The 68,232-nt window shown below is 55.2% G+C and overlaps 4 protein-coding genes across 8 annotated transcripts; 3 read left to right on the forward strand and 1 right to left on the reverse strand.

The window, feature by feature from the left end:
• Positions 1-3,249: 3,249 nt before the first annotated feature.
• On the forward strand, positions 3,250-10,640 carry RPS19 (ribosomal protein S19). The gene is made up of 6 exons (XM_003423410.3): positions 3,250-3,336; positions 3,822-3,892; positions 4,146-4,246; positions 8,940-9,123; positions 9,598-9,652; positions 10,575-10,640. Exons 2-6 carry the CDS (start codon positions 3,822-3,824, stop codon positions 10,599-10,601), a joined length of 438 nt encoding a protein of 145 aa, XP_003423458.1. The 5' UTR covers positions 3,250-3,336; the 3' UTR covers positions 10,602-10,640.
• Positions 10,641-15,235: 4,595 nt separating this feature from the next.
• Positions 15,236-19,811, forward strand: CD79A (CD79a molecule). The gene is made up of 5 exons (XM_003423411.3): positions 15,236-15,382; positions 17,399-17,698; positions 17,906-18,024; positions 18,798-18,866; positions 18,991-19,811. The coding sequence occupies exons 1-5, from the start codon at positions 15,307-15,309 to the stop codon at positions 19,102-19,104; spliced, it is 678 nt and encodes a 225-aa protein (XP_003423459.2). The 5' UTR covers positions 15,236-15,306; the 3' UTR covers positions 19,105-19,811.
• Positions 19,812-20,861: 1,050 nt separating this feature from the next.
• On the forward strand, positions 20,862-42,691 carry ARHGEF1 (Rho guanine nucleotide exchange factor 1). Of its 5 annotated transcripts, none has more exons than XM_064293712.1 (31): positions 20,862-20,975; positions 26,452-26,637; positions 26,723-26,806; positions 27,221-27,334; positions 31,186-31,284; positions 31,519-31,561; positions 31,769-32,015; positions 32,454-32,483; positions 32,869-32,968; positions 33,114-33,201; positions 33,282-33,317; positions 33,537-33,674; positions 33,923-34,028; positions 34,749-34,760; positions 35,373-35,540; positions 35,857-36,002; positions 37,684-37,830; positions 38,107-38,189; positions 38,428-38,553; positions 38,683-38,797; positions 38,939-39,039; positions 39,246-39,323; positions 39,592-39,667; positions 39,756-39,923; positions 40,486-40,573; positions 40,732-40,821; positions 41,069-41,136; positions 41,230-41,316; positions 41,820-41,983; positions 42,079-42,179; positions 42,561-42,691. In XM_064293712.1, exons 2-30 carry the CDS (start codon positions 26,605-26,607, stop codon positions 42,160-42,162), a joined length of 2,919 nt encoding a protein of 972 aa, XP_064149782.1. In that variant the 5' UTR covers positions 20,862-20,975; positions 26,452-26,604; the 3' UTR covers positions 42,163-42,179; positions 42,561-42,691. The 5 variants fall into 5 exon arrangements, 4 of the variants coding, with proteins under 4 accessions (XP_064149782.1, XP_064149783.1, XP_064149784.1 ...); XM_064293713.1 differs by having other exon boundaries at positions 42,514-42,625; XM_064293714.1 differs by lacking the exon at positions 34,749-34,760.
• A 1,060-nt stretch (positions 42,692-43,751) lies between these two features.
• Positions 43,752-48,054, reverse strand: ERFL (ETS repressor factor like). Its single transcript, XM_064293715.1, has 5 exons — positions 47,988-48,054; positions 45,440-45,674; positions 44,830-45,025; positions 44,621-44,738; positions 43,752-44,200 (listed from the first exon to the last, which is right to left on the reverse strand). Exons 1-5 carry the CDS (start codon positions 48,052-48,054, stop codon positions 43,752-43,754), a joined length of 1,065 nt encoding a protein of 354 aa, XP_064149785.1.
• Positions 48,055-68,232: the final 20,178 nt, after the last annotated feature.

Genomic DNA, 68,232 nt, shown 5'->3' on the forward strand with positions numbered 1-68,232 from the left:
ACTGTACAAATTAACAGGAGATAGTGCTGAGAAACCATGTTATTTAAAATCATAGACTGTCAGTCTGCTCTTTGAAATCATATCAGTAGTGAGAATGGGACACTCTACTGTTGTCTGGAGGATCTCAGCAATGTGAGTCACTTTGACACAGAGAAGCAAGTGTGATTTTCAGCCCAGGTGCAGATCTTCAGAGGATAGATTTCTGGAGACAGCCTATTTATCTTAACTCGGTAGTTTCCAAGGAAACAGGTCCCTGGATCTGCTTCTCAGCCGAGGATGATGTTGACTCCATTACACAAGGCCTTCTTTCTATTGAGTCCATCAAAACTCTGCCTAATATAAATTTTACCTAAGCTCCACCCTTGCCAAAATCCTATATGAACCCTTTGGTGAGGCACTCTACAGTTCCTCTAGAGAGCTTGCTCTTTTTTTTTTTAAAGAACTATCTAGTGAATTTACTCAAATTAATTAGATTTAAATGATTCAGAAATGAAAATATTAGAAATGTGTAAAAAGTGAATGTAAGTTACTCAAGTACATGGACATTTCCAGTTAAGCAGGATAGCTTTTTCAGCAGATACATATTTATACACATATATGATATGCTGATTCTGGCAAAAAAAAAAAAAACAGCTACTAAAAATATTCTCAAGTTTTAAAAAAGTGTGAAATAAGTTTTGACAACATTCTACATGAATGTAAAACCCCTCATTTAAATATTTTATTGTGCCAGAAACATAGTATTAATTTTTAACAGATACTGGTATCAAAACATGTTGGCTTATTAATAATTAAGGCATTTTGCATACTCAGCATCTTACCATGGAAAAAATTTTAATATTATTTGCTCTAAAGTCTTTTCAACATAAGAAAATAGCTACACAGCTTGACCAGGGCAAAATCACAGAAGCTTCACAGACGCATCCAAACGCTCTGGTAGAGCTAGCTACTGGGCTGAGGGCTGAGGACCATGGTCTCGGGGGACATCTAGCTCAACTGGCATAACGTAGTCTATAAAGAAAATGTTCTGCATCTGACTGTGGTGAGTAGTTACTGGGTTCTTAAAAGCCTTTGAGCAGCCATCTAAGATACATCTACAGATCCCATCCTAGAGCAAAGAAAAATTTAAGACCAAAGACACAAGAGAAAGATTAGTCCAAAAGACTAATGGACCACAACTATCACAGCCTCCACCAGACTGAACCCAGAACAATTAGATAGCGCCTGGTTACCAGCACCAATTGCTCTGGCAGGGATCACGATAGAGGGTCCCGGACAGAACGGGAGAAAAATGTAGAAAAACACTCAAATTCGCAAAAAAAGATCAGGCTTGCTAGTCTAACAGGCCAGAGAAATTCCTAGAATATGGCTCCTGGACACTCAGTACTGAAGTCACTCCTGAGGTTCACCCCTCAGCCAAAGATTAGACAGGTCTATCAGGGGAACAATACTATGAGGGATGTGCTTCATAGTTCAGTCATGTATACGTGACTTATGAGCACACCAGCCAAAAAGCAAAGATGAGAAAGCAGGAAGGGACAGGAAAACTGGATGAATGGAAACAGGGAACCTGGAGTGGAGAAGGGGAGAGTGTTGACACATCACGGGGCTGGCAACCAATGTCACAAAACAATTTATGTATTAACTGTTTAATGAGAAACTAATTTGTAAACTTTCACCTAAAGCACAATTGAAAAAAAAAAAGCTACACATACTTGTTTCCTTTTTGCAGTAAAGTAATCAACATAACTTTATTGGACCACAGGTGTGTCCCTCATGTTCTTTGGTTGTTAGACCTTATAAAGATTAAATACAGTCATGCACAACAGATGTCATTTTAAGGACTAAGATCCACCTGACCCAAGCCACGGTGTTTTCAATCACCTCATATGCATGTGAAAGCTGGACAATGAGTAAGGAAGACCAAAGAACCGACGCCTTTCAGCTATGGTGTTGGCAAAGAATGCTCAATATGCCATGGACTGTCAAAAGAACAAACAAATCTGTCTTGGAAAAAGTACAGTGAGAATGCTCCTTAGAAGCAAGGATGGCGAGACTTGGTGTTATGTACTTTGGACATTTTATCAGAAGTGACCTGGACAAGGACATCATGCTTGGTAGAGGGTCACCAAAAAAGAGGAAGACCCTGAATGAGATGGATTGACACAGTGGCTGCAACAATGGGCTCAAGCATAACAGTGATCATGACGATGGCACAGGACTGGGCAGTGTTTCATTCTGTTATACGTAGGGTCACCATGAGTCGGAACCCACTCAATGGCACCTAGCAACAACAGTAACAGCCACATAATAAACACCCAGATAATGTTACCTGTGCCTGGCAGGAGCGGCACTCAAAAAACTATATGATAGAATTGAATGAGTGATGCACCATGTGCAGGACCAGGCACTTAAAAGGGGCAAATAGTCAGGATCTCAGCGTCTCCATTTCTAAAAGGTGCTTTTTAATTATTTTGTTTTACTTGTAATGGAGACACTAAAGCCCTGACGGGGCAGGTAAAGCAAAGTGAGCAAGGTAAGCCTAAGGTCGAAGCGATCAGATTCGGGCACCAGCAGGCAGAGCTGAACCTACTTCTGAAAGTCCCGCCTCCGCTTCTTAGTCTCTGCCCTTATCGCCTCCTCCCCGCCTCCAGTGCCTCCTTCCCACAACGGTCCCCTCGGCCCTGGCGAAGCAATTTCCGCCCTCAGAAGGGTGTGGCTTCCGTCCCCTTCTGCTATCGCGAGTGCTGGTAGAGGAAAAAGGGAGCGTGGGGGTCACGTTTCCTCCTCGCCCTCTCCCCCTAGGTTCCTCGACACATTTCCGCCCTTACTACCTCCACTTCCGTCCAGGGAAAAATCACTTCCACCCAGAGAAGGGGTTGTCACGCTCAGAGCGTCGACAATGGCCCAGTGTTTTCCACTTTTCCAGTCCATTCAACTTCCCCTGTACTTCTACCATCATAGTGTTCACCGCTGTTCATTGCAGCCACAAGCTACGCAAATGAAGTCAACGCCCCCCAGCTCAAGGCGGGCGCTCCCTCTTCCTGTCTCTGTTCTGCTCTGAGAAAAGGAAGGACAGAGAGAAAAGACAGGGCTTCTCCACGCCCGTCCCCCTGGCTTTTCCCTTTTCTTTGCCGCCGCTCACCGTACACCCTCCCGCCCTCGCCCCCGACAAGGCGGAGACGAAGCCACACTCGCCCTAAGAGAGGCGGGGCCGCCTTTCCTAACCCCACTCTCGCGAGCTCTCGGAACTCTCGCGAGGTTCGACGCCCGACTTGTGCGCCCGGGAAACCCCGTCGCTCCCTTTCCCCTGGCTGGCAGCGCAGAGGCCGCACGGTAAGGCGGGCGCTCCGGGTCCGGTTCGGTTCGGGGCGTCAGGACGGGGCTCACCACCCCGGGAGCGTGTGCCTGAGGGTCCCGGGGCGCCCAGCTCGGGGCCGCCCCGCCCCCCGGAGCCGCGGCCACGTGCGAGCGACGGGCCCGGGCATGCCCGGACGGCGCGGGCCAGTCACCGAGACTGGGTCTCCTGGGCGGCGAGGGGTGCGTGGAGCCCTCAGAATCCCAGGGCTCGGGGAGTTCGTGTAGGAGCTTCACAAACGGGGGCCAGGCTGTTGGTGGGGCCCACAGAGACCGGGGGCGTCTGTGAGTTCTGCAGGATCTACGGGAGCGGGGGCCCTTAGGGGCCTGCAGTTGAAGTGTAGGACCTTCGGAAGTAACGGGGCCGGCTATGGTCACCAAGAGCGGGATTGGTTCTGAACCCCAGCCCTGGCAGCCTCCGTCCTCCAGGCCTTGAGCACACGTGCGTGATCTTTCTCTCGCAGATGCCTGGAGTTACTGTAAAAGACGTGAACCAGCAGGAGTTCGTCAGAGCTCTGGCAGCCTTCCTCAAAAAGTGAGTGTAGGACTGGGGTTCAAAGTGGACCGAACCTTTACCTGATCCTTCAAGGCCTCCGTGTTTGCCTGTCCTGATAGCGGAGATTTGTACGGGACTTCTTGGGTTGTTGACTCTGACCCTTTTTTTTTATATCCTAGAAGGAATTATTGTATGTCTGTTAACGTACAGCTGTGTTGAGCAGAGGAGGGCGTCAGGGGATGGAGTTTGTGGAGACTTCTGAATCGTGCCTTAATTACTGTCTTGATTCCAGGTCCGGAAAGCTGAAAGTCCCTGAATGGGTAGACACTGTCAAGCTGGCCAAGCACAAAGAGCTTGCCCCCTACGACGAGAACTGGTTCTACACACGAGCTGGTGAGGAATTGGGACGCTTGACTGCAGAGCGGGGGACTGGGTGACCCCTGGCTTAGACCATACCTCCTTGCCTTTCTTGAGCCCCCCCAGTTGGAGGAAGAAGATGACTGCATGCTTTATGTGACAGCCAGTAACTTCACCTTTCTGGTAACTTTATTGTTTGTCCATTTGTAAGAGGTTTGTGCGAAGACCTGTGGCTTCTGGCTGAATTGCAAGGGAAGCCCAGGAATAAATGAGTGTTGGTGTTTGTCTTCGAGGTGGTTCAGTTTAGGGAGAGGGGATAATCTATTTCCAGAGTCGCTCTCTGCGTCTAAGCTAACGTCTGCCTTTTAACTAGGTGTTAGATCTCAAATGATTTACTTAATCTCAGTGTTTCTGTTCTCCAAATCTAAAATGGGGCTAAGGAGTGTAACAATATGGGATTATTGTGAGAATTAAATGAGTTTAATGCAGTCAGTTAATGGAGGAGGACATCATGCTTGGTAGAGGAGAGGGCCAGCGGAAAAAAAAAGAAGACCCTTAACGAGATAGATTGACACAGTGGCTACAACAGTGGGCTTAAGCGTAACGATTGTGAGGATGGCACAGGAGTGGTCGGTGTTTTCGTTCTCTTGTACATAGGATCACTGTGAGTTGGAACTGACTTAACAACACCTAACGATGCAGTCAGAATCAATCAGGAAAAGACAACTGTTTTATCGTTTTTCTTACTGCTTATGTTACCATGCTAGTCTTTTCCGTGTCTTTAATAAGTTGTTTGTTAGTAGTTGGGGATCTGCCCAACTCATTCCAAACCTGACATGACACCCAAGTGCCCAAAAGACAGCATCCAGACCTTTATCCTGTGACTGTTTAATCTTCTGGTGATGGCAGCTTACGTGTAGCTCCTGACTGCACAGTGCTAGTTCTTACCTGTCTGTACCATCTCAAGGTTCCATAAGCTGTCATCTCCACGAAGGCCTAACCCAACTGGGAAGCATGGTCAATGGTGCACCAAGGTTGCAGCCTCCCAGCAGGACTGCGCTAAAGTGCCTCGGTCTCTCCGGTCTGGTCCTGTCATCCGCAAAGTGGGTCCTCTGTCTTGGGTTTTCGGTTTTTTTAAATATGAGGAGGGATTAACACCGAACAAGATCAATACCCTGGTTAATAAACCAGATGAGTCTGCTGGTTAATTCATGGTTGTTGTGCCCCTTTCTGCTCCCCCTGTCCCTGTCCTGGCATCATGCACTGATGAATGTTTGCTTGTCCCTCTGGTCTCCCTTACTTGGGGCTTCCAAAGGTCCCTTTTTGAAATCCTTTCTCAGCCACCCCAGCAGCATAGGGTGATTGTGTTCTAGACTAGAGTTCGGTGTCCGTTAAGTGTGTGGTGGCTGTTCTATACTTTTTTTGGGAACGTAGACATGCCCATTAGTTGGCATATCTGCCGCAGTGGCAGAGCTGTAGTTGTAACAGACCATACGACCTAAGGCATTTTTTCTCTGGCCCTTTACAGGAAGTTTATAAGCCCCTGTTCTGGCATCTAGGGGGCAGGCAGCTCATGCTCTGGCAAGTTGGAGTTGTAGGAATTACTCCTTTTTACCAGAGAGGAAACAGGCATAGACAGGTGAACTGCCTTGCTTAAGGTCACATGGGGAGAGCAAGGTGGGCTGAGTCTGTCCAAAACCAGAGTCCGTGCTGCGTCTGCTTTTTTCTGTGGGTTACAGAGGCAGGACTGTGACCATGGGGGAGCTGAGGCAAATTCTGGCGGTGGGTAGGAGGCATCATGGAATGGACAGAACAGATTTTGATCTTGGAGTGTGAGAGGTGAAGAGGACTGTGGCAGAAGGCAAGGCCCTCGCAAGGGTCTCTGGAAGACAGTAGAGCTGAAGAAATAAGTCCCAAGGCAGTGGTGTAGGTGTTAGGGGGTCAGGCGAGGTGTGAGGTGCTAATAGAAGGAACCTGTTGAGGTGGCGGGGGGTGGGCCTGCTGGGGGAAGGGCAGTTCAAGGGAAGACCACCATGGGTCTTTGTAAAGGGGATGGTGCACTGTGGCCCTAGGCGTCTTGACCTCTGAATTCTCGGGTAGGCCCACTGCCTGCTTGCAGGGGAGGTGAGAATCCAGTGTGGTATCCTGATGGATGTCCAGCACTGAGCAGTTGCTGAGCTGGGGTAGCTGAACATACTTGTTCCTTGTAGGATGGAGGCTGGTCCTCCTCTGACTCCTGCACGGAGCTGGGCACCTATGGCTTTGCAGTCATTCGCACGCTCCTTTTCTGAGTTGTTTCTCTCCCATGAACATACACTGTGCCCCGCAGCATTGCTGTGTAATCTTTTGAGTTGCTGTCATCAGTTTGCTCTCGTAGATCTATTTAAGAACAGTATAATGTTTAAGGCAAACATTTTTACTAGTTAAGCTAAACTATTGGTTGGTTTTAAGCACGTTTCAATGGATACTTCTGATTTAAGGTTTAAAGATCACTTCAGGGCAGTAGTTCGAGGGGTTTGCCCAGGGCAGGGCTCCAGAAGGTATGGCGTCCATGAGAATTAGAAATTCTTTTCTGTGTTTTCGCCCTTTTGATCAGGATTCTTATATAGAATTTTTGATCCAAATGTCCGGTAATAGTAACTAGCCATTATCCAGTTTTTCTGATCTCATGGCGAAGGGAGGTAGTTGTTCACACTTTTTTTGATTTGGTAGGTCATGAAGAGGTGCCTTTTTGAACTTAAACAAGCTATTGAGATGCTGCACCAGGATGACTCTTGAGAAGGCTTGATGGCCTGTCCATGCTCAAGTCCAAAGTGAACCCCCGTCCCAGCCCTTGTTGGGCTCTGAGGCAGGCCCTGGACTGAGTAGGTCTGCATAGCAGGAGAGACTGGCCTGGAACGTGCAGCTACTTTCCCTGATGGTGGACTCAGAGTCTGGGGGACACAGATGGTGCTTCCTTTTTAGTTCAAGGTTGTCCAACTGTTGGATAGGGTTTCCTAAGGAGTGGGCTGTCATCTGCAGAGGCATACCAGGGAGGAGCCAAGGCCTTTGATGGGGCTGAAGGAGAAGCCGTCTGTGACAGCCCCTGGCTCTCTGTCAGCCCTGGTCAAAGCCAGCACAGATGGCCTGGATTTGCTCAGGACAGCCCCACTTCAGAAGGTGGGGCTGTGGCCCTGGGTGTAAGGAAAGGGGTGAGAAAGTGGTTGGTATTTTGTAGAACTAGGTATTTCCACTCTCACAGGTTCCAGTTTGTGGAGTATACTCCTCTTTCTCACCATTCTGGTTCAACAACTAGCATGAACTTGAGAGGGGAAACCTTGTAACATAACAATGCTGCCTACCATTAGTTAGTCTCACTCTGTCAGTCATTGCTCAAGGTTGAAGTGAGTTGCCCCCTTCAGTAACCTCATCTGACAGCTTTGAGCTCAGCCACCTCTTTCTAGACCAAGACTAGGGTCAGCGCTGGTCGTGGCTCTGTCCAAGGTTGAGCGTATAGCCTCAGGAGGTTCCTGTGTGTCTTCCCCCTTCCTGAGGCTGCGCTGCCTTCCTCACCCTGGTCACGACCCAGGTGGGAGAACACATCTCCACCTGGACGCCCAGTGAGCTGAGTGTGGCCAAGCACAGGAGGAGCAGGGTATCTCTTGGACATTTGAACTATTCTTGAAGGGTGGTGGAGTTTTCCAGTGAAGTCCCTCCCCTAGTAGAAACTGTGTGGAGGTGGCGTGTACAAGGAGCTTGTCTGGAGAGAAGAAAGGAGAGTTGTTTTATAGTGAGCAGAGCGAGTGTAGAGGAGGCTAGGGGCAGGGAGAGCCATGGAGAGGCTCACGCAGTGGTCCTAGAGAGGTGGCGAGGGCTTGGGCTGCCCTGTTGACCCCCAGAAGTGTATTTTGTATGGGGGAGACATCTTGGAGGGTAGGCAAAGGCTGGGAATAAGGGGTGGAAGAATCGCTTGCAGGAAGGGAGACCCCCGCTCACCCAGTCAGACCCACTCCTCCCACAGAGCTCACAGAGGGCTGGAGGGGGAGCTCGGGGCACCAGGGATTTGGGATCTTCTTGGCCAGAACGTGGCCCAGCACCTGGCTCTTCCTCAGGAGTTGTTGAAGGAATGCATCCTTGGTGCCCCCAGTTGATCTTGAGTACTACAGGAAAGAAGCCACTTGGGCAGACTCTCGAATGCTGGTTTCTGGGGGCCAAGGGATGAACTGGGGTTCTTATCTGAAGTTCCCCAGCCAGACAGGACCGTATAATGGTCAGTGTCTAGGCACTTCTGCATGTCAGGCCCCAGCTCCTTCAAACATCAGTGCCTCCCTGGGGTAGAAAACCACAGTCCCCCTGGAGCCTAGGATTCCTTTTCTGTAAAGGAGGATTGGCGTGACACGTACCCATTGGATCCTCACAGTAACCCTAGGCAAGGGACTGTTACTCCAGGCCATCAGATAAGTCTAGATGGCTTAGCCGAGGCCACAGGGCCTGGCAGACATCTAAGAGTGTCCTTAACATGCCAGCATCCACCATGGGGTGTGTCTGGATGATCGCAGCTTGCTCAGTATCTGCTAGGCTCCACTCAGTACCTCAGCTTCGGCCTCAGGGCAGCCAAGGAAATCAACCCTTGGAGAGGGAGCTGTGTGACAGTGAGCGAGACCTTTCCCCTCAGCCCACGTCATTTTGTGGAGAGGATGCTCATCTCCTGTCTGAGGAGAGTCCTCACGTCTCCCTCTCCCACCCCCAGCTTCCACAGCACGGCACCTGTACCTCCGGGGTGGTGCTGGGGTTGGCTCCATGACCAAGATCTACGGGGGGCGGCAGAGAAACGGCGTCATGCCCAGCCACTTCAGCCGAGGCTCCAAGAGTGTGGCCCGCCGGGTCCTCCAAGCCCTGGAGGGGCTCAAAATGGTGGAGAAGGATCAAGATGGGTAAGTGAGAGGGGCTGATGGGAGAGCTGTGGGGCCAGATTGTCACTGCCCACATCATCCCCTGTAAGTGAGTTGTCCCCACACACAGTCTGCAGAGGTACAGGTGTGCAGTCCTGACCCTCACCTACCCCCAGAGGTGGGTGGGGATTCTGCAGAAGAGCCAGCAGCATAGGGCCTCACCCTGACCTCTCTGGCTGACTACCCCGCGCTCCAGGAAGGTAATTTAGCGACTGTCCGCTTTCATTAGCCTACTCGTTAACTTCTCGCAATTGATTTTTCAGGGCTTTTGATCTAATGCTTGCACAAACGACACCCCGTCAGCTCCCAGGGGTCTCCCACTCCTGCCCCTAGCGTGTTAGAATGTGTCGGCTAGGGCCTTCAGCAGGGCTTGGCTGGAGTTGTGTGGTCCCAGCGGCAGATGCCAGGGTGGGCCTGAGCCGGGGCTCACCAGGCTGCATGACCCTTCTCCCACAGGGGCCGCAAACTGACACCTCAGGGACAGAGAGATCTGGACAGAATCGCCGGACAGGTGAGGTCTGGGTATGGGCCAGGACTGGGTCCCTCGGTCATCCCTCACTCCATGGACATCTCCTGAGCCCCTGCTTTGTCACAGGGTCGTGGGGTCAGAGGAGCACTTTGCTTTGAGACCCTGGAGCAGAACAAAGATTCTGGCTGGGGATTCAGGCGCTGAGAGAGCCCGAGCGGGCACTGGGTTTCTTTCTGCAATACACACAGCTCCCGCTCTGGGTCGGCATTCTCACAGATTGCACCTGCAGTGTTTCCTCCTCATTCTTTGTATTTACTGAGCATCCCCTGGGGGTGAGGTGGAGGTCCTGAGAAGGGCCTCATTTCAGGCCCTGGAACTCAGGTCTTCATCTAGACACTTACTGACTGGCTGGCGCCCCAAGCCTCGAGAGGAGGTCCACCTCTGGAGCAGCAGTCTCCCTGTCTATAGAGTGGACCTCTTGCCCACTTCAGGGCAGGGGCTAGGGGTTGGGGCTTCAGTGGACTGTAGTACACCAGGGGTCCCCAGGGCCTGGCAGGGGCTCCTTGTTGATTCCTTCTTTCTGTGTCATTGACTCAGACCTAAGCATTGCGGTGTTAGTCAAGCGTCACAAAAGAATGAGAGGTGAGCTCTTCCAGGATAGAGCAGCTCCTGCCTGGTTCGTGGCCCAGGACCTGGCAGTGGTGTAAGGGCTGGCTCTTCCCTCACACGGCAGTGGGGAGAAATCGGGATACCCTCTACCACTCCCTTTCCTTGTGTAGTCTCAGTTTGCCCCTCTCTACAATGGGAGAATACCCAGGGTTTGTAAGGATTAGGCAAGGTGAATACATTTGAAACCACAAATCAGGATGCCTGGTGTCCAGTGGTGGTGAGTGTATAATAGGTTACTATTACAAAGAACCACAACAGAGCCCATGACTTACTTCTCTTCCATCTTTTCCCACAGGTGGCAGCTGCCAACAAGAAACATTAGAACAAAGGATGCTGGGTTAATAAATTGCCTCGTTCGTAATCCTGGTCTGGGCCTGTCTTGATTAGGCTGCTTCCCTCCCGGTTTGGGGGTGGGGTGAGGAAGAGCACTCTGTTTCCTTTGCAAAAGAGCCAGGGATCTAGCAAGCTAGGTGTTGTGGTGTCCACAGCCAGCTGGCCTGTTGATGGGGGTGGCGGGTAGGCCACTTCCCCTACATCCTGCCTTTGTAGTTACATGTCAGGAAGTTGAGAGTGGCTGTTCAGGCAGTAGCTTGAGTTGGGGGCCTTGGCTGCAGCCTGTGAACCCACCTACTTTGCAGGGTGCTGCTGGAGTGCCCTGCTGCCCTGCCCCCCTTGTGCTTCCAGCCTGAACGGAGGCTGTGGGAAACACGCAGAGCTCACTCCATGTGGCCCTTGGCAAGGATCCCTTAAGTCCCTCCAACCCAAGGTGCCTATGTTTTGCCTCTTACTAGGTGGGTTCTGTGGCCCCTCATTCCTGCCTGAGCCTTCACTTTCTGAATTTTAGCCTCTTGTGCAAAGGTGTGACCTTGGCTCAGGTTGAGTAATGGAGCTGAAGTACCTGCCCCTGGGTTGTGAGGGTGAAGAGTGGTGAAGACGCAGACTGGCACTGAGCTGGCACGGCTGCCACTTTGAGACCCCCGGGGACAGGATGGGGGGGCCTAGTGGGGCCCAGCTTCCAGAGTCCCCACACGGGGCTTCACAAGGCATAACATCCACTCCTGTACGGCGATTGGCTGTAGGCACAAATGGGCGGGAACTTTGGCTGTGATTGGGCCATTGGGGGCGGGAGACCTGAACAGTGTTCTCTGTGCACGCCCCCATCCCCCGGGGTGCTGATCCTGCACAGGCTTGACCAAGGACCCTGGTTTCCCCTAGCCCAGGTTAGTTCCTCACATGCGAACCATTTCCCTCCCGTGCAAAGCCTGGGGTGTGAAATCCGAGGAACTTGGTTCAAATCCCAACTAACCCTAATTCTTCGTGACTCTGTGCACCTTATTCCACCTCTGAGCCTAGTCATTGAGATAACAAATCCCTGGCCCAGGTTAGCATACCTGGTAGGCATCAGTTGGCACTCTCCAAGTTTGTCTGAGATGTTTGAAGTGGGAAAAATGCCAAGCCGAAGATTTTATACCCGGTAGGAAATGAAACCGTCGTCCTTCCAAACACTGAGGTTTTCGGTGTTGGAAGATTTGCTTAAAAAAAAGAACACGTTCCAGGCGTCTTACAAACAATACATGCAGCAACCCTATGAAGTAGGTGCCAAGAGGCACTGTCATTTTGGAGATGGGGAAAATAAGACGTTAAATACTTCTATCTAGCATGGCTAGGAAGACTCCCTGGGTAATGCAAATGGTTACGTGCTGGACTAATAACCAAAAGGTCAGTGGTCCACACCCACCCAGAGGTTCCTGGCGATCTTCCGAGAGGTAAGTCTTGAAAACCCTATAGAGTGCAGTTCTGCTCTGCACACATTAGGTCGCCATGTAACTTGAAATAGACTTGATGGCAATTAACACCACTGCTGGGAGGTGGCAGAGACAGCACTTGAACACAGGCAACGTGGCTCCGATCTCCGGGCTCTTAGCTACACTGCGCAGACCCTCGGAAGCAGGGGAAACGCCAGAAGGGTTACTCCTTGGTATGGAGTCCAGGTTCTTGTTTCGTGTATTGAAAATGAAAACGTTCCCCAGGGTTCTCACGAGAACTCAACGTCAAGTGTTCCCGCAGCGTCAGGCACATACTAGGTTAGCGGAAGTCGGGGGTGCCCAGTTAGGAGCTCAGTGTGCCGGCAATCCGGCTACCGCGCCTCTCTAGCCACTTGGGGGCAGTCGAGGGCCTGGAAAAGGGCTCAGTCGCTGAAGGAGAAGGTAAATTCCTAGGGCTGCCAGGTCTGGACCCAGGCTTCCAGGAGGAGGTTGTAAGGAGGAACTGAGATGCAGAAAGACTAACGACCTGCCCCAAGGCATACAGCGGAGGGCGGGGGTCAACGGAACACCTGGGACCCTGGAGGGATGGGAGGGCCACGGCGACCAGAAGGAGAACTAACAGTGTCCTGAGAACTATACTAAGCGCAGCGCGCATAATATCCTTAAAGCTTCACAAGGCGGGAGAATTATATCCATATTACGGGGAGAAGAAACAGGCTCAAAAGGCCAGTGAGTTAGCAGAGCTGGGATTCACACCTCTCTGACTGTTCATGTTTTTCCGTGTGAGTGACGGTTGCACTTTTTAAAAAATATGAAGTACCTCAAGCATGCAAAGCAGTGTATGTAATAATGTAACAAAGACCCATGAACCCATCACCCAGTTTAAGAAGTTAAAAATAACACCAAGAGTAACAAAGCCCTCTGTCTGCCCCTCACCAATCACAACTGTCCTCATTTCCCCCCCAGGGGAGATAGCTCCCAGAAACTGGGTGTTTGTCATTCCCCTGCATGGTTGTACACTTTTACTATACTATGTTACAGCAGTCTTTTCCTCGTGTTTGAATTGTTTCTGAGATGCAGCTGTGTTGACACAGGAAGTTCTGCCATTTTCCCTGCTGTATAGGATTTCGTTGGCTGCCTAAACTGCCATTTGTGCATCCATTCTCCTGCAAATGGGCTTTCAGTCTGTTTCCCAGTTTTTGCTACCAAACATCTCCCTGCAGTGAATTTTCTCTGTCTCCTTGTGTGTGTGAGGGTTCCCTTACAGCTCACAAACATCTCAGTTACCTCATGTCATTCCCCAGCCCTTGTTTCCCTCCTACCTGGTCTAAAATGTGAAAGAACATGAGAGTCCCTGCTCCACCACTCCCTGACTTGATGACACCAGCCAAATGACATCGCCTTTCTGTGCCTCGGTTTACTCCCCTGTAAAATGGGGGTGGGCCAGCCTGCCCAGTTGTGAGGAGGCCAAAATGAAAGAATACCAAGAAAGATATCATCAGGGTTCTAACTCCTTGGGTTCCAGGAACATAGCATACCACAAAACCAGAAGGATATTCTTATCCCTATTCCATGGATTAAAAATGGCAAGGCTCAGAGAAGGCAGGTGACCCCTAGTCATATAGCTAGTTGGTGGCTGGCCTACCTGCCATATTTATTCCTCGTGAACATTACTAATATTAACTAACATTTAATAAAAGCCCTGGTGGTGCACTGGTTAAAGCAATCAACTGCTAACCAAAAGGTCGGTGGTTTGAAACCACCAGCGGCTCCACAGGAGAAAGATGTGGTGCTTTGCTTCCGTGGAGATTTACAGCCTCGGAAACCCTATGGGGTGGCTATGAGTCAGAACTGACTCAGCGGCAGTGGGTTTGGTTTGTAACACTTAATGAGCACCTACTACATACCAAGAGGACATTGGTAGCTCAGCGGTAGAATTCTCACCTTCCCTGGAGGAGAAACCAAAAAAAAAACTATACCCATTTTGGTCGAGTCAATTCCGACTCATAATGACCCTATAGGACAGAGTTGAACTGCCCCTATAGGGTTTCCAAGGCTGTGATCTTTACAGAAGCAGACTGCCACATCTTTCTCCTGTGCAGGGGTTGGTGGGTTCAAACTGCCAATATTTTGGTTAGCTGTCAAGGGCTTAACCACTGCGAGACCCGGGCTCAATTCCTGACCAATCCCCCTCATGCATAGCCACCGTCCAACTGTCAGTGGAGGTTTGCATGTTGCTGTCATGCTGAGCAGGGTTCAGTGGAGCTTCCAGTCTAAAATAGACTAGGAAGAACGGCCTGGCAATCTACTTCCAAAAATCAGCCAAGGAAAACCCTATGGATCCAGGGACCATCAGATGCTTTAGGTAAGACAGCTTTGTTTGACCACTTATTATGTGTAGGGCTCCAAATTTAGGCATTCACTTGTAGGAAATTGATAAGCTGCAAATAATTTTTATCTTATAGAAAAAAATAAATGTCAAAGGTTACAATATTATTGTCTGGTTGGATAGTGACCAGTTTTGTATCCAACTTTGCAATCTTATTCCAGCATTTTCCTTTCCACTAACTATGCATACGGTCGGTCTCTTGTGTCCTCTGTCAAACCAGCTTTACCCTCATTAATGAATTAAAAAAAAAAAAAAACCCTACAGATCACAGTGGTCCAATCCACAGGCAATCACAGGGCAGCACAGGACTGGGCGGCACTTCATTCTGTTGTGCGTGGGGTCGCCATGAGCCAGGACTGACTCAAAGGCAGCTAACAACAGGTATGTACCAGGCCCTGTGTTCAGTGCACAAGTGCACAAGCTCTTGAAATCCCCACCCCAATCCTAAGATGTAAGGAAACTGAGGTTCAGCGAGAGGCCAAAGTTTGCCGGAGGTCAGCGAGTGGGAGAGACCCAGCTAAGAAGCACCATACCTCACTGTCTGTCCACAGAAGGCACCCAGACCTCTGGTTTCCTTCCCAAGGCTCATGAGTGACAGTGACAGGCCAGGCCTTCCCCCACCCAAGCTGCATCCCCTCAGGGGAATTGTGGCCACCACAGGTGCAGGCAGCAGTTCCTCTCCCCTCCAGGCCTGACATGCATCCAGGCTGGGGCTGTCCCCAGGCCTGACAGCCAGAGGCCGGCAGTGGGGGCCAGTGGAGCCCATCTCCTGCAGGGCTGGGCAGGAAGTGGGGCGGGGTTTGGGGCCAGGTCAAGGTGGGGTCTGATACCCCAGGACTGCTGACACCAGACTAACCCACTACTGGGAGAAGATGCCCGGGGCTCCAAGGCTCCTCCGAGCTCCACCTGCCACCATCTTCCTCTTCTTGCTCTCTGCCGCTGGCCTGGGTACGTGGCCGAGGAGCGGGTGCTCAGGGTTCCCAGAGAGGCCGAGGAGAGGAGTACAGGCAGAGCCAAGGGCACGCGGGGCGCGGGGAGGGGGAGCGCCTGAGGGAGGGAGGAGCTGGGGAAAGCCCCAAGTAAAATTTCATCTGTCTGTCTGACTGTCCAGGCCAGGGCTGAGGTGAGTCTGGTGGGGGTCTCAGTGAAGTTAAGGGGCCGTCCACGGCCCCCTGGAGGGAGGCAGGAGCGAGAGCCACCTTCCCCACCCCCTCGTCCCCACAAGTCAAAATAAGGAAGTAAGGTTGATCTTGATCCAGCTGAGACTGGGGGCAGGAAGAGTAAGAAGGGGACTTGGAGGCAGCACTCAGCTTCAGCTGAGGAATGCTCTCTCCTGATTCACCTTGAACCTCAGCCACTCCTCTGTGATGTTAGTCGGGGTGGTCATCCATGCCTCTCTCCCATCACCCCAGTAGGCAGGGGCTGTGCCCACTGCATTTGACAGAAGAGCTCAGAGAGGAAGGTCATACTGGGTCACAGGGATTGCAGCCCACATCTGCCTGAGTCTTAAGCCTGTGACCATGAGGTTGGCTGCTTTCCCCACCTCTTCCTCCTTCTCTCTTCCCCACCTCCTGCCTCTTCAAGATAGGGCAGCTGGTGGTGTGGACTGGCTGGGGAGGGCTGGGTACTAGAGCTTCCCCTGACAGCCAAGCGGAGCTATGTTCAGATACCACAGCCAGCCTAGGTAGGCCACCCTGATTCCCTCACACCAACTCCCTGCTGCGCCACCCAGCCCCCAGGCCAGCCCCAAAACTGAACTCACCCAACCCCCAGGTTGACACAAATTACTGAGGAAGAGGAAGGGGCCCAAGGCTACAAGGGAAGGCAGGATCCAAAGACTGACCCCTCAGTCCCAGGGAGGAGGCCCAGGGAGACCACAGTTTGAACTCGGTGCCACCCCTGACTGGGGACTCTGGTAAGCTGTGTGCCCTCCCTGGGCCTCAGCCAGCCAGCCATCCCACCTGTAAAAAGGTGATGATGGGAGAATCTGTCTCTAAGGTTTCTGTGCAGATTACAGAGAGACAGGGGCTGAGGGTGGGAAAGCGGCCACAGGAAAGACCTCCAGGAGGAGGTGACGTGAAATTGGTCTTGGAAGGAGCTATGTGGGCAGGAAGGAGCCCTGGTGGCGCAGTGGTTAAAGTGCTTGGCTACTAACCAAAAGATCGATGGTTTGAACCCACTAGCCACTCTGTGGGAGAAAGATGTGGCAGTCTCCTTCCGTAAAGATGACAGCCTTGGAAGTCCTATGGGGCAGTTCTACTCTGACATACAGGGTCGCTATGAGTTGCAATAAGCTCCATAGCAACAGGGTTATTTTGGTTTATGTGGGCAGGGTCACTTCCGGTGCTAAGGAACCAAACATCCCAAAGCCAAAGAGTTCAGTGGGGTCAAAGCATAAAGTGGGGTGTGGGGTAAGAGATGGCACTGGAGAATAGAGTAGGGCCCTCCAGGGGTGTCTCATTCTCCTCCCCCAGAACGTCCTCCCTCCCTCCTCCAGAGGTGTCCTCACTCTTCCCACCCCAGGGGCATCTTACTTCCCCCAAGGGGTGTCTTTGCTCTCCTCCCTCAGGGGTATCTTCTCTCTTCCCCCACCAGAAGTGTCTTTGTTCTTCCCCAACTAGAGATGTCTTTGTTCTTCCCCCACCAGGGGTATCTTCGCTCTCCCCTCACCAGGGGTGTCTTCACTCTCCCTCCACCAGGGGTGTCTTTGCTCTCCCCCAACCAGGAGTGTCTTCACTTTCCCCCCACCAGGGGTGTCTTCGCTCTACCCCAGCCAGGGGTGTCTTCACTCTCCCTCAACCAAGGGTGTCTTCATTCTCCTCCCACCAGGGGTGTCCTCACTCTCCCCTCCAAGGGTGTCTCATACTCCTCCCCACTGCACCCAGGAGTGTTGCATCCTAGCAGCTCAGGCTGGGGACCTTTGTCCCCATCCCTAGTCTTTGATCCACACCCTCCTCTCCGCAGGCCCCGGGTGCCAGGCCCTGTGGGTGGCCTGGGACCCACCTTCAGTGACAGTGATCGTGGGGAATGAGGCCCACCTGCAGTGCCCCAACAATGGCAGTAACCCCAATGTCACATGGTGGCTCATCCTCCCTGGCAACTACACCAGCACATGGCCACCCATGCTCCTGGGCTCAGGCGAGGGCCCGGACGGCAGGCTGACCATCCCACAGGTGAACAAGAGCCACAGGGGCATATACCAGTGCCGGGTGCAACAAGACAACAAAACCTGGCAATCCTGTGGCACCTACCTCCGTGTGCGCGGTGAGTGTCCCGGGTCCTGGTGCCACGGCTGGCCACTGCCCCAAGGGGGATGCTCGGTTTCTGTCTGTGAAGTAGGGACAGAGCCAGTTCTTCAACTCTGGCTGGGGCGGGCTCAGACACAGCAGGAGTTTCTCATCTGCATTGTGGGCCTTGCTGGGAGGGGCGGGCAGGAGGCACCGGGGCTCCAAGCAGCACCCCTCCTTGCAGAGCCGCTCCCTAGACCCTTCCTGGACATGGGGGAGGGCACCAAGAACCGCATCATCACAGCCGAGGGAATCATCCTGCTCTTCTGCGCCGTGGTGCCTGGGACGCTGCTGCTGTTCAGGGTGAGCTACCCCGGGACCCTAGGCCAGCTGGATGAGGGCAGGGTGGCACAGCTCAGTGCCCAACCTGCCCTCCCTGATTCTGAGGGTCCCCTCTAAAACCTGGGAGAATACCTGGGAGAATGTGAGCACCCACCTCATAGGGCCTATGGGGTTAAAGGAGCTAATACAATGAGAGGACTCAGAGTGGGGCCGGGTCCAGAGGTGCTTCCTTGCTTACTCTCCCCCAGTCAGGGGTGTCTTTGGAGGGTGTTCTCACTCTCCCCCCAGGGCTGTCCTCATTCTCCCCCCAAGGGCTGTCCTCACTCTACCCCCCAGAGCTATCCTCACTCCCCCCCTCAGTTGTCTCACTCTCCTCGAAAGTAGCCCCCAGATGCCAAGGCTGGGAAGATGGGGGCTGGGTTTCTCCTACAGTCTCTGACCTGCCTGGTCTCAACTCATACCAGCAGAGCACTGATTGCTATTATTATTATATTAGGATTCTTACTCATGGAGAATAACAACGCCAAATAACAGAGCCAAAATGAGACTCACTAGCTTTGGCTCCAGAGAGACATGCCACTCAACAGATGTGACCTTGGACATACCCCTTGCCCTTCCTGAGCCTCAGTTTCCCCTCCTGTAAAGGGAAGTGGTCAGAGCTCGCTCCCCAGGTGACTGTAGGCAGCACTCAGGGGAATCACGCTGGTAAAGCACCCCTTCCCATCCAGGAGGGTCTTAGAATCTATCAGCCTCCCTTTGCTCACTGAGGCCCCCAAACTGCACCCTCCCCCCAGAAACGATGGCAGAATGAGAAGTTCAGGGTGGACATCCATGATGACTATGAGGATGAAAATCTGTACGAGGTGAGTGGAGGGTGGGGACAGGGTAAGAGCAGGTGCACTGGGGGCTGGACATGGGGCTCCTCCCTGGGGCTGGCTGCGGTAGAGACCCCAGGCACTGATGTCCACTGCTGCACGTCCACCCCAGGGCCTGAACATCGATGATTGCTCCATGTACGAGGACATCTCCCGGGGCCTCCAGGGCACCTACCAGGACGTGGGCAGCCTCCACGTCGGAGACGTCCAGCTGGAGAAGCCGTGACCCTGGCCGGCTGCCCTGCCTGCTGTATTCCCAACTCTAGGGTCTTCCCTCACTCCCCCTGGAACATTCTTCTCTCTCTCTCTTCACCTTCTTCCCTGAAAGTCATCTTCCCCTTTGGGAGTATCCTAGAGGAGTCTTCTCCCTCCTAGGTCTCCTGGAACTCTGAAACACTTAGACCCTGCCCAGGGGGCAGCTCTTCCTTCTACACTGTCTTCACTCCCTCTACACACCCTGCCTCCTTTCCCAGCTCCCTGCTCCCTCCCTGGCGGGTAATGAGCCCTTAATCGCTGCCTCAAGGGGAGCTGATAGTAGCAGCCTTATTAGTACCCCCCTCTCCACTCCCCACCCCTGCTCTGTCATGGCCACTTAGTGATAATAAATCCTTCCCAACTGCAGCATTTGGCAGGAGTCATGGATCTCATGGGGACTGAGCCATCCCCACCCCAGGGGACCAGAAGTCCAGGCCCCCAGCCCCCTCCTCCCTCAGACCTAGAGGTGCAGGCTTCCAGCCCCCTTCTCTCTCAGATTCAGAAGACCAGTCCCCAGCTCCCTCCTGGATTCTGGGTCTCAGCTCTCCACTGTCTATCCCCCACAACTGGGATCAGGTAGCCAGGCTTAGTTACTCCCGTGAAAGAAACAGGAAGTGTCTTGGGGTGCTTTCCACCCTAATGAAAAGGAGTGGTTTGGCCCCACCCAGGGCCCCACCCCAGGCCCTGTCCCTGAGCAGGAGGGGGCTGTGTTGTGCATATATGTTGGGGATGTGGGGGGCGGGGGTAAGGCTACCATATTTATGCACATTTAAGCCCTGCAAACTGGAGGACTATCTTGGGGGATAGTATTGAATTGCCTGACTTTGGCCACACCTTTTCTCTATGGGTGGACTTGTGCAAGGGTGATTTGTAGCATCTGTATTCCTAACTTGAGGCTGGTGAAGACACTCAGGGGGCAGTGACAGAAAGGTACAGTGATACAAAGTTCCTGAGATAGGTACTAAGTTCTTGAGATGCAGAGAGAGAGAGTGATGGAGACACTGAGCAAGTGAAGGAAAAGACAGTAAAGAGACACTGGAGTTTCAAGGGAGACAAAGCCACGAGGGCAGATAGAGAGGGAGAAAGAGTGACCAAGAGAGAAAGGGAGAGAGCAGGAAGAAGGGCCTAGTGGTACTGAGCCAGCAAGACTGGGGAAATGATGAGAACTGACACGAAGAGGCAGAAAGACACAGACAGACACACAGACAGTTGCAGAGATGGGAAGAGAAGGATTCTGAGGGAGAAAATGACAGAGGAGGAGGAAACCCAGGGAGAAGCAGAGGCTAGGGAAAGACCCTAACCAAGAAAGGGGGTGAGAGAGGGACTAGAGACAGAGAAGAAAAGGCAACAGCGAGAGAGACACACAGAGGCAAAGCAAGAGAGAGAGACCAAGCGACACCGGGCGGAGAAGCCGAACCACGGTGAGGAAACCAGGCCAGGGTGTTGCTCCGATTGCGGTGGCGGACAGTGACACTCACCCCCCGCCCGGCCCTCCCCGCCAGGGCTGTGCGGGCGGACACTCGGACAGAGAGATGTGAGCAGCGTGGAGCCCGCGCCCTGCGGACCGACAGACGGACAAAGCCGGGCAGAGCTCGGGCGGGGCCAGGGTGGGGCCGGGACTTGCGGAGACCCAAGCGGCGAGAAGGGGAAGGAAGCGGAGGTGCCGGGAGGGCGCGGGGCGCGGGCAGGAAGCGGGGAGGGGCGGCGGGGCGGGGGCCTCCGGAAAAACGCCCCAACTTCCTGCCCCGCCGGAGCCAGGAAGCGGGAGCCGGGACGCAGGGCCGGGGATCGCCGAGCCCGACCCCGGGCGCCCCGCCGGTCACCTCCCCGCGCGGACACCAGGTACACCGTCCCCGGCCCCGCCCGCCCCCCTCCCCTCCGCTGCTGGGGGAAGTAGGGACGGAGGTGGAGGGGCTGGGGCGCTGCAGGCCGTGGAGCGGCCTCTCCAGGGCTCCACTGCGCCGGCGGCTGCCCCTCCCTGGGCCTCAGTCTTCCCATCTGTCAAAGGGGCAACGAGAGGGAAACTAATACAAGCCGAGCGCTCAGTGGATGGGGATAAAGGGTTCGCGGCCGGGGTCAATGCCTCTCGATTGCTCAGCGGGGGACGGATAATCACCCTGTTGCACGGGTGGGGAAACTGAGGCCCAGGGAGCCGAACCGACTCGCTCGAGGGCGCACACATCCCGAAACTGTTGAGTTGATATTTGAACTCTGAGGTGCTTTCCGCTAAGCGCCTTGCTCCAACCCCGCGTGCTCTGGGCCGTCTAAAAAGAAAAACAATAACAAGGCTATAGGCCGCTGATGAAACTGATAGTTGCCAATGGAGTGTGTTTGAAAGCGTTTAGAAAGAAAAAAAATTTTTTTAAAGCGTTTGGAGGTCATTAATTATGTCCTAGGAGATGGGTGTAGAGGAGAGAGCTGAAGACCTTCCCCCATTGTACAGATGGGATGACTGAGACTTCTTCCAGGATACACTGCATGTCCGAAACAAAACTGGGCTCGAACCCAGGATTTTTGCTTTCCAGCCCCAAAGGAAAGTGCTGGGGGATGTACACGCGTTGAGAATTCAGCTCGTCACAAGTAGGGAGACAGGATAGGGAGGAAGCCCCAGTCCGAGATCCAGGGACCCAGGGCCCAGGCGACTCGGATACCTCGCCTTTGGCTCTGCTGTGCGGGCTGGAACCATCCCCACCTCCGGGCGGGGGTTGAGGGGCGGGGCCCGGGAGAGTGACGCGGGCAGTCGAGATACGGAAACCCCAGCCCTCCAAGGCTGGCCAGAGCGGCCCTGTCTGGCCAGCGTGGCGCGGTGGAGAGCTAGAGCGGGCGGCGGGAGGAGTGGAGTCGCTGAGGCATGAGCCAGGCAGGAGCCGGGCTAGAGCGCCTGCCGGGAGGAGTAGAGCTGAGCGCAAAGGCGGACTCTGAGGTGGCTAGAGCGGCTCGGCGGTGAGGGTGGGGGGAGTCCGGAGCGGGCGTGCGGAGGCTTCGGTTCCAGCGGCAGCTGCGGCTTCTCGGACCTGGAGCAGGTGAGGAACCCCGCCCCGGGGGGGTCAGAGTCTGACTCCCAACGTACGCCCCGGCATGGCCCGGCCCCGTACACCGCTGAGTCCTTTGTAGGATTTGGGGCTTGTATAGATAGAACCGCCACGTCCTCTGCAAGATTTGGGGTTCCTGTAGACCTGCCACGTTCCAGATAGATTGCAAGGTTTTGCATACCCTCCAGGTTCCTATTAGGCCCCCGTAGAGACCCGGTTTCTTATAGACGTGAGGCCCACTTAGATCAAGAGCGTCCTCTAGAATCCAGAGCGCCATAGACCTGAGTCTCTGGACCCACCACACGCACGTATAGAATTCTGCGGCCCTTTTAAGTCTTCAGAGGCCCCATAGACTGGCTACTTCCCCTATTGAATCCTGACCCCGTATGAACCCCGAATTCCTGTAGATCCACCATGTGTCAAATAGAATCGGGGGCCTTATGCATATTTAAGGGCCTGTTATAGACTCACCTTGATCCTTCTGTATTTTAGGATCTTGAAGGCACCCAGGGGTCCTTGGAGACCCTGGGTCATCCGCTCAATATCCTGTAGACACTGGACCCTGCAGAGAACCCAGGCCCCTATGTGGTCCCCGATCTGTGCCTACTTTGCTCTAAGACCCCCGCACCTATGGACCTTTTAAACCTGCCCTGCCCCTACCCTACCTCCTCTGCTGTGCTCCATGCCTTGTCCATTGCCTACAGACCAGTGCTTCTCAACCTCCCCACTGTTGACGATTTGGACCGGATAGTTTTTTGTTGAGGGGGACAGGACTATCTTGTATATTTAAAGATGTTTAGCATAATCCCTGGCATCTACCTGCCAAATGTCATTAGCACACCTCCTTTTGAGACAACCAAAAATGTCACCAAACCAAACAAAAATAACCCAAACCATTGCCGTCGAGTCGATTCTGACTCATAACAACCGTATAGGACAGAGTAGAACTGCCCCATAGGGTTTCAAGGAGCAGCTGGTGGATTGGAACTGCCAACCTTTTGGTTAGGTTGGCCACCTTCCCAAGGCCTTAAGCTTTGGACCAAGGGAAACTGCATGGAGACATATTTCAGCTGAGAATGGAAACTGCAGCTTTTAACCAATTATTTTAGACACTTTTGTTTTGAGGAGTTCCACAGATTGTTTCTATACAAATGTAAATCTAAAAAAAAAATTGTTCAACTATTTTATTAGATTATATTAAAGTATTTGTTGTGTGTCGTAAAAAACAAAACAGAAAACCCTGCAGACTTAATAAAAATGAAAAACTAAAACGCCCCCCCCCCCAAAAAAAAATCGTAGTGGCTCTTAACCACTGTGCCACCAGGGCTCCAGATCCCCTTGGGGGCAAAATCACCTCCAGTTGAGAACCACTAATTTAGACTCAGAACCAAAAATCAGTTGCCATCGAGTCAGTCCCTACTCACAGCGACCCCGTGTGTTGCAGAGTAGAACTGCTTCATAGGGTTTTCAACGCTGTGACCTTTCAGAAGCAGATTGCCAGGCCTTTCTTCTGTACACTTCTGGGTGGGTTCGAATCACCAGCCTTTCAGTTAACTGCTCACTTAACTGTTTGCGCCACCCAGGGATTCCCTGATGTAGACCTATTGAATATCAGGTAGAATCTGGGGTCTTATACATTCTATGATCTCCCATAGGCTCACTGTGAGCCCTTTGTATTTTAGGTTCCGTAAGGCTCCCAGAGGTCCTTGGAGACCCTGGACCATCTGTTCACTATCCTGTAGACCCTTGGCCCTGCAGAGAACCTAGATGTCCATGTGGTCCCTGATCCATGCCCACTTTGGTGTAGGACCCACACCCTTATGAATCTAAACCCTCGCTGACCCCCCAGAGCTCCAGATACACAACGCCCCCTCTGCTGTTCTCCAGCCCTGCCAGTTGCCTATAGATCTACCTACCACCTGACAGCTTCAAACTATAATTTCCCGACCTTTGTGGGTCTTCCTCACGCCCATTTCCTAAACAACCAGTGGCCCCAGAGTTCCCTCTGAGCTGCAGGCCTCTGTGGAGTGGCTGAGTCCAGCCTGAACGCCTCTCCACATGCCCCTGGCTTTCCCAGGCATCATAGGAGACCTGATGTGTCTGAGAGCTTTGCTCAGATTTGTGTTCCCTAAGAGTGGGGTGGGGGTCCCCATGCTATGAAGCAACATAGGCTGGTGATTAAGTGCATCAACTCTGGAGCAGACCGTCTGGGTCCGAATCCTGGCTCTGTGCCTTACGAGCTGTGCCTCAGTTTCCTCCCCTGTGAAATGAGAATGATAATAACACTTACTTCCTGGGGTCATCGAGAGGATTAAATGAGCTAATACCTCTAGAAAGTTGTAATGCTATGCCTGGCACATCGTAAGTGCACATTAAATGTTATGTTACTGTGATGAGGGTAAAGGAGATAAAACTCATAAACCCATTGCCGTCGAGTTGATTCCAACTCATAGCGACCCTATAGGACAGAGTAGAGCTGCCCCATAGGGTTTCCAAGGAGCAGCTGGTGGATTTGAACTGCCAACCTTTTGGTTAGCACCAAATGCTTAACCACTGCGCCTCCAGTGCTCTGTAAAGGAGATAATATGTGTCAAATGCACGATTCAGGGCCTGGTACCAAGCAGTGGCTCAGATAGTGTGCATCCACTCCTCTTCCTCATTGAAGTCGTTGAACCTCCCCACCCCTAAGTGGGATGAGCAAGGACCTCCCATGTCCCGTGGGTGGCCACATTGTTCAGCCCAGAAGTTGCAGCTGTTGGCCTGGCAAAAGTTTTCCCACCCTTACTGGGCCTAATAATAGCCTGGGGTGTTTGTAAGTTGAGGGTGAAATGAGTTAATAACGGGAGAAGCACTTAGAGCCGCACCTAGCACACTGTGCATGCCATGTAAGTTTAGCTCTCATGATAAATAACCATCATTATTATTCTGTCTGGGCTTCCAAATTTATTTCTGGAAACCTTAACAATGCTCAAATCTTAATTTACCCGAGCTTGGGTGTTGAACACGTACACTGTATTGAAAAGAATAAAAACTACCTACTGAGGTAACCCTATAGGATTGCTTTGGATACTCCAGAAACGATCGTCGTTTAATAACCATAACTAGAACCAGTGACCATTTATCGACTACTAGGAAGGAGGCCTATGGGAGAGAGAGAAGGGTGGGTCTAAGCAACTAGGGTTATAAATAGCTTTGGGCACCCCCCCCCACTTACCCCACCCTCTTTCCACAGCTCCTTCCCGCCTGACATGGGCGCCTGTGGCATTAGTCAGACTAGTTAAGGACATAGAGGATGTTAGTGGAAAGACTCAGGGTGAGGCTGCAACTCGAGGGGAGGCAAAAGATGGGAAAGACAGCACGAGATGGGGGAGAAAGCTGGAGGGGAACAAGGAGAGGCAGCACGTGAGACAGCCATTCAGAGGTGTGGAGTTGGTGGCTGCAGAAGCCCAAGGTAGGAAGACAGGCACAGAGACAGGGAGACCAAGCAACTGAGGCAGGTACTGTCTGAGAGGGGAGAGACTGTGGTGGAGAGAAGGAGAGAGGAGAGGCAGAGACGGTGGGAAAAATGAGAGAGGCCTGGAGGAAGGGAAAGAAAAATATGAGGAAACCAGGAGAAGAGGGGCAGAGGCATGAGACAGCTTTGAGGGAGAGAAAGCTAGGGAGACGCGAAAGGAGAGACAGCCAGAGGGACAGAGGACGGGGGGGAGGCAGACACCACCTTGGGGACAAGCTGCCCGAGGACACTTCATTTTCTGGGACTTGAGGCCTCTGGGACTTGAGGCTGCCAGGAAGCTATGAGGTCCTTGAGAGGGACAGGACCTCTTGGTGGGAGAATTTCTGATCCCTGAGGGAGAAGGGTTCAGAATTTTGTTTTCTTATGTGGAGGGAGTTGGGGGTTGGGGGAATTGCCAGTGTGATTTCCTGCCACAGGAAGTGGGGCTGGTGGGTTCAGAGGCAACATCCTGCCCCAAGCCTGTCACTGATCAGAGGAGAGCCCCCCACACCCCAACTGGCTCCCACTTACCTCCCCTCTAACCTTCCCAACTCTGCTGCCTGCAGGCCCCGTCCTCTTAAGAACCAGCTCCAGCCCCCTCTTCCCTCACACCTAGGAGTGGAAGTCCCCTCGTCCATCAGGGACCCAAAATTATAGGCTCCCAGACAAACACAGCCCTCGCATGGACCCAGGCCCATGGGCCTCCAGCTCCCCCCCACCCCCACCCCCCAGGCTCCCTGTGCTTGGACTCTCTGCCTCCCTGGTCTCTGAAGGGCTCTTTGTCGCCACACAGAGGCCCCATTGAGCTGCGGAGGAGGAGGCCAGGATGGGGGGAGGCTGTTTACTCACCTTCACACCTGGGCCAGGAATCTGTGAATAACCACGCTGCTGCCTCCTCCCACCACCTAACCGCGGCCCCTCCTCTTCCCTCAGCCGTGTGGAACCCATGCAGGCAGCGGAAGAAATGGCCCGAGGGGCGGTGAGTGATGCCAGCTGAAGGGTCGGGGCTGGGGCTACACGTGGTGGGGAGCATTATGGGCTGAGCCACCCCTCCCCTTCCACAGGCCCCAGGGCCCCCCCGGCCTGGCCTGGTGCCCATCAGCATCATCGGGGCTGAGGACGAAGATTTTGAGAATGAGCTGGAGACGGTGAGCTTGAGTTGCATGGAGAACTTCTGTCATGGGCTCCCTGAGGCCCTAGCCCTTCATTCCAGCCCTTAGTGTCCCCTTCCACCTGGAGGTCCACTTCTCCACCCTTACATGCTCCCTGCTGCCTCCTCCACTGCCCATCTTCCTTCTCCTCCTGATACCTCATCTCCCTTGCCCCCAGCCGCTGTGCTTCCCCATACAGCACAGATCCCCGTTTCTGTCTTCATCACCCACCATATGGCATTAAACCTCACCCATTCCCCCCCACACCTCCCTTTGCTGCCCAGCATTGCACCCCTACTCCCAGGATCTTCCCAGCTTGCATCCTTTGGGAAGTGCTAACCTTGGGGCACGATCAAGCCCAGGCCCCTCCCATTCTCCCCATTCTACTCACCCCGAAATTCCATCTCCCAGAATGCAGAGGAGCAGAACAGCCAGTTCCAGAGCCTGGAGCAGGTGAAGCGGCGCCCAGTCCACCTCATAGCCCTCCTGCAGCACGTGGCCCTGCAGTTCGAGCCAGCACCCCTGGTGAGGGCAAGGCTGAGTAGGCACGGGCAAGGGTGGAGCTGGGACAGGCCCACAGCTGCCCAGTGAGCTAGACCAGTGATGAGCCGGAGGGTCTGGAAAAACAGCCTGGCATGGGATCTAGAAATAGAGGGCATTGTGGACAAGAGCCAGAAAGGCTGCTGTGTCACCCAGGGAAGACTGCAGGCACCCACATAGATCTCACGGCAGGTCACGATGAGCAGCAGAGAATCTGACAGCCACCCCTGTCCCGCCATGCCCGCGTGTACCACCCATCTGTGATGGCACCCTTCCCCATGAATTCTGGAGGGGAACGCAGTCCTGTATGTGGCCTTCTCGGCAGGGTTGGTTCTTGGGAGAAAGTTGTTAGCCATCTCAGGTCCAGACGCCGACCCTGAGCCAGAAACAAGAAAGCCGCTAGAGGCAGCCCACAGGGAAAAAGAACGTAATTAATGATGCAAAAGCCTCCTGCAGCAGGCAGAGGATTCCTAGGAGATGTGGATGCAGACCCGCTTCACCCAGAAACACCTGCAGAGTCCAGAAAACTCGGCAGGTGATTTAGGCAGGAAGGAAAAGTGATTCAGAAGTTACAAAGCTGGTGGGCAGGAGGTCTGTAGATAAAGGGTCCCATCCAAAGAAGACCCAGTGCTGCCCAGCACAGGCCACAAGCCAGGGGTAGTCTGGGGCACAGTGCCGTACTCTACATACTTGGCACCAAAAATCAAAACCACACCTGTTGTCTTTGAGCAGATTCCGACTCATAGCAACCCTATAGGACAGAGTGGAGCTGCCCCAACGGGTTTCCAGGGAACAGCTGGATGATTCGAACTGCCAACTTTTTGGGTAGCAGCCAAGCTCTTAACCACTGCACCACCAGGGCTCCAATACTTAGCACATCCCTCCAGAAAACAAGGAGATGGGTGGGAATACTGGGGAGGGATGCCTGGGAGATGCAGAAGGAAAGGCACGTGGACGGGAAGGCAGGAGACGCTAAAGCTTCTGGAAACTGGGAAATTGCCAGTATCTTTCCTTATTGGAATTCTCTATTGGAAAGGAGCTGCCCCTTCCCTGCTGCATGGATGCTCTGGACAGGGAGTCCCCCACCTGAGCCTTGGGGTTTCTAGAACTTGAGAACTCCAGCTTCTGGAACTCAGTCCAGGGATTGTGCTGACTGCAGTGTTCTTCAACAGATGTGGAAACCGAGGCCTAAGAGGCCAGGGGTTTGCCTGAGATGGCCCACAGTGGCCTTTGGAAGTTTGAGATTTGCTCTCACACCACTCTGTTGTCTCATCTGGAGGTTGTTGTGGCCCCTGGGCTGCTGCTTGCTGACCTCTTGTGGAGTTTGGCTTTATTTTGTGTATGTGTGGGTGGGAAGTTTGGATGTAAATTTGTTGAACCTGTCTCAAGTGGAGAAACAGTCCCGCCCCCACTGAGGCAAGCCCTTGCCATACTGAGGCCATGTCCCTTGCCAGGCAAGAGCCCCCCCCCCCCGGCAAAGCATGACAGGCTGGAGTCCCCACTGCCAGCATTACCGAGCCCAGGTCTGGCACACAGGCAACCTCAGGAAATTCTTGATGAGTGAATAAATGAACCCCACTTGTCCAGCTGTTTATTTACGAAGCCCCCCACTATCCAACACCTGTCTGTAACACAGGTGAATTAGAACCCACTCCCCCAAAACACACCCACAAGTTGCTAATGGTAGTTCTAGGCAGTGGAGTGGAGACAGGCTGCCTGGATTCAAACCCCAACATTGCCACTTATGAGCTGTGTCACCTTGAGCATGCTTCTTGGCCTCTGTGTGCCTCAGTTTCCTCATCTGAAATGGGGATAATGACAGTCCCTGTGATTGAACGGGCTAAAGCATGTAGTAGTTCAGAATGATGCCTGGTATACACTAAGCCTTCTTAGTATAGGTAGTGGTGGTGGTAGTAGCAGCAGTAGTAGCAGCAGCAGTAGTAGCAGCGGTAGGAGCAGCAGCAGTAGTGGTAACAGCAGTAGGAGCAGCAGCAGTAGTGGTAACAGCGGTAGGAGCAGCAGCAGTAGTGGTAACAGCGGTAGGAGCAGCAGCAGTAGTAGTGGTAACAGCGGTAGGAGCAGCAGCAGTAGTAGTGGTAATAGCGGTAGGAGCAGCAGCAGTAGTAGTGGTAACAGCGGTAGGAGCAGCAGCAGTAGTAGTGGTAACAGCGGTAGGAGCAGCAGCAGTAGTAGTGGTAACAGCGGTAGGAGCAGCAGCAGTAGTAGTGGTAACAGCGGTAGGAGCAGCAGCAGTAGTAGTGGTAACAGCGGTAGGAGCAGCAGCAGTAGTGGTAACAGCGGTAGGAGCAGCAGCAGTAGTAGTGGTAACAGCGGTAGGAGCAGCAGCAGTAGTAGTGGTAACAGCGGTAGGAGCAGCAGCAGTAGTAGTGGTAACAGCGGTAGGAGCAGCAGCAGTAGTAGTGGTAACAGCGGTAGGAGCAGCAGCAGTAGTAGTGGTAACAGCGGTAGCAGCAGCAGCAGTAGTGGTAATAGCGGTAGGAGCAGCAGCAGTAGTAGTGGTAACAGCGGTAGGAGCAGCAGCAGTAGTAGTGGTAACAGCGGTAGGAGCAGCAGCAGTAGTGGTAATAGCGGTAGGAGCAGCAGCAGTAGTAGTGGTAACAACAGTAGTAGCAGCAGCAGCAGTAGTGGTAATAGCGGTAGGAGCAGCAGCAGTAGTAGTGGTAACAGCGGTAGGAGCAGCAGCAGTAGTGGTAACAGCGGTAGGAGCAGCAGCAGTAGTAGTGGTAACAGCGGTAGGAGCAGCAGCAGTAGTGGTAACAGCGGTAGGAGCAGCAGCAGTAGTAGTGGTAGCAGCGGTAGGAGCAGCAGCAGTAGTAGTGGTAGCAGTGGTAGGAGCAGCAGCAGTAGTAGTGGTAACAGCGGTAGGAGCAGCAGCAGTAGTAGTGGTAACAGCGGTAGGAGCAGCAGCAGTAGTGGTAACAGTGGTAGGAGCAGCAGCAGTAGTAGTGGTAACAACAGTAGTAGCAGCAGCAGCAGTAGTGGTAATAGCGGTAGGAGCAGCAGCAGTAGTGGTAATAGCGGTAGGAGCAGCAGCAGTAGTAGTAGCGGCAGTAGCAGCGGCAGCAGTAGTAGTGGTGGCAGTAGTAATAATAGCATTACTTACCATCAGTAGTAGTAGATTTAGCAGTAGTAGTAGCAGCAGCAGTAATAGTAGCAGTATTAGCAGCAGCAGTAGTAGTAGCAGCGGCAGCAGTAGTAGCGGTACTAGCAGCAGTAGTAGTAGGTTTACCAGTAGTGGTAGCAGTACTAGCAGTAGCAGCAGTACTAGCAGCAGTAGTAGGTTTAGCAGTAGTGGTAGCAATAGTAGTAGGTTTAGTAGTAGTAGCAGCAGCAGTAGTAGTAGTGGCAGTAGTAATAGTAGCATTACTAGCAGCAGTAGTAGTAGTAGTAATACTAGCAGCAGTGATAGTAGCAGCACCAGTAATAGTAGCAGTACTAGCAGCAGTAGTAGTAGGTTTAGCAGTAGTGGTAGCAGTAGCAGCAGTAGCAGCAGTAGTAGTAGGTTTAGCAGTAGTGGTAGCAGTAGTAGCAGCAGTAGTAATAGTAGTACGGAGGAGACAGAACCACAAGGAGCCATACCACAGGAAAGAAAATTAGAAAATGCTCATGGTGGCCTTACGGAATCACTGAGGGAGGCGAGGGTCTCTCTGAGTGGAGGAGAGGGGAGGGTCAGGGGAGCTCTCCCCAGAGGAGGTGGCTTTTGAGCCCCTCAGCCATGGGGCAGCCAGGAGGCTGAGAAAACTCCCAGGCTTTCCAAAGGAACTTGTGGTTTGGGGGTGGGAAGGAGGAGAGGTCACCCTCTGTGTCTCCCTCAGCTCTGCTGCCTCCACGCGGACATGCTGAGCACCCTGGGCCCCAAGGAGTTCAAGAAGGCCTTTATTGACTTCTACCACAGCTTCCTGGATAAGACAGCGGTAAGATGCCCTCGCAGGGCCCCTGCCCTCCCCTTGGCCCGGGAGAGCTGCTATGCACCTCCCAATTCCGCCCAGCAGAGGGCAGTGTGAAGGACCTGGCCTTGGGAGACTCTTTGCCACCCTGGGCCTTCCTCAGTTCCACCTGTTACTCCCATCACGCTTCCTGGGCTACAACTCGAGTCAGGCCTGGTACTTGCCAGCCCCATTCTCTTCACCGCATTCTCTCTTGAGCAGGTTCTGCGGGTGTCAGTGCCTGCCAACGTCGCCTTTGAACTTGGTAAGAGGAGGGATGGGGGGGCGATTTCTAGCAGGGAGGCCCCAGGGAGGGATACCACCACTCCCATGCTCCCGCTCGACAGTGGAGATTCATTCATTCCTTCTTGGCAGTGGCCACCCAGGAACCCAAGAGTGGGTGGGAACTGTGGTCCGAGTGACGGGGGACCCAGGACCCAGGGAACTGACACAAGCGCCCGTGTCCCTGCAGACCGTACGCGGCCTGACCTCATCTCTGAGGACATCCAGCGGCGGTTCGTGCAGGAGGTGGTGCAGAGCCAGCAGGCGGCCATCAGCCGGCAGCTGGAGGACTTCCGCTCTAAGCGGCTCATGGGCATGACGCCCTGGGAGCAGGAGCTGGCCCATCTGGAGGCCTGGGCTGGACGGGACCGCACCACCTATGAGGCCCGGGAGCGGCTCACGGCCGAGCGGCTACTGACCCACCTTGAGGAGATGCAGTGAGTGGGGCTGGACCTGGCACAAGAGCTTTTCTGGCTCCCCCTTCAGCTTCAGGGTGCATTTTTTAGTGTTTCGGCTCTTCCCCTGGCTTTTGGGCCCCCGGCTCTGGCATTTGAGTTTATCCTGGCTTTCAGGTTTCCTCCTCAGCTTTGAGGTTCCCTCCCAGTGTCCAGGTTTGTTCCATGGCTCTTGTGTTCCCACCTGGCACTTAGAACCTGTCCTTGTAACTCCCGCCCCCACTGGATGACAGTCCTAATTGTTTTTCATAGTTGCTTCTGGAGTTTCCCCTCTGCCTTTTCTTCCTCTTCCTGTCTTAGGTTCTTTCATACTCCACTATCCCTCACCTCTAAGAGGACAGCAACCTGGATGTTTGTAGTGGGTGGGCTGAGACTCCAGGCGTAGCAAATTCGTTACAAACTTCTTTCTTCTCTCTACAGACCCACCATCTCTACCGATGAAGAAAAGAGGTGACGGATGCAGAGGATGGCAGGGAGAGGCGTTGAATCTTGGGGTCTGAGGGAGGAGGGGGCTGGAGATCTGGACTCCAGGGTCCTGGGGGCTTGAGCAACGTTCCTGGCCCCTGAGCTTTTGAACCCTCTCCTCTTCCTGCAGAAACACAGAAAGTGGTTGTAGGGTTGGGGTGGGAAGTGAACCAGGAGGATGAGGACACGGCCTCTGCCTCTAGGGGGCAGTAGTGTATGCGTGTCTGTGTAAGTGCGTGCCTTTGAACGTTGATGGGAACCGTGGTCCCAGTGTCTGTGAATGCGTGTGTTTGAATGTGTGTGTCTGAGTGTGTGTGTCTGTGTGTATGTGAGTGTGTGTGTCAGGGCCCTCACCATCACCTCCTCACAGTGCTGCTGTGGTCAACGCCATCAGCGTGTACATGCGCCACCTTGGGGTGCGAACCAAGAGCGGGGACAAGAAATCGGGAAGGAACTTCTTCCGGAAAAAGGTGCTTCCCTGAGCGCCCAAACCTGGTCCTTCTCCAGAGACCTCCCTATGGGAGGCCTCATGACATCCGACACCTAGAGTCCAATTCAGCTTCATCTGAGTCTCAGAAATTCTCATCCCTCTCCTTCCCCCCGATCCTCCCCCAGAACCGGCGGCCAGATGAGCCTCCCAAGACCAAGAAAGGACTGAGCAGCATCCTGGATGCCGCCCGCTGGAACCGGGGAGAGCCCCAGGGTAAAGTGCCCTGGCCTGTGCCTGCGCATGCTCCCTTGCCAGCCCCACCCACTTCACTGTCCTGCCCTCTCTTGTTTCAGTGCCAGATTTTCGACACCTCAAAATCGAGGCTGAAGGTAATTGTCCTGAAACCAGAGTGTCCCTCCTGGGGGCCTGGACCCCCCGGGTCTGAGGGAGAGGGGGCTGGGGACCAGGATTCCTGGGTCTGAGGGAGGTGGGAGGCGGGATGGGGACTCCTGATCCTGGGGGATGGGGAGAAGGGGGCTGGAGCACAAGCCTTGGGGATTAGTATCGCTGGACTCTCACTGCCGTCTTTCTCCCTTGCTGTCCTCCAGCTGATAAGCAAGGCTCTACAGAACGGAAGGGAGGCCTGGCAGTGCCTTCTCGAGACCGAAATGTTGGGGTTCCTGGGCAAGACACCCTCGGAGTTTCTCTGCACCCTCTGTCTGGGGACAGCCCAGACCGAGAACCAGGTGAGAGTTTCCTGGGCCAGGTTGGGACCACCCCCCCACCCCATCCCCGCCAGCTGCCCATGGCCTTGTTCTCAGAGATCTTTCCGTCTCTGTGTCCCCAGTTAAGTGTTAGAGCAGCCACTTAGTGTCTGCCAGGCTTTAGCTTTAGCTTCCACATTCCACAGCAGAGGAAACCAAGGTCCTTACAGGATGGTCTCTGGCCATAGGGGCCTTCCAGTCAGCCTTGGGCTCTCCCTCGGCCCCCACAGGTGTTGACCCCCCACTGGAGCTGGGGGACCTGCCCCTGCAGGGCCCAACAAACCTGGAGCCCCCGGCAGCCCCAGAGAGCACTGAGGAGGGTGCTGACACAGAGAGGTGCCCAGGGCTGGGTGTGGGGGGCAGTGCCGGGCTCAAGAGTGTTGGGGGGTGTGTGTTGGGGTGCCGCTGCCATCTGCATCTGCCTGTCCCCGAGCATCCACTCTGCCTGCCTCTCCTGCCTTTCTGCCGTCTTCCTCTTCCGCTTCTCTCTGGGGTTTCCTTGTCCTGTTCCTTCTTCCTTCTCTTCCCGGTTTCTCATCTTCCCGCTTTCTTCCCTGTCTCCCTCCTTTTCACTCCCTCCATCCCTTCCCTTCCTCCTTTTTTCTCCCCCTCCTTCTTCTCTGTTTTTTGCTCATTTTTCTTAACTTTCTTCTGTGCCTCTTTTCTCTCCTTTCTGTTTATCTTTTTTACCCTTCTCCTTCTGGCTGATTTTTCTTCCCCTTCTCCTCCTTCCAGTCCTCTTCCCCCCTCTTCATTCTCCTTCGCTTCTCCTCTCTCCTGTCCCTCTTCCTCGTTCCGTTTCTCAGCCCTTCTTCCTTCCTTCTCCTTCTCCCCTGCCCATCTTGCTCCTGCCCCTCCATGTAGCACCCCCTCCCATGACCCCCCTCCCCCTCTGTGCTCCATGCCCTGGGGGCCCTGTCCCCCTCACAGTTGGGGGGGCAGGTTCTGCCCCCTGCCTGTCCTTGTGCTGCTGCTTTGGGGACCCCTGGGAGGTGTGGGGAGATGGGTTGGGTTCCACCTGGGTCCATCCCTGACCCTCTGCCCCTCTCTCCCCAGAAGGTGGAAGAGGTGGGTGCCTGGGCCCTGGGTGGGGTGGAGGGCTAGCCCCTCCCCCATTTCTCCCAGCCCCTCCCCTCTCCCCATGGGCCACCCCTCCCCTCCACCCCCTGTGAGGGGTGGTTGGGGACGTCACCCTCCCAGTGGAAGAGCTAAGTATTAACTCCTCCTTTCCCTCTCCACTCCCCACTCTGTCCCTCTGCCTCAGGGAAGGGAGGGGGTCAGGCCTGTGCCTCATGCAGGGTTCCCCTCCCCTCTCCCAGCCAAATTTCAGTATACTTCCTGACCCCCCAGCACCCCACAATCCCACCACTCCTCTGATTCTCTCTTCTCTCTTCTGTTGCATGTCTGATCTCTGTCCTGGACTCTCCCTGTCCTTGTCCTGGTCTCCCCTGTCTCTGTCTTCATCCTCTGTCTCTGTCCCTGTTCCCCTTGACTCTGTCCCTGTGCTGGTCTGCCCATTTCTGTCCCTATTCCCCCGTCTGTGTCCCTGTCCCCCCATCTCTGTCCTTGTCTCCCCTGACTCTGTCCCTGTCCTGGTCTCTCCCATCTCTGTCCTTGTCTTGGTCTCTCCTTGTCTCTGTTCTGGCCTCTGCCTGGCTCTGTCTTGGCCTCGGGGTCTAGGCTATCAGGGCGTCTGGGGCGCTCGGAGAGCCTGCGGGTGAGTGACCGCCGCCGGCCTTCCCGGGGCAGCCTCGGGGCTAAGGGCCGGGGTGGGGGCCGCTCCCGGAGCGACGTGGACATGGACCCCAGCTCCGCCACGGCTGTGCTTGGCCCTGCCCGACGAGCCACGTACGTCATTCCTTCCCCCACCCACCGAGGCAGCCTGGAGAGTCAGGGAGGATGGGGGGCTGGAGCCAGAGTCACAGAGAACTGGGCATTGGATACTGAGGTCACTGAGGGCCCACCGTGGTCACAGACCTTGGAAGAGGAGAGGGGTGGGTGGGATGCTTCTGTTTTAGAGCTTTAGGGCTGGTCTACCAAGTGGGCTACCAGATCTGGGGCATCGAACGCGGAGACCACAGACAGGGCTTGGACACCAAGGAGTAGTAGAAGGCTCCTCCCTGGACATCCCAAGCTGGGGCCCTAACAAGGCTCTGTCCCACAGCCCTGAGCCTGGAGATGAGGGGGAGCCAGGGCGGTTGGGACTAGAGCTGGAACCAGAGGAGCCCCCTGGCTGGCGGGAACTGGTCCCGCCGGACACCCTGCACAGCCTGCCCAAGAGCCAGGTGAAGCGGCAGGAAGTCATTAGCGGTGAGTGTGCCCCTCCCCAACCCCACCATCCCACCATGGCCAGGGACACCATCCAGCTCTAGCAGAGGCAGAGAGACGAAGGCCAACTTTTGTCTCCATGTTATTTACCACAGAGAGAATTCCAACAGGGGGCAGCCTGTTACAGCCACTTGATGGAACGTTATGTGGCCGTCACACAGTGACGTTTCCAAAGAATTTTTAGTAATGTGGGACAGTGCTAGGCTTTAAGAGCTGAAAATGGTATATAAAACTGTATTTATTGTGTGAGCCTTCAGTCCTTACTTGTGGAGCATGGGTAGTAATAACCTGTACCTCAAAAGATTGTCTTGGAGATAAAAGGTTTTGTGTGAAGTGTGGCGTACAGAGTAGAAGCATTTTAACGGGACCTGCGGGGTCCCTATAAGTCAGAATTGACCTGACCTCATTTTGGGAGGTTATTAATAGGGGAAAAAGGATTCCCATAGGGGAAAATTTGGGAAGATACATGGAAATATTAGCAGTGATTGCTTCTGTGGATGGGTGTGTCATTCTGGTCTTGATTCTTTTCTGTGCTTTGTAATTGTGGTGGGGAGGACAGTGACAAAAATAGACAACTTTCTTGGTAGCTTATTTACAGGTGAATTAATAGTAAGAAAGGTCCTCATTCAATTTTTAGGGTAGTAGATGAATACTTTTTGGGTGGCAGGTCCTCCCAAGGGTGTGATAGAAACCTAAGCAGCATTGTAGAACTTTCTGGAATGACGGGAATGTGCTATGTCTGTGCTGTCCAGCGTGGTAGACATTGGCCATACATCGCTGTTGAGCACTTGAAACGCAAGTTTGACGGAGAACTAAATTTTTTATTTCATTTCATTTTAATTAATTTAAATCTAAAGAGCACCAGGTGGGTAGCAGCTACTACGCTGGACAGTGTTGTAGTCTCTCCAGAAAAATGCACACAAGACATGGAATGCTGCATTTTATCTCAGGGGACTCCTGGGGACCCTGGAACTCGTCCATGCACCCTCTGGGGGGTGGTCCCTGGATCTGAGGTTATCAATCTCTGTAGAAGAAACTTTCGTACCGGAAACAGAGGCTCAGAAAGTTCTGTAGGGTTAGAGACCAAGCTCAGCTGTGAGGTTGCTGGCAGTAGGACAACCAGCTAGTCCCCGTTTGCCCAGGACTTCCGCAGTTTTAGTACTGGAAGTCCTGTGTCCTGGGAAACCCCTAAGTGCTGAGCAAATCAGGACTGTGGGTCACCCTAGCTGGCTGCCATGCCAACAGGAGAAGGGTGGTGGGTCAAGAAATTCTGAGCATCTATGCGAGGGATAAGGAGCCCTAGTGGTGCAGTAGTTAAGTGCTTAGCTGCTAACTCAAAGACCAGTGGTTCAAACCAACCAGCCACTCCGCAGGAGAAAGATGCGGCAGCCTGCTTCTGTAAAGATTTACAGCCTTGGAAACCATATGGGACAGTTCTACTCTGCCCTGTGGGGTCGCGGTGAGTCGGAATTGACTCCACGGCAACAGGTTACGTAAGGGACAAACGACTACCCAGAAGAGAGGTTTTTTTCCCACCAACTTCCGGAAAGAGTTCACCACCAACTCTGGCTGCATCCCCCTCCTCATTACCCCAGCCTGCTTTTGAGACTGCCCCCATAGTTTGCGCCCTTCCTAATGGTGCTCCCTGCCTGGTGGCCTGCAGAGCTGCTGGTGACGGAGGCGGCACACGTGCGCATGCTTCGGGTGCTGCATGACCTCTTCTACCAGCCCATGGCGGAGGGTGGCTTCTTCCCGCAGGATGAGCTGCAGAACATCTTTCCCAGCCTGGACGAGCTCATCGAGGTGCATTGTGAGTGCTATGCACCCCATTGCTGCCCCGCCCCTCCCCAACTGCCGCCCCATCTCCCTCCATGGTGTCCTCCGGCCTCCAGGCACACTCAAGTGAACAGCTCTTGTTGACGTGTCTGCTGCCCCAGGGCCCCACAGCTCATGTGTTCGAGGGGACCACAGGCACATCAACAAGCAGATGGTGGTGGGGGACAGGTCCACTGGGATCAGTCATGGACACGCCTACAGCCCGACTCCCTCCAGTTCCACAAACTTCTTTCCTCACTGCTCCCCACAGCCTTATTCCTTGATAGCCTGATGAAGCGGAGACAGGACAGTGGCTACCTCATTGAGGAGATTGGGGATGTGCTGCTGGCCCGGGTAAGGATCCCCACCCCTCAGTCCCCCGAGCCCTGCCTCCCAGCCAAGGACCTAGAACCCAAGCCCCCAGTCCCTCTTCCCTCAGGACAAGAGGCCAGGTCTCTAACCCTTTCTACTCTCAATGCCCAGGGTCTGGACCCCAGCCCTGTCCTCCTACTTAAGGCTTCTGTCCCCATGTGGGTCCCTGCTCTTCCTAGTCCCACCTGAGACACCCTCCCTGGCCTGAATCTCACTGTAGTTTGATGGTGCTGAGGGCACGTGGTTCCAGAAAATCTCCTCCCGCTTCTGCAGCCGGCAGTCTTTTGCCTTAGAGCAGCTCAAAGCCAAACAGCGCAAGGATCCTCGATTCTGTGCCTTTGTGCAGGTGAGGCCAGGTGGGCCTGGATTCTTGGGTCTGAGGGAGGAGGAGGCTGGGGGGCTCAGACTCTTGGGAGAGGACTGGCATCCAGGTTCCCCCAAAGCATTGGCCACCTCAGTGCTGCTGTCCCCTCAGGATGCCGAGAGCCGTCCACGGTGTCGCCGCTTACAGCTGAAGGACATGATCCCCACTGAGATGCAGCGCCTGACCAAGTACCCCCTGCTCCTCCAAAGCATCGGACAGAATACAGGTGCCAGCAGGCCCCGGCGGGTGGGTGGGTAGGGGCCTGCCCTGTCTTGCTGGGCCTCAGCTCTCTTTTCTCTCACCTGGCCCGATACCCAGGAGCCTCTGGGGTTGGGATTCACTGGGCTCTTCCTTCCCTTGCCCACAGAAGAGCCTGCGGAACGGAAGAAAGTGGAGCGGGCGGCCGAGTGCTGCCGGGAAATTCTGCACCACGTCAACCAGGCCGTGCGCGACATGGAGGACCTGCTGGTGAGCCTGGGCCTGGCTGGTGAGCCTGGGCCCCAGAGCGCCGTGCAGGGTCACCACGTGGGCAGGTGTTGGGCCCAGCCCTGGCTTGTCCCCTCAGGGCACACTGAGTGTCTAGAAGTTAGTCTTGGCTCTCAGCTCCCTCCCAGCCTCACCAGGGTCAGCCCTGGCCCTTGGCTTGTCCCCTAACACTCCTGTCCCTGCTCCAGAGGCTCAAGGATTATCAGCGGCGCCTGGACTTGTCCCACCTTCGTCAGAGCAGCGACCCCATGCTGAGCGAGTTCAAGGTGGGCCCAGTCACCTGCCCTGCCCTGTACCTGCCCTTGGCCCCCCTGACCCTGCTGCCCTGGGAGCTCTCTGATTTGGGGCAGGGGCAGCCACAGCCAGTCTAATAATGGACCCAGGCAGTAAGAATGACCTCTCAGTCCTAACCCCTTTGTCCCCACTGGGGGCCCATTCCTGACCGCAGCCCTTGACCAGGATCCTGGCCAGCCCCACCCTCTGCCCCTCCCTGCCTTGTCCCTGAGCCCCACCCTTGTCCCTTCCGGCCCCCAGAACCTGGACATCACCAAGAAAAAGTTGGTTCATGAGGGCCCGCTGACATGGCGAGTGACGAAGGACAAGGCTGTGGGTGAGCACCGGGCTGTGGCGGGGGGTCCGGGAGGAGGTTCGGGGCCACGGGCCAGTGGACGGGGCTGAAGACCTGCTGTCCACCACAGAGGTTCATGTGCTACTGCTGGATGACCTGCTGCTGCTGCTGCAGCGCCAGGATGAGCGGCTGCTGCTCAAATCGCACAGCCGCACGCTGACGCCCACACCAGATGGCAAGACCATGCTGCGGCCTGTGCTGCGGCTCACCTCCGCCATGACCCGAGAGGTGGCCACTGGTGAGTCCGCCGCGCCCCAGGAGCAGCCCTGTGTGTCCGCCGAAGGGAAGGACAGGGCAGCCAAGTGGGTGGGACGAGGGCCGGGGAGGAGGGGGGGCAGGCCACCCCAAGGGCCAAGGACGGGGGCATTATATCAAACCGGGTGGGAAGCTGCCATGCTGTGTTCAGTATTTTGAAAAGACACTTAGACTGCCTTGTGGAGACAGTAGATTGTAGCCAGAACAGTGGGGTGGGGGGTTTGCAGACATATCCATGAGATGATGAAGGGGGGTTGCACCAGGGTCACGAGGTGGGGTGATTCAAGGATGCGATTGTTTGGGGAACTGATGGGACTTGTTGCCGGATCAGATAAGGGGGGAAAGGGAGGACTCAGGATGAGGGCACATGGGGGGCCTGGGGTATCAGCAGGATAAATTGAACCAGCAGGGACCAGTCGTGTAAGCCCTGAGGGCACCACCATTGTGGGGGGGGAGCATCCCAGCGTCCAGTCTGACCTGGGGGAATGGCCCACATTGGGGCGACTCTGGCTCTGAGTCCCATCTCTCCCCCTGCCCCCCTACAGATCACAAAGCCTTCTACGTCATTTTCACTTGGGACCAGGAGGCCCAGATATATGAGCTGGTGGCACAGACAGTGTCTGAGAGGAAGAAGTGAGGGGGCTTGGGTTCCCTGCACGGGGTGGAGGAGGAGGGCCATGTCCCTGAGTCCCTGGAGGGCGGTCAGGGAGGAGGTGGAGCAGTGTGGGGTAGGAGGCCCCAGTGCAGGATCTGGGGGCCCTGACTGCCCAGGGGCCCACCTGTCTCCTCAGCTGGTGTGCCCTCATCACGGAGACCGCTGGATCCCTGAAAGTCCCCGCCCCCGCCTCCCGCCCAAAACCCCCCCGGACCAGCCCAAGCAGGTGAAGGGGGCCAGGCAGGGGCCTGGAGGTCCTGGGAGTTGGGGGGCATCCCCAGAACCTGCACCCAACCTTGTCTCCATGTGCATGTGCCAACCCCACCACGGCCATCGTCTGTCTCCCATCTCCAGGCCTTGACTTCTGTCTGTCTCCGGACCTCCCTGCCTTCCCACCTCCCGCTCTCTGTCTCTCTGCCCCTGCTGTCCCCTGGGGCCGGGCCGTGGGGTCACCCAGCACTTCCTCTCCCCAGCACTCGAGAACCCCTGCTCAGCAGCTCTGAAAACAGCAACGGTGGCAGAGAGATGCCTCCACCTGATGGTGAGACCCGAGGGGCGTGGGGGTTTCAGGGGATGGGCCGTGTCCACAGGAAGCCCAGCAGGAGCTGAGCCTCCTCCCTGCTTCCCCATGCAGGCCGTATGGAGAGAATCCTCAGTGACCTCCTGCCCTTCTGCAGACCAGGCCCTGAGGGCCAGCTCGCTGCCACCGCCCTTCAGAAAGGTAGCCCGCCCAGTGCCCCAAGAGCCCCCCACTGCCCTGCACCCTGAGATCCCTCGGCCCATAAAGTGCCTCAGTGTGAACTAGAAAAAGGTGCCCCGTTTTCAACTCACTGTGTGCCCCGCTGACAGAAAACTTCCTCACTATAAATCCAGAGTCCACAGACAAGAGGGGCACGCAGACTGCACCACCATCCTGGGTAGACCCCAGTCCCTCTTTTTCTGCAGACCCATTCCCTCCTTGACCCTAGTCAGTCTCTTCCTGTGCCCACCCCTATCCGCTGTGCCAGCCCTTGCACCCCCTTCCCTCCCATGCCCTGTGGCCCTGGCCAGTGCTGACCCAGCCTTAGATCCACATCCCTATTCCTGTCCCCAACCCCATGCACAGGCCTGCCCTAACCCCAAGTTCATCTTGCCTGATGCCCTCATCTCCAGCCCCAGGACGCCTCCCCCGTCTCTTGTATCCCCTTGCTTCTCCTGACCATCCCCCTTACCTACCCACCCCAGTGCTGTCCTTGAAGCAGCTCCTGTTGCCTGTGAAGGAAGACAGCGGGGCAGGGCCTCCCCGAGAAGGGGATGGGGTCCCGGGTGGTGGTCCCCTGAGCCTATCGCAGACCCAGAAGGTCCAGGAGAAGCTGCTCAGTCTGGAGGAGACCGTGAAGCGGCTGGAGGTATGGCAAGTGGGACCAAGGAGTCAACCTGAGTGGGTTGTGGGGGGCTGGCTTAGTGGGGGACCCCTCTCATTGACGACCCCTCCCCCCACCAGGAGATGGAGGAGGAATTTTGCCGCCTTCGACTCCTCCTATCTCAGCTGGGTGGGAACACTGCTCCCCAGCCTGGCTGCACCTGAGGATTCTGCCCTAACAGGTGAGTAGGGGTGAGGGGAAGGTGGGGTGCTGCCAGGAGAGGCGGGACCTGAGTGGGCATCTCAGGGGCTCCCCTCTCTACAGCCTCACCTCTTTCTTTTTGTCTTTCCAAATCTCCCACTGCCACCTCCCACCTTTGCATCTGTTTCTCTGGCTCTTACGCTCTTGCTCTCTCTACCTTCCCTTTCTCTCCCTTCTCTGTCTGTTTCTCTCTCTCTCTGTTTCTCTGTGTCTCTCCCTGTCTCCTTCTCTTTGTGTCTGTTTCTCTGGCTCTCTGTTTTTCTGCCCCTTCTGTCCCTGTGTGTGTGTGTTTTCTCTCTCTCTCTCTCTGTCAGCTTCTCTCTTTCTCTCCCTGTCTCCCTCCTCCTTCTACACCCCTCAGGCCTTTTACAAGAAGGACGAAGAGGAATGGGGAATGGGGGAGAGGATGTGTGGGGCCGCCTCCCTGCCCACCAGCACTGCTGCCTCAGCATCTCTGCACCCCCAGGGCCTGTGAAGAGGGGGCCGCTGCCAGGGTCATGCCTGGGAGAGTCCTGGCTGGGGTCATTGCCTCCCCCACCCTCTCACTGGCCCCGGTCTTCTCTCCCTCTTGCCTTCTGCTTGGGGGACTCAGGGCTTCATTCCAGGGGGCACCACAGTGACCCCCATTTTCCAGGCCATCTCAGTATTGCCTGGGGGGCCATCCCTCCATCCCCCACCCCCAAGTGCCTTTGCTCTGTTTTTATACCCTGATCGGAGATTTATTTTTTAATATATATTATCTATGGAGAGGCCTGTGTGTGTAAGGGATGGGTGGGGGTCCTCATATGCTGCCGAGCCCTTGATGACTCTCCTGGCATTGCTTTCCTGGGTCTGCCCCACCACGGGGCCTCTAGACCCCTTGCCCTTCTCCAGTTGTTCATTCGTTCATTCAATACTTATCTCCCCCAGGCACCCCCAACATACACACATTGGGTTTGAGGAGTCTCTCCCCACACGCCCTCCCTTCCACCCCCCAGCCCCCCACGGTCACCCACAACACAGAGGGGTGCTCCACATCCCACTCTCATTTCTGTTCTTTTATTTTTGTAGTAAACTCTGGAGGTGGCTGTTGAGGGTCATGGGGGGTTGGTGGGGTAAGGGCCCCTCCTGGGTGGGGGCTGGGGGCGGGGTTATTGCTCTGAGCTCCCTGTCCCCAGGGGGGCCTGTGTGGGGAGGGTGTCAGGACCAAGACCAGCACAGGGGGTCAGAGACACGGCCACACAAACACGTAGGTCACAGCACAGGGGTGGGTGGGGAGGCTGGGCGCCATATTGCACTTTGGGAGTGGGGCCAGGTGGGGACCCCCTCAAACTGGAGGCTGGGGACCATCACGCTCCCTGCCCCTCTGAGGAGGGAGAGGTGAGACCCCCCATTCTGTACTTGGGGGCAGAGACCGGGGACCCTGGCCTTGGGGGGGTGCTGAGGGCTGGGCCTGAGCCTTGGGAGCAGAACCAGAAAAGCCATTGAGGCAGGCAGGCCAGGTGGTTGGGAAGAGGCTGCCTGGGCCTGTGCCTGGTGCCTGCCTCGGCAGAATCCATCATGCCCCTACAGCTCAGCTGCCGGTGCCCCCTTTGCCTGCCTTGGCCTTGGGGGGCACAGGGAGGCCCTCATCTCCCTCGCTGTCAGAGCTGCAGCCACTGACGTCAGTAATCTCTAGCTCCGAGTCGCTGTCCTCCTTCCCGACCAGCGTGGCCTCAGAGCCTCTGGCCCCTGGCAGTGCCAGGCGGGGGGCCACTGCCAGGCCCGAGGGGCGCTCAGGGCCCAGGCCCTCCCCTGTGGCAGCCAGCAGGGGTGCAGCGGTGGGGCCTCCCCCTGCCCCTGCCGAGGGCAAGTGGCCCAGGGAACTGGCTAGAGGATTGGGGTAAAAGTGTGGGGGGTAGAGAGAGGGGGGCAGCTTGGGGAAGGGGCCGGTGAGATACGGGTTAAAGTTCCAGGGGTACTCTGGGAAGGCGCGGCCATAAGGACCCAGCAGTCCAGGGGGCTTGGAATAGCCGGTGGCACCTGGTGGGGGGTAGGGGTCCAGTGGGTCACTCCTCCACCATGGGGAGTCCGCCTGCGTGGGGACTAGTAAAGGGTGCTCCTCCCACCATATTCTCCCATCATCCTTCCCACAGGCATCTCCCCACCCTCACATGGCCCCCTAGCATTTTCCTCCTCTGCCTCCCACCATCTCTACCTCCCCCACTGGTCTCCCCACTTCCTGTAGCACCCCCAAAGCCCTTCTCTCAGCCGATCCCTCTTTCTCCTGGCACCCCTACCAGGATCCTCTGGTTTTTAAACACGCACAGGCACAAGCAGCCTCGCCCTGGGCCTCTTTCCTGTCTTCTCCCAAGTGTTTTCTCATCCTCATCCTTCAAACACGACCCTGCAGCACGACCCTGACCCACCCACTCACCAACACTGACACCTCCGAGCTCTTACCAGAGCCCAGGAATGGGAAAGGGCTGTCCAAACGTAGCTTGTCCGTCTCGGGGGTAAACAGGTGCGTCCGGGGCCCTGGTTCTCCCAGCCGTGGGGCAGAGAACAGAGTCTGCAGGGTCTGCGGAAAGAGATGGCGCTGCTTAGCCTGGTGGCCCCCCTCCCAGAAAGGCACCAGACGCCCCAGTTTGGGCCCCTGCATCTGAACTCACCTCGGGGGTGAGGGGAGGGGCGTCTGGCCCGGGGGCGCCCCCAAAGGGGCCGGGGGCCAGCAAGAGTGGGGAGCCAGTGGCAGCTGCTGCCACATCCAGCAGTGGGTAGTTGACAAGCACGACTTTGCTGAAGTTGAACTTGTAGGTGAACCGCTTCCCCTTGGTCTTGTGGAGAATCCGCTTATTGTAGTAATAGCTGTGGGGAGAGGGAGAGTGGGGGCTGATGGGGGGAGGGGGCACCTAGGGAGGTGAAGGGAGAGCCTGGGATGGGGTCTCAGGTTTCCTAAGCACATATTCTGTGGCAGGCACAGAGCACAACAATTTGGGGAAACTGAGGCTCAAAGAAGTCCCTTGACCAGGGTCACAGAGCAAGGAAGGGATGAAGCAGAGGCTGGGATCCTGGCTTCAAAGCCCAGGGCTTCCTTCCTGCCTGCCTTCCACTCATAAATAGTTACAAGTACACACAGGTGCAGAGCCCTGGGCATTGGGGGTTCAAGGGAATTCTGGCCCCCGAGGTGAGGGAAAGCACCCAGGAGCCCAGGGGACCAGATGCACGACGGGGAGGGGAGAAGGGGATGAAGTGGGAGTCCAGGTTCCAGCCCCCTCTCACCGCAGGGCCCGGCTCAGCTTGTCATAATTCATGTGGGGCTTGCACTTTCGGATGCCCCAGAGCCGAGCCACCTCGTCAGGGTCCTTGATGACGAATTCCCCGTAGTCCCCCTGCCAGGCGATGACCCCCTGGTACTCCTCCTTCTGCAGCAGCTCCAGGATAAAGTGCCACAGCTGGATCTGCCTCGAGCCAGGTGACGACTCCGGCTTGTAGGCCCAATCCGGGAAGGCAAACCCTGGGGACGGAGGCAGGGGAGTGGCCCCAGGTCAGGATGCCAAGTCCAGGCTCTGGGTCCTGCTTGGACTCGGGAACCAGAGGCACCCGATCCTTCTGACTCCAGGTCTTGGACGGGCAGCTACCCAGCTGCAGACATCTTTAGAGACCAAGCTTCCACCCCCCAGACCCCCCCCTCCAACTTGGTGTCTAGTCCCAAATGGCCCAAATAGTGGAAGAGAACTCCGTCATCTGGGGGCCCTGGCTTGGTACTTCCTGCCTGATCCTCTTCCTTCAGCATCCCCAGGGTTGGAGGGTGGGGGAGACCAGTTTCCTACATCCTTGACTTCATGGGGAGGAGGGGAAGGCAGCTTGCAGGATGGGGCACCCCCCTCTACACTGTCAGCCCTTTTCCGCTCCAACTCCGGCCCTGCCCAGCGAGGTCTCTGGTCTCTCCTGCTCCCTGAAACGTCCCTGTCTCACTGTCTCTCCTCTTGCCTGTCCCTTGCCCCATTTCTCCTCATTCCCCAACACGTCCAGGCTGGGTCTGTGTGCACGTCTGTGTCTTTGTGCTTATCTGTGTATTTCTACCTCATGTCCCCATGTCTCCCCACTGTCCCTTCCTCACATCCACCCTGTGTCCATCCGAGAGCAGTCAAGAATGAGTGTGCATGTGTGTGTGCACTCACCCACAGGTACCCATGGCAGACAACATGTCACAGACATCTGTTCACCCATACAAGACACCTAGCTACACTGTGTGACCAGACACACCAGAGTGCCCCACTTCTGCTGGGGCACACAGCATACTCAGTGGACCACGAGGGTAGACACACTGCACATGGAGCTGCCAGAGACGTGAGGCCATGTCCTTCAAACTACCCAGCACTGCACAACCATCACAACAATGACATATCTCCCCAGGGCTCTCAGAACTGGGACCCGCTAACAACGCAACTACATGAGGCAGACACACACAGGACCCCAAAGGCCCAAATAACACAATGTGACGGAGAAAGGGAACGCAGCCTCAAGACACCACACAACCTCAGGCACCCAGACACACGGCCTGACAGGTGCCCACAGGTGACACCATGAGAGAACAACCTCCCAAACACACAGACACTACATGTCACACTCTGTAACACCCACAGCTGCCTCAGCATGACATCGCCCACCCAGATGGGGATCCCGCACCCTATCATCCAAACACCCCAGCAGCAGGGTGGAATGGGAGGGGGTCTTACCCACCCCTAAATCTCATCTCCCATCCACAAGGCCCCAGGCCCTGGGTCTTGCCTCAGTGCTCACTTCTTTGCCACACCCCACAGTCCCATTCCCCTCCCCAGAGATGCCAGACCCAGGCAAACACTAGGTCCGTGAGAAGGTGAGAGCAGTGCAGGAAGGGAGGGGGCTAGGGGGGCTCCCTGCCATGCGGGTTGGGGCAGAGGATGATGCCGGGCTGGGCCCTGCACAACACAGAGGCCCAAGGGGAGCACCCACTCAGATGGCCCCAAATGCACCACTGAGACATGGTTCAGAATGTCAGACTCCACACGAGACCCACAAGGACAGGGCATCTTCCTCGCCCCACGGGGACATCACCCTCCCAATCCTAACCAGTAGACATGCTCAGTACCCCAAAACACGCAACATGCCTGGGTCAGAGACACTGGGCAGCCTCACATATATACGTGCAGGCACACAGGCTCACGTAGACAGCCAGATGCTGCACCGACGTACTCACCCAGTGTGATCCCTTCTTCCAGAAACACTGACGTGTGACCGGGCAGAGTGTCACACACACACACACACACACACACACAGCCCATCTGTGGGGCGTGGGCTCAGACACCCAAGTGGCTTTACCATCCACATCCCCAGTTCTAAGCATTCACTTCCAAGTAAGCCATCTGCTCTCCCTGGCCAGGTCTTGTCCCTACATCCCCCTACCTGGGAAGTCCTGTCTATCCACCTGGCCCAGTGCCCCCTTCAGTCCCCAGTCTCAGTCCACAGTACCTATCTCCAGCCCCTCTGGGTCTCCTTGCCCGCAGACCCTGAGCGGGAGCAGGGCTGAAATGGGCATGGCAGAGAGCCCCAGAGCTCAGTCCCTCTCCGGCCTCACATTCTCTCTGTCACCACCCTCTAAAAGACCCTCTCCCTGCAGGCAGGTGGCAGGGAAATCTGGCTGGGAAGTTTTTAGGCAAGTTTCTCTTTAAGAGGTCTTATTCATTCAGGGGACTCTGACCAAGATCCAAAAGACGTGGAGAGAAACAGGGTAGGGGGCCAACTCACTGAGGACTGGGGGAAGGTATGGGGGGTCCGGGCCAGTTACCGGGGGTCCAGAGAGCCGGCAGGGCAGGCGGGGCGAAGAGAAGGTCGGAGACGCAGCTACAGTCCATGGCAGAGCCGGCCCTGCAGAGGGGCCGGGACAGACACACGGGACGGGGCAGGCAGGAGAGACAGACGGGTCAGCGGCGGGGTGCTGCCCGGGCCATCCCGCTCTGCCCGGCCCCCATCCGGTCGCTGCTACCCGCCGCCCTCTGCCCCGTTGCCCTGCCGCCCCCTCTTTCCCACAGGCAGCCCTCAGCCCTCAGCCCCCTTCTGTCCCGGCCCCTCGCCCAGCCTCTCCTCCCCTGCAGCCTCCTCCTTCTCACTCTCACGCCTCCATCACTGCCTATGGCCGCTCCCAGCTCCCTCTTCACTCTTCGCCACCCCTCCCTCCCTCACACTCGCCGCCCTCACACTCGCCGGTCCCTGTCCCTGCCGCTGTCTCCCGTCTGTCAGTCAGTCCGTCTTGCTGGCTGTCGTCTGACCTCTCTGTTTCTATCCCTGTGTCCCTGGGTCTCCCTCTGTCTGTCTCTCTGGCCGTCCAGGTTTCTCTCGCTCTGAAACGTGCTCCCACCCCCTGCCCTGGCCTGCCCGGCTGACCCCCAGGTGGCGGCACCTCCAGCCCTGTGCAGCCCTTGCTTTCATCCAGTGGCCTCGGACCACAAGGCTGCCTCTTGGACGGGGTGGGAGGGGACAGGCCCTCCACCCCACCCCACCCACCCTGCTGAGCAGCACCCTGCATGCACGATTCCACAACACAACACCCTGATCCTTAAACCTTCTGGTCAGCCCTCAGACCCCTCCCCTCAGACCTGCTGCTTGGCTATGCCTACCCCCTCACACAGCCCCTCAGATACCGCTTCACCCAGGATTGTGCCTCCCCAGTGGGACAGCCCCTCAGACACCCTTGCACCCAGGGTTGTGCCTCCCTCCTTGGACAGCCCCTCCCTGTCAGACTCCTCCCCTTCAGACGCCCCTCCCTCCTCAAATACCTCCTGCCCCTAAGATACCCCATCCCCTCCTCACCCTTTCTCTCAGACCTTTTCCCCCAGGCAGTTCCTCCCTTTCAGATCCCCCACTACCCACCACCCAGATATCCCCTCAGACACCCAGAGCCTTATAGACATCTACTCCCCTCAGACACCCACCCCAGAACTCCATCCCTCAGACACCCCTGTTTTGACCCAAACTGAAATACATCCTCCTGCTCAGAGACCGCTCCCCTTTAGATACTCCATCTCCCCCACTCCACCCCTTCAGACCCCACCTCTCAGATGCAGCACTTCTTCACACTCTCCCCCTTTAGACACACACCCTCCTCAGATACCACCCCCACAAGATACCCCTAAACCAGCGATTCCTCTCAGACACCCTGGTTCCCAGAGACCCCCCTCAGGCCCCTGGAGCCCCACTGACACCCCATTCCTCCATCAACCTTGCCTCACCCTTTGGACACTAAACAAGACTTTTTAGCTACCTCATTACCCTTCAGGCTTGTCCAGTCTCCCCACAGACACCTCAAGTTTCCTTCAGCTCCCAAAACCAACTAGCACCCTGGCCCCCTCTACAAGATGTTCCAGCCCTCACCCAGGTCCCAGTGTCTCTTGAGGGTCTCCCCCACACACTCCTCTCCAGCACTCAGGCCCCAGCTGGGGGCCAGCACCCCCTCACCCCCTTAGCCCTGCCCACCCGGCTCTCCTGCCCCAGGCACAGCGCTCCTCCACGACTTCTCTCCCCACACCCCTCTGTCTCCCAGCTGTCTCACCCCATCTTCTCATCTCTCTTCTATCTCTCCGGCTCTCTCCACCTCTCCCTGTCTCTGTATTTCTTTCTTTATCTGTCTCTTCTCTGTCTCCATCACTCAGTCTCTCTCTTTTTTCTTCTGTCTCCTCCCACCAATTCTCTTCCATCTCTGTCTCACTCCTCTCTCTTTCCTACTCTGTCTTCGACCCCACCATGGTGTCTCTCTCCCCATCTTTCCACACCCCTGACCTCCACCCGTCTCCCTCCCCATCATCTCTCTGTCTCTCTCTCCTTCACCTCAGTCTCTTTTCCTAGTTTTCTGTTTCCCACTCCATCCCCAGTTCCATCTCTCTCTTTCTTTCTCCCCACAATCTCTTATCTCTTTCTATCTCCCCAGTTCTCCCATCTCTAAGTCTCTTTCCCCATCTCTGCTATCTCTGGTTCTCTCACCCAACCATTTGTCTCTGCCTTTTCCTCCACTCTCTCACATCTCTCCGTCCCCGCACCCTGTCCCCCATATATGGGTCTTTCTCCACCACTCAGTCTCCCTCTTTCATCTCTCTCCATCCCTCTTGGGCCCTTGTCTCTCTGTCTCTGCCCCTCTCTCCCATCTCCCCACCTCTCTCTCCACCGTCCCTGCTCCCCACACCTCTCCCCCATCTGCCTCTCTCCCACCTCCCCCTTTCTCTGCCTCTCTGGGTTCTCCTCCCTCCTTCCTCCCCTACCCCGCCCCCACCCCCCATTGGCCCCTCTCATTTCCGTGTTGGTTTTGATTTCTCTTCCCGATGCTTTCAACTCCCCGCCGCCTCCTCCGGACACGTTATAACGAGGAGCCGTGGGATCGGCGCTCCGGGCCCTGCTCCCACGCTCCCCCCGCCGTCTCTTGCACGCGTCTCTGCCTTCTCACAGTCTCTGCCACCACTTCTCCATCTCTGTCCCCTGCCTCTGTCCTTGTCCGGGCCCCCACAGGGACCTGGTCCCTGCCCCTCCTTCCCGGCTGATGTGGTCCACTTCCCCATCCTGCCCATTCCTGCCATGACAGTCTGAGCCCACTACCCCTCTCTGTGTCTCTCTGCTGCCCTGTCTCCACTTCTCTGTGTCCCCACGTCTCCACATCTCTGTTTTTACGTCTCCGGGTCTCCACATCTCTGCTTCTCCGTGTCTCTGTTTCCGTGTCTCCACGACTTATCATCCCACACCCCTGTCTCCACATCTCTCTGTCCGTCTCCACGTCTCTCCGTCTATCTCCACGTCTCTGTTTCAGTCCCAGTGTTTGTCTCTCGGGGCCCCTTTGATCTCGCCCTGCCCCTGGCTCCCCCCTGGCACCATTGATCGCTGATCGACTGATGGAGGGAGCAGGCGCCCAAGGGGCCCTGGGCTGCAGGGCTGGACAGGGGCCTGGCAGGACCGCCAGACAGATGGACACACAGCCACAGCTTCAGTGGCTGCGGCGGGGGAGCTGCTGCAACCCCCGCCCAGCCCCTCCCCACCCCGGCCAGCGCGGTGCGGATGGGGACTCCAGGCAAGCTTTAATTTTTAATTTTATTTTGCTTCCTCAACCCCCCCGCCCCCCATCTCCACTGCCCGCAGCCATGGCACCGAACCGAGTGTGTGTGTGGGAGCGCGTGTGTGCATGTAGCAGTGTGGAAAGGGGCCGGGCAGGCTGAGAGCTGCCTCCCTCCTCTCTTCCCTGAGCAGTCAGCCATAGGCCCACACACCAGGCCAGGCACACGCGGCTCCACTGTCACGGGCAACACACATCAGCCAAGCACACGTATCACCACGTCACACACAACACACATCTCACAGGTGCACGTCACAGCAGTCACATACACACACCACTGCTTGTACACACACATCATACGTAGACACATCAGTACAGTCACATTCACCCAGAAACAGACACCAAATTGTGGTACACACACCAATGACACACACCAATTCAATCCCACACAGAAACAGACACACAACCACAAGTCGGAGACAGACACACCAGCATCAACCACAACCACACACTGAGGCTCGCAATCAAATACAGAAACACAGACCTACAAGCATACAAACACATAATGGCACGCTGACACAGTGCCACACAGAAACCGAAACACACCCAGACGCACACACCAACACTGCCAGTCACATGTAAGCGACCCCAAAGCATGCGGAGTCACACAGACCGGCCCGAGACCCTCGAGTGGATGTAGACCCTGTCATGTATGGAGACAGAGGGACACTCACACTGGCACCAGCACAGACAACCACATCCAGATAGCACACGCACACAGCCTCACGCACGCACTGACACAGACACACACCCACACAGGAAGAGCACAGTCCCTAACCTGTGGACCTGCAGCCCAGCGTGGAGTCACACCAGGCCCACCACAGAGCACACTCGGCCACTCAGGCCAACTGGAGGCTAGGGGGGACTCAGAGGGAACCCCACCCCAGGTTCCCCACTGCTCCTGCTGCAGTCTTTCCATCTGTCTGTCTCTCTTCGCACCTCTTAAGTGCCTGCATATGTGTGTGTGTGTGTGTGTGATGCACGAACCTCCTGCTGCAGCTCACTCTCAGTCTCTGTCTCTCTCAGCACGCCTCTGGGTATCCGTGTCTCTCTCTTTCTCACTGAGGGTCTCTGTCCCACCATCTCTCTGTCTGCCTCTATCTCTGAACATCTCTGTTTGTCTATGTCTCTGTCCCTCTCCATCTCTGGACACCTCTATCTTTCCATGTGTCTGTCCCTGTCTCTGTCCCTGTCTCTGAATGTCTCTGTCTCTGAATGTCTCTGTCCTTCTCTGTCTCTGAACGTCTGTCTCTCTATGTCTCTGTCTCTCTCTGTCTCTGGATATCTCTGTCTCTCCGTGTTTCCTCCCCTCTCTGTCTCTGGGCATCTCTGTCTGTCTCTCCATGTCTCTGTCCCTCTCTGTCTCTGGACGTCTGTCTCTCCATGTCTCTGTCCCTCTCTGCCTCTGGACGTCTGTCTTTCCATGTGTCTGCTCCTCTCTGTCTCTGGACATCTCTGCCTGTCTCTCCATGTCTCTGTCCTTCTCTGTCTCTGAGTGCCTCTGTCTCTCTATGTCTCTGGGCATCTTTGACTGCCCATGCCTCCCTCTGCCTCCATCTCCTCGCCCCCCATCACCCCAGCCCCCTGGGCTGGGGTTTAACCAGTTGTTTTGATTTCTCTAAGCTGCACTGGCCGCCTCAGGAGCTGCCTCGGGCCGCACAACCCCCGCCCCAGCCCCTTCATCCCTCACCCGGCCCCCCACCCCCACCTCCCCTTAACACAATCTGCACAAGTGGAATGAAAATTGATTTTTTTTTTAAATTTCATATCTTCTCCGGGGCTCTGTCTAAAGAGGAGAGAGACGCAGCCCAAGACCCTTCTCCCTCGCTGCCCTGCACACACGTATGCACCTCACACTCAGGACACACACACACACACACACCCTGTCGCTCATTTGCAGCCACCATGCTCACACATTCAGGCACCGTCTGTAACACGTCCAGGGAGAACACATCTGTGCACACGGGATACACACAGCAGCCACTGCACATTCCCCTGGACACCCACAGTGGGCACACACCAACACGGCACACCACATACCCCTGGACCACGGGCTCGCTCCGGCCCCTGCCATCAGCCTCCGCACAAATGAGCTCCCGCCCTGTCCCATCTTCGTCACACACAGTCTGCCTGCATGCCCACACATACTCCTGTCCACACAGATTATGGCCATGTCTGTGGGTACACAACCCAGGCTCAGAGACAGGTCACCGTGGCTATCCTGGGAGGAGGGGTGATGAAGGGGACTTTCCTGCCTGGATGTGCCCCTCCCACCCCAGAGGCCACCTCACCCCTGCCCCTGCCCACATCAACCAAGGCTCAGGCCTGATCCCAGGTGGGGGGTGTCTCTGGTGCCTGGGATGTGTGCACGCGTGCTCACACACACACACCTTACCACTTCTCTCAGTGCCCATACAGTCCCCCGACAACAGGCACACAAAACACACAGCCACCCATAACACTCCCAGAGGCACAGACACACGGTCCCAGAGAATACAACTAGAAGTACACACAGTGACAAGAGACACACAAAAACGCTCATGCCCTGTCACAGAAGCACAGCCTCACACATACACGTGGGCAGGCACTCACACAAGTTGCACATACATGCGCCATCCAACAGTCACACATAAGTATAAAATGTCACACATACAGCCACACACCCACACAGCCATCAACACTGTTTAGGTTTGGGCACACACACTATTGCTCACCTAATTGTTATGAACCAACATCGCTTCTCCAGCCCATTATATTCAGCTCCCCACAACAACCACACACACACACACACACACACACACACAGAGGCCACAGATTCAGGGCCCCGTAGCAGAACTGGGAGCCCTGGTGTAGCAGTGGTTAAGAGCTCGGCTGCTAACCAAAAGGTTGGCAGTTTGAATTCACCAGCTGCTCCTTGGAAGCCCTGTGGGGTGGTTCTATGCTGTCCTATAGGGTCGCTATGAGTCAGAATCAACTCCACGGCAACAGGTAGAACTGGACCACACAGCCAAAGCAGAACACGCTGGGTGGAGCGCACACTTGTGTGTGTGTGTTTGTGTGTGGCCATGTGTGTGCTGTCTTGGTCACACACAGGCAAGCGTGAGCACATGCTTCACACCAACACACACCCACACAGGACACTGTCCACATTGAAACCTAGGCTCAGACAGAGCCCATGGGCTCAGACTCACAGCAACTCCTTAACACAAACATATGGCCACGCAAACCCCCACAGTCTGACGCACTGCCTGGCAGGTTGGGGACCATGTCCCTCCCGTAGATCCTCCTTCACTGTGTTCCTCACTCCACACTCCCTACCTGGCTCCTGGGTTCCTGTCTGGGTGGCACACATGCCGTCCTCCCACCTTGTGTCTCCTGGAGGGAGCCTTCTCATCTCCTCACCCAACTCAGAGATGTAAGCCCTTTTGTCTGGGCCACACAGACACATCCTGTGTGGTCCCACCACATGGAAACACACAGAGATGGCACAACTTCAGGGTCCTGGACAGTCACCCAGGCGCATCCACACAACTGAGTGTCACACACGCGTGGACATGCTCCCAAATATGACACGTGTGCCTTTACTGGGCCCCATAGTCTCAGGCAGCCATGCTTAGTCCATTGAGCCCAGGTGTGCACACTCATTAACACAGCGTGTTCACATACGCTGCCACCCAAGTCACATGGTCACCGAAGAGACAGCCAAACCAGACACAGCACCACAAGCTACAGACACACACGTGCACAGTGTTACAAAACACACACACGTGCACACAGCGCCACAAACCACAAACACGCATGCGCACAGTGCCACAAACCACACACGTGCATGCAGCACCTCAGCCACACACACGTGCACACAGCGCCACAAACCATACGCACACACGCACACAGTGCCACAAGCCACACACACGCATGCACACAGAGCCACAGACACAGACACGTGCACACAGAGCCACAAGCCACACACACACACATGCACACAGTGCCACAAGCCACACACACACATGCACACAGAGCCACAGACACAGACACACGTGCACACAGAGCCACAAGCTACAGACACAAACACACGTGCACACAGCACCATAAGCCACGGACACACTTATGCACACAGTGCCACAAGCCATGGACATACACATGCACACAGCACCACAAACCATACACACAAATATGCACACAGAGCCACAAGTCACAGGCACACACATGCATACTGTGCCACAAGTCACAGACACACACAAGCACAAAGCACCACAAGCTGGAGACATACACACACGTACACAATGCCATAAGCCACAGACACACACATATCCACAGCACCACAAACCACACACACATGCACACAGCACCACAAGCCACGGACGCGCACATGCACACAATGCCACAAGCCACACACACATGCACATAGCACAAGCCACAGACACACACATGCATGCAATGCCACAAGCCATACACATGCACACATGGCTATAAGCCACAGACATCCACACATAATGTCACAAGCCACAGCCACACCTACATAATACCACAATCTACACACGTGAGTCACTATAATGCATGCATGCACACACACACAGTCACTACAGCACACAGTCACTATACACACACACAATCACTATAGCACACATACATACCATCACTATAGTACACACACAGTCACTATAGCACACCACAGTCACTACAGCACACACACACAGTCACTACAGCACACACACAGTCACTATAGCGCACACACACCGTCACTATAGCACACACATACACACAGTCACTATAGCATACATGCACGTGCACACACACACACACAGGAACCTCTGCTGTGGCTGCACTGTACAAGACAGAGGGAGAGACTGACAGACAGATGGGGCAGTGGCTCTCTGGCCTGGAGAAGGTGTGTCTGTGACACCAGGCTTGGGTGGTTGGGAGGGACCAGTCCAAGAAGGCCCAGCAGAGGGCAGTGATGGAGACCCCACACCCACCCTCTCTCTGTCTCTCCCTCTCAGTGAGCGTCTCTGTCTGAGGCATGTGTCTCTCCAGGTATCTGTCTCTCCCTCCAAGTCCCTATCTCAGCCTGGAATGTCCCTGGGGCTGCGGCTGGCAAGTGGAACAGTGTCAGTAGGGGTGGTGGCGAGGGAGCGTCCCCAGGGAGGTGGGAGCTGCAGTGCCACGCACCCCGCCTACCAAACAGTGCTGGGGGAGGGGAGATGCAGGGCAGGAGGTACAACCTGCGGACTGGGCCCAGCGCTCAGCCCCATGCCCCCCAGAGGCCCAGAGAGATGGAGGGGGACACAGAGACACAGAGAGAAGGAGAGACACATGGAGAGGGAGAGAGACAGAGGAGGAGAGTGAGACAGATGGAGAGACAGACGGAGAGGGAGGCAGCTACAGAGACAGAAGGGGGATAGATCAACAGACAGAGATGGAGACAGACACCAGAGCCAGAGACACAGGGAGATAGAGAGAGACATGCAGAGGTAGAGACACAGAGAGACAGAGAGTGAGAGACTCAGAGAGACAAAAAGAGCGAGAAAGACATGGAGAGAAACACACACACACACAAGAAAAGGAGAGAGGAAGAGACAGTGGGCCACCAAGAGGCAGAAACAGTAAATTAGAGAGATGGAGGTTATGGGGAGAGAACGCTGGAGCAGAGAAGGGCAGGGCAGGCCGGCAGTGAGACCCTGGGTCAGCGAGGAAGGAGAGGAGGGGGCAGAAATGCGGAAAATTGAGGGATTACAGAACAGGCAAGAGTGAATGAGGGCAGTGGAGGTGGGAAGGGAACGGGCCAGGTCTGGGCCGTCAGGGCAGATCTAGTGGGTTGATTCACCCTCACTGGGATGGCCATCTCTGCCCTTCTTCAGTCCTGGGGGAGGTCAGTGTCCTCTGGGGGGCCTGACTAGCCTTTTAGCTGCCACCCTGAGTCCAAAACCCACCCCAACCCTCTTCTTCCTCCTCTTTTTTACCCTGACCTGGCCCCAACCCAAACTGACCCCCTCCCCATATCCAATGTCCATCTCACCAACCCCTACCTCATCCTGAACCCCACCCTCTTCTCAACTCCACATCCCTCCTGATTCCAGCTCTGTTCCCAATGTCAACCTCACTTCATCCTCAATCCCAGCTCCTTTCTTATCTCGATTCCCCCATCTCTGCCCCAACCCCTCCCCTCACCCCCAAATCCACCCCCATCCTCATCCCCAATCCCCCCTCATCTCATTCTCACACCCTTTTGTTCCCAGCCCTTATTATCAGAAGGTCAGAGAGACAGAGGTGTAGGAGGACGACTGCCATTTTGTGGTGCTGGAGGTGTGGAGAAACAGGCCAGGGGAAGGACAGGAAGCTGAAGGAAAGCATCCACAGTACAGAGCACCAGCTGACCCTGGGAAGGGAGAGACCTAGAGGATCCTTCTAGACTGTAATGTCCAAAGGCAGGGCCTATCACCAAGTATGTCCTTCTTGTTGTTGTTGTTAGGTGCCTTTGAGTCAATTCCGATTCATAGCGACCCTATAGGACAGAGTAGAACTGCCTCATAGGGCTTCCAAGGAACAGCTGGTGGATTCAAACTGCTGACCTTTTGGTTAGCAGTCATAGCTCTTAACCACTATGCCACCAAACCTGTTGCCATCGAGTCGATTCCAACTCATAGCAACCCTATAGGACAAAGTAGAACTGCCTTATAGAGTTTCCAGGGGGCACCTGGTGGATTCGAACTGCCAGCCTTTTGGTCAGCAGCCGTAGCACTTAACCACCATGCCACCAGGGCTCCAGTATGTGTTTAGGAAATATTATTTATATGGAATTCGGACTGAACCAAGGGACAGCAAAACAGAGAGATGGTGAGTCAACAGGAAAAAAAAGCCAGAAATCAAAGGGCAGAGAGATGGAAGAGGGGCTGCAAGGCCTGGGCAGAGAGACAGGGAACCAGAGAAGCAGGGGACAGAGGGACACAGGGGTGAGGAGGTGGGGATGGGGCAGAGAAACAGAGGGACAGATGAATGGGGAGCTGAGACACAGGTACAGAGAGAGACAAGCCGGAAATTAAAGGACAAGGAAATGGAGACAAAAACTGGGGAGAAATGGGGTGACTGAGGGTCAGAGAAAATGAGGAACAGAAAAATAGGGTTCAGAGGTGCTAAGAAATGGGGTCAAAGACTCAGGAGGGCAAAATGAGAAGAAAGAGGGGCAGAGAGTCAGGAGACGGGGAGAGAGGCACAGAGGAACAAGAAGCAGTGAGACAGAGGGCAGGCCTGAGTGCCCAGGGTGAGGGTTGGTCCTGGGGCTTGCAGGAGCTGGGTGCCTGGGCTTCCCGGGATGCCACAAGGGCCGGAGAAGGGCCAGAGTCCGGCCAGCCTGGGGGAGTCTCAGGGCTCCAGGGGCATCAGGCACAGTGCTAATTCAGCGCCATCGATCACATGGGATGAGAGCAATAAATTATTGTGACAAGATGCAATCCTGGCCTGTGTACTGCCGCCGAGCCGGATCGATCCCTGTCCCCAGCCCCACACCGGGTCCCATGCCCAGGCCTCGGCCAGGACCCCTCTGCCCACCTCTCCCATTCCCTCCCACCGCACACACTGACGCTGACAGCGGCGTGGGAAGGCATCCCTTGGGGAGAGATGGAAACAGGGTGAGACGCATGGAAGAAGCTCAGCGCCAATCTGTCCCAGGCTCTCTCACTACCCTCAGCACTCATCCTCACCATGGCCTGCGAGCTAGCAACTGTCAGGATGCCCATTTCACAGATGTAGCAACTGAGGCTCAGACAGGGAAAGTAACTTGGACAAAGTCAAGGAGACTTTGAGCCTCCTATTATTTGCACTGTCAGAGGAGAAAGCAAGGGACAGAGACAGACAAAGAGAAACAGAGACTGCAGGACAGAGACATAGAGAGTTAGAGAAAAGAGATATGGAGAGATACAGAGACCCAGAAAGACAGAGATGGAGAAATACAGAGAACAGAGAGATAGGGAAAAAGAGAGGTAGAGACGGAGAAAAAGAGGGAAGAAAGAGAGAGGAGGAGAGAGAGTGAGAAACCAAGAAATAGATATCAAGAAAAACAGAGACAGGCAGAGGGGCAGATAGGCAGATGGAGGCAAAGATGGAGGTAGAGAAAGGAAATCAAGGGTGGAGAAGAGGCAATGTGAGCTGGAGAACCAGGTGCGTGCAGAGATGGGTAGTTCAGGAGGCTCGGGGGCCTGGGAAGACGGGTGTGTTGGGATGAGCTGTGCTGGCTCCACCAGGCCGGAAGCTTAGGGGGTGGGTGGGAGCGAGGATACAGGATGAGAAGTCTGCCCTGGAATCAACGTCAGCAGGAGACAGGTGTGTGAGCAGGGAAGCTGGGATGTGCCTGAGGGCTGGGCAGGTTGGGTGAGTGTGCAAAGGACAGGGTGTGGGGGAAGGCAAGCATCATGTAGGAGGAGAAACAGGGTCCAAAGTGCAATAGGAAAGCCCCTTGCTTCGTACTGTTGAGGGTGCTGGGTATAAAAATGTGCACTCCCAGGCACCACTCCAGAATGACTGACTGAGTGGGGCCCAGGAATCAGAATATAACAGGCATTCCAAGAGTGTCTGGAACCCAGGTTTCATGGTGGGGCTGGGTGTTGGCCAAGAAGGCAGGAGTGGAGGGTGAGAAGGTGAGGCTGAGGTGAAGGGGGGACTGGAGGGGGTGGAGGAGCAAGCGTTGCCCCAGTGAACAGGTGGACAGATATATCTGTAGGGGAGAGAGCTCACCTGAGGGGCATGTGTGGGAGGCAAGGAAACCCAGGTTACTAGGAGGGCAGGCTCTGAGGTCAGATGGCCTCGGTTTGACTCCAATATCTACCAGTTTCTGGGACCTCAAGAGAATTCCTTCACCTCTCTAGGCTGTTTCCATCTCTGTAAAATGGGGATAAAAGTACCTACCCCGTAAGGTCCTTATGAGGATTAAATGAACCAATATAAGGAGCTCAGAGCAGTGCCTGTTTAATGAATGATAGCTGTCATTATCTTCCTCCTCCTCCTCAGTATATATGGGGGAGGGCAGGGATAATACGGTCCAACAGATAATATGCTCCCACCCTCCCATGGACCACGCCCACATCTGAGTGCCCCAAGAGAGCAGAACGAGGACCAGCAGCATGAATGTACCCTGGAGCTTCTTAGAAATACAGATTCTCAGGCTCCGCCCCAGACTTCTGGGGCAGGGCCCAGGAATCTGTGTGTCAACAAGCCCTCCAGGTGTTTCTTATGTACGCTAAAGAACCTCTGACTTGAGGGGTTATGTGTGAGGCAAGCTGGAGGTATATAGATGGCTGGAAACAGGTGTCACGTGTGTTTAACAAATGCTACAGGTGTTACTGAGGCCCACTGACAAAGGTGTTCCCTGAGGAAATAGACAGCCGGAGACATGGGCTATGAAAAGGGACAGGTGTTTCCAGAGAGAAGCAGGCTGGAGACAGGTGTGAGGGATCTAAAGGTTTGGTTCTAAAGGCATGCCTGTTGTGTGGACAGGTGGCAGAGCTCAGCATAACTGAGAAGGAGGTGGTTGGGAGGTGTGGAGTGGGTGGACGGATGTTTGCAAAAGGTGTGAAGGAACGAGGGTAACACGGATGTCTGGATGGAGATGGGGGGAAGCAGTGTTGGAGTCAGGTGCATGTCTGTGGGACAGGGTGTATCCAGGACCAGGTGTCCCGTTTGGGGACAGGTTGGGGAGGCCAGCGGTGTGGCAGAGACCCCTTTGAAGAGCTGTAAAGCAGAGAGATATTACGAGCAGGTGTGGGTGGGTGTATGGCGCTCTCAGAACCTGTTTGCTGAAGAAATGAGTGAATGTGGTACGGGTGGCCTCAGGTGAACAGGTAAGAAGCAGGCAGGTGTGTGAAACGATTGGGATCATCTTGTAGGACAAGAGAAGAGGGAGTGAGAAACATGGGAAATTATGTGTGTGAGAAAAGAGGAGTGGATATATATTACTTGAGGGACTGGTGTGGGGAAACAGGTATACAGGTGAGGCAGATACCTGTGGCCAAGGACAGACTTCCCGCCCAAACGTGTGTGTGAACGGGTGTGTTGTGAGAAATAGTGAGAGACAAAGTGAGAAGGAGTCAGACACCAGGTGAGCTGCAAGTATGTAGGTGGGACTTTTAGAGGACAGGGGCTTATGGGAAGGCACTATGGTAGGGGAAGGATATGAGGAAGAAGTAGACACATGATCAGGGCGAATTACCCAGTAAGCAAGGTAAGCACAGGCTTACTTGTGCTTACTAATCTGTAGTGAACAATTACTTGTGTTTATTTACTAATCTGTAGTGAACAATTTCACATGGGTTTCACCACATCTTTGATGTATTGAAAAACGTGAAATTGTTCACTACAGATTAGTAAGTAAACACAAGTAAACCTGTGCTTACCTTGCTTACTGGGTAATCTACCCCTGTCGGGGAGCGTAAATTTGAAAACAGGCTTGGATTCTGTAGGAAGGTGCTGTGGGGTTGGGACAGAGACAGGTGCCAGCCATACCTAGAAGCAGAATCTTTGTTGTGGTGGAAAAGTGTGACATTGTTTACTCCAGATGACCTGGTAAGCAAGGTAAGCACTGTGCTTACGTTGTCTATTGGATAATCAGCCCCTGCACATGATACTCAGGGGACCAACGTATGTGGGAGAGGGCAGACAGTGTTTGGGGCTAGGAGACAGGTGGAGCTGATATGTCTGTTCTCAGGGAGGAGTTACCTGAAGTGAGAAGTGAGAAAGGTAGGTATGGGAGAATAAGCTGGAAGTAGGTGTACTTATGTAAAATGGTGGGATAGAACATGAGGGAGCCAGGTCTAGCAGAGTGGTGTGAGAGGCAGGTGTGTTCTTCAGGGACACGCTGTGTAGGAAACTCACCTGGACAGGACAGGTGTGGGAGTGGACAAGGAGGTGTAGCATTATAAAAGAAGTACGGATAAGAGCCAGCAGGTTAGGAGGAGACAGGCATCACCTGAGGGGACAGGTTAGAAGAATGGGAATGTGAGTGATTATGGGCAAGGGAAAGAGTGTGAGTTTGTGAGTTAGTGTGTGTATGTGTGAAGATGTGGGGAACACGTGCTGCTTGAGGGGAGGTAGAGGTGAAGCAATGTGAGTGTGTGAGGAACAAGTGTGTTTAAAGCTTTGAGGGACAGGTGGAATGGTGCAGGTGCGAGTAGAAAGGGAACAAGGTGGTAGGAAATGGAGCAGATGCAGGGGTTCAGGTGTAAAGGGTAGGTTTTGGGAAAGAGGTGTTACCTGGAGGGGCAAGTAGGGAGAACATGTGTTACCTGAGAGATCAGGGGCATCTCTGAGGGCAGGTTTCAGGGGGACAGGTGTTACCTGGAGAGGCAGGTGAGAGAAAACAGATGTTACCTGCAGGGACAGATGAAGGGAACAGGTGCAGAAGGCAGGTGTTACCTGCAGGGGACAGGTATAAGGAGACAAATGTTACCTGGAGGTCCAGATATGAGGACCTAAAGAAAGAACAAAAGTAATTGGTGGGACAGGTGTGTTGATAGACAGGTATGGGTGAAAGCTGTTACCTGAGGCCACAGGTGTGTGCAGGGTGACTCTGCAGGGTGGTTTGCTGGCTCGGTTTCTCTCACTCCCCTCTCTTTCCTTCCCCAGGGGCCAGTTCCAGCTGTCAGATCCCTCCCAGGGCTCTGGCCCTCAGCACCGGCATGCATTTTGCTCTGTGAGGCCAGTCCTGCCCAGCAGCCCCAGGCTCCAGAGACTGCTTGGTGATGCGGAGCGCATCTGGGCCTCACAGGCCAGGCGGGTGGGGGGAGCGGGCGGGGCGGGGGGGCCGTTTAGCCGTGATAGATCCGCGCGCCGCTTGTCTCTTAATCTCCGGAGCGACCGATCGATTCGCTATTTCCCTTTGTTGCCAGAAAATTCGATCCTGGGCCTGGAATTAGGTCCCGGGCTTAATCTGAGCGGAAACCAGCGAGGGGGAGACAGAGACAGAGATGCTGGGAGAGACCGAGACAGAGAGATAGTAAGAGCCGGAGAGAGGCAGAGACAGAGAGAAAGACAGAGAGATGCTGAGAGAGAGACACCGGGAAAGGCACAGAGATTCCGGGAGACACAGTCTAAGTTCAACCCAGTGAGGTAGAGAGAGATGCTTCTAGAGACAGAGTTAAAGAATCAGAGAGAGAGATACAGAGTGAGAGGGCCAGGTTCTGGGACACAGAGACACTAATAAAGAGACAGAGAGACAGTGAGGAGAAACCCAGCCAGGAAGAGAAGGCAGCCCAGCACTCGGACGTTTGTGCAATGAGGGGAACAGAAGAGGTATGCCACACACTAGGCCTCCTGTTCCCCAGGGGGACATGGCCTGATGAAGGTCAGGGCAAAGCCTATGCTCCCAGCCAACCTCACGCTGTGCAGACCCCAGACCTGGCCCAAATGTCCTTCCCATAGCCCCGATGACCCTGTGCACCAACTTCCCAGACCCCAAGTGTCCAGGCCCCAAATACCCGATCCTCGCCATCCAAATGTGCAGATGTTAGGCTTGAACTCCAGTTCAAAATCCAGACCTCCCAGGCCCCATATCCAAACCCAGATGCTGACCCCGTGTTCCCAATGTCTGCCCCCCTCAGCCCTGACCCTCCGCCCCAAGTAGTCAGCTCCCAACCCAAAATAGCTAGATCTTCAGCCCCAACTACCCAATCTCTAGGTTCTGAGCCCTCTGGCCCCAAATATTCAACCCCCAGCCCTGACTTCCAAAGCCTATGGGACTCTAGTTGGAGATATGCAGACCTACCCTCAGTTGGGCCTGCCGCAGCCATCATTCCCAAATAGTCAGACCCAGGCTCTCACCGCCCGCGTCTCGGCCCCTCGTCATCCCTCACATCTCGACCCCCGGCCCCGCGGCCGCACCTCCAGTCCTCTCCCGCTCCCACCTCGCCATAGTTGGGCTCACCCCCTCCCGCTCCCACCGCCGGGGCAGCGACCCCATCCACCTCCCTCCCGCCTCGGGCTCTGGGAGCCCAGCGCCGAAGGCCTCCGGGGACCACCTCCGTGCCCCGGCCCCCGCCTCGGGCAGGAATCCCCGCCCCCCATCCCCGCCCCTGTGCCGGCCCGCGGCTCTCACTCACTTTCTTGGCTTGGTGTATCCGCTTCGGTCCGGGAAGAAGTGTTTAAAGTTCGGATCCCGCAGCCATGGCCCCCGCGGCGTCCTGAGGAGGGGGCAGCGGCGCGGGGGAACGGGGCGGGGGAGGTGCCCAGAGCCCCAGGGGGACGCAGAGACCGAAAGGGCGCGCGCAGGGAGCGGGAGTCACTGAGAGACCGTGACCGAGAGAGACGCAGGGACAGAGACAGAGACGAGCAGAGAGATAGGGATACGGAGAGAGAGTCACCGAAACAGAAACGCGCAGAGAGACAGAGGCACCGACTGATGGGCACGGAGCTCCGAGCGGGTGGCCGGCGGCGCAGCGAGCAAGTCGCGGGTGCGCCGGGGCCGGCGCGGAGGGCGCGGGGGGCGCAGGGCCGCCCTGCCTCTCCGCCTCCTCTTCTGCCTCCTCTTCTTCCTCCTCCTCCTCCTCCCTCTGCTCCTCCTCGGCGCGCCCTGCGCCTCCCGCCCTTGCGGCCGCCGGGCCCCGCTCCGCGCGCAGATATATGGAGGCGGCGGCGGCGGCGGCGGCGGCGGCGGGCGGTGCGGGGGAGGGGGCGGGAGGCGCGATCGATGGAATATAATTTTCCTCAAACTCGGAAAATAAAGTTCAGAGCTGATCAAATTTGAAAACAGATGTCGAATCGCGACTCTAAATAAGGTTCGATCCCGGGGCTGAGGGAGTGAGGGTGGGGGGTGTGGGTGGGTGGAGAGGTGGAGAGCCCCCCCCTCCCCGCCCCCCGCCCTTCCCAAGAGGGACGCGCGGACAAACCGACAGCCTCAAGGTAGAGGTAGCAGCTACACGGTTAGGACCCTGGCTGGACACACCAAATTGGACTGGGACTGGAACAGGGACCCGCTGACACACTGTGCACACAGACCTGCAGACGGACACACATCCTGGGTGGCAGAGACAGGGACACACAGCCTGTCCACAGAGACATAGGGACACATGGGTACAGTAACACAGACCGTAGAAACACAAACACAGGACACATAGACTCATGGGCACATGGACACACAGCCATACACAGAGACACACAAATACACATACACAGACACACAATCTGTTCACAGCACACACATGGATCTGGGACACAGACCTGTGAACACATACACAATCTATACACACACACACACACACAGAGGCACACACCCAAGCAGAAGGACACACAGCCTGCACACACACATCTACTGTGACCCACAGCCACTCCCTGATCCATTGACTCACAGACAGGACACATACACAGACACACGGATCCATGCTGACATATAGCCTGTACACACAAACCCTCGTTGACACATAAGTATATACCCCCACATGCAAGCCTAGGGCATGTGGACAGACACACGGACAATCACAGACAGAGCCCAGGGGGGACACACTGACACCTTCTTTCACATGCCGACATGGTCACAGGTACACAAGGCACACCTGCAGTGACGGGATGGGCCCAGCTCAGCCAGTTCTGCTACAGTTGAAATAACAAGTAAATATTACCCAACCTCAGGATCCTGAGAGCAGCATCTCCCCAGAACCAGTGCTCGGCACCCCTCCCTGGTCCCCTGGCCCAGGCTGACCCTCAACCTCTTCTCTTCCCCCTATTATTCCCTGTCTTGCCCCTTTCCCCTCACCCTTTCTCTCCCCCTTTCTGCTTCCCTCCCCCACTTTTCTCTCCCACTCCCAGGTCAGGCTTCATCCCCCAAGCCCACCTTCTAGGGGAACTACAGCTCTCTGGGGGACAGCCCCTGGAGCCTTCTGCCTTAGGAGGGGAAAGTATGTTTCAGGGCAAGAGAACAGTCCCCAAGTGGATACGCGGTGTCTGCACAGCTCTGTGGGACTTCACCAACCTCAGGGATCCCCAGGGGCTGAGATCCCAGTGCTGGAGGGATGGAAGAGAACTCCAGCCCCAGAACAGACAGGATCCAGCTCTACCCTTGCCACTCACCACTCATTTGGGCAAGTTGCCAAACACCCTTGAGCCTCATTTCTCATCTGCAAAATGGGCCAATAATGACAATTACCTCCTAGGGTTGTTGGGAGGCTCAATGGCAAGGGCACATGTAGAGCACGTGGCATCATGCCAAGCACCAAATAAACACGTTTGCTACTAGCATTGCTACTTAATCATATTTAAAATGCTTAATATTCCTCTAGAAAACTAGAATATCCTCACCTGTCTCTTCCTTCTCTCATTAGACTGCAGGGAACATTCTTTTGAGGAGCCGGCAAGAAGCCCTTACGCTGGGTGTCTATAGCATCTCCCTAGGTTGTACTTAAGGTCCCTAAAAAAACAGAGTCTAAATCCTCTGGGTGCCTATAACAACCCGTGAACTGTGCACAGCATCCTTGCTGTGGATATAGCCCACCAGCTAGACTGCCTTTAAGACTCCTGCCCCCTGGGTGTCTGTAACACCCACCAGACTGCAGAGGACACCCTCCCCGTTCCTTCCCAGTGGGTGGCCCCAAATGCCAAGAAGGAGGAATGGAACAGCCTCTGTGGAGTAGGATTCCTTTGCCTGCATGTGCCAGCCTTTGGGAGAGAGACTACAACCTCTAGGTGGCTATGGTTCCTTCGCCTGTTCACAACACCCTTCAAGAGAGCCAGAACACCGTCTGCATCGAGAACACCAACTAGAATATATTTTGTGGGCATTAAATGTGCAAGAGGACTCCTGCAAAGAAAGAACACCTTCTGAGAATCAAGAATCCAATTGACTGTTTATAACACCCTTCAGGACGATAGAACACCCTCTGAAAAAATACAGTTTATTACACTGTAGACAACATTCTTCTGGAAAATAGGACATCTTTGAAGTGTTAGTGGCACCCATAAGACAGCAAAGAACATCAGCCAAGGGGGCTTTAACACTCTTTATCTCTTAAACCACCTCCCCCCAGAGAAATGAATGCACCAGGAAGGCAGGAACACCCACGAGATTGTGTGTCACACCTTTGGGGGGCTTCCATTGCCCAGCAGAGAGCATAGAGAACCCCAAAGAGAGTGCTCACTTCCTTGGTGGCCAGGACCCCTTGGACTGTACATCGCATCCATGGGGAAGTGAACAATACCCATCTGACTGTTCAGAACGTCCCCAAACAGATGCCTACCTGGCGTCTGTAACACCGTTTGGACTTTGCACATTAGGGCAATTCACATCCCCTCTCTGAGCCCTAGGTTGTGGGAAAGATAAATGAAAGGCAGACCCCAGAGTGTGAAGTGTTGGGTGAGGCACACAGTAGGTGCTCAATATAGGCAAGCGTTCTTGCAGTCAAACACTTGGGAGGAGGGAGGGGTGTCACACCCACCAGGGGCTGTAGATCCACTTGTTAGCCGTGTTGCCGACACCTACCTGACTGAGGGAACGGGCTCACCTGAGGGGGATCATTACACTGTAGTTAACAACCTCAGAAGGCTGCATAGCACAAGATTGTAGTTAACAGCCCACTGAGAGAGATCACCCTTGGGGTGTTTAATGCCCCCAAAAGGAGAGAGAACCTCTCACCAGCCCATAACACCCAACAGACTGAATTTATTGCCTTGAAGGAGGGTACCTCTCTGGGGTCTGTAACATCCATTAGAGACTTTCTAAAGCCCCAAGGAGCCAGAGGACCCCTCTGTGAAGGCCAGTACCCCCAGGGCATCTGCAATACCTTAGATTTTTTTAAACACCCTTGGAAGGACCCTTCAGTGCAGCTAACACCACTAAAGGTGACGGAAGGTGAAAGTAGGGTGGGTGCAAGCCAAGCCCCTCATCCCAAGAATTCATCTTCTTCTCCCCTGTTCCCCATGGCTGCCCTCCCCGCTCTTCCCCCATCCTCCGCCCCACAGTCTTCCCTAAGCC

Source organism: Loxodonta africana, chromosome 11 (assembly GCF_030014295.1).
Source record: "Loxodonta africana isolate mLoxAfr1 chromosome 11, mLoxAfr1.hap2, whole genome shotgun sequence".
In the NCBI taxonomy this organism is placed as follows: Eukaryota; Metazoa; Chordata; class Mammalia; order Proboscidea; family Elephantidae; genus Loxodonta; species Loxodonta africana.

Excerpts from the sequence above, each read along its gene's own strand:
- CD79A (XM_003423411.3), top strand. The coding sequence starts at position 15,307 with ATGCCCGGGGCTCCAAGGCTCCTCCGAGCTCCACCTGCCACCATCTTC. Across the intron at positions 17,699-17,905 it reads CACCTACCTCCGTGTGCGCG|AGCCGCTCCCTAGACCCTTC; the intron begins GTGAGTGTCCCG and ends CCCTCCTTGCAG. Across the intron at positions 18,025-18,797 it reads GGACGCTGCTGCTGTTCAGG|AAACGATGGCAGAATGAGAA; the intron begins GTGAGCTACCCC and ends CCCTCCCCCCAG.
- ARHGEF1 (XM_064293712.1), top strand. The coding sequence starts at position 26,605 with ATGCAGGCAGCGGAAGAAATGGCCCGAGGGGCG. Across the intron at positions 32,969-33,113 it reads GGAACTTCTTCCGGAAAAAG|AACCGGCGGCCAGATGAGCC; the intron begins GTGCTTCCCTGA and ends ATCCTCCCCCAG. Across the intron at positions 36,003-37,683 it reads GCGGCAGGAAGTCATTAGCG|AGCTGCTGGTGACGGAGGCG; the intron begins GTGAGTGTGCCC and ends GGTGGCCTGCAG.
- RPS19 (XM_003423410.3), top strand. The coding sequence starts at position 3,822 with ATGCCTGGAGTTACTGTAAAAGACGTGAACCAGCAGGAGTTCGTCAGA. Across the intron at positions 4,247-8,939 it reads CTGGTTCTACACACGAGCTG|CTTCCACAGCACGGCACCTG; the intron begins GTGAGGAATTGG and ends TCCCACCCCCAG. Across the intron at positions 9,653-10,574 it reads TGGACAGAATCGCCGGACAG|GTGGCAGCTGCCAACAAGAA; the intron begins GTGAGGTCTGGG and ends CTTTTCCCACAG.
- ERFL (XM_064293715.1), bottom strand. The coding sequence starts at position 48,054 with ATGGACTGTAGCTGCGTCTCCGACCTTCTCTTCGCCCCGCCTGCCCTG. Across the intron at positions 45,675-47,987 it reads GCCGGCTCTCTGGACCCCCG|GGTTTGCCTTCCCGGATTGG; the intron begins GTAACTGGCCCG and ends CTCCGTCCCCAG. Across the intron at positions 44,201-44,620 it reads TTTCCCATTCCTGGGCTCTG|GTGCCACCGGCTATTCCAAG; the intron begins GTAAGAGCTCGG and ends ACCCCCCACCAG.